Below are 72089 nucleotides of genomic sequence, written 5' to 3' on the forward strand. Positions count from 1 at the left end.
GCAATGGTTCAAGATAATCATGGAGGGTCGCAACGCTACTGTGCGTAGAGGAGAGTCTGGTTTTCTTGAGGTGGATTCTACTAAGAAATGGACTGACCTAAGAGACACTTTTGTACTACCCAAGCATTGTGAACAAGTAAGTATGTAAATAGTTAACATCCCCCTTTTACAAGTTATGTGCTTGAAAGCTCTCATGTAAGTTATGTGGCTCTGGCAGGTAATATTTCATCCTACAAAGTCTACATCAAACTGGTGGTACGTCATAGAGGTAGCCCCTCGTAGTGCAAGGACGTATGAAGGCTACCATGTGCCAATCACAACGGCATCAATGGAGGAGATCAGAGAAGATGCTCAATCAGAAGCTGCTGCGGTGGTGCCAGACGAGCATCAAGATGCTACTACTCTATATGGGGTGCATGCAAAGGAGCTACAAAATGAAACAGAGGATATGTGTTTAAACGGAGAGCTCTATATAGATATAGGAAGTTATGCTGAGTTATGCGAGGATGAGAGAGAGATCTCTTAAAGCCACAAATATTGTATTTGAACAATTTTGCTCCGTGTTGTAAAAGTTCTGGCTCTCTAAGTACCTTCCATGGTGTATAACGCTCTTTTCTACTCGCGCTCACATCTTTTGATTGAAAATTCTGAGTTTTCGACTTGCCTCTTTTATCACTCAATTCATTGCGTCATTGTATTTATATGCGTCATTACGTCATTGTATTTAATGGTCTTTGCGTCATTGTCTACTCTATTCATTCAATATTAAGTTTAAATATTCGTGTGTTTAATGCAGGTATGGATGATGAGGAGTTTCTTTCTTCTTTGTCACCGTAGCAGAGACAGTGGTACGTGGAGCGTCATCGCTCTGGCGCATCATCGCACGTTCCTACTCCATCCGCATCTCCCTCTCTTTCGGAGCATTCGGCGCGCTCCAAAGCTTCGGTGTCGACGAGACAATCTTCACACTCGTCTAGACACCGGCGCTCTAGTGGTGGCGGTGGCGGTTGTTGTGGGGATTCCGCCGCCGATGCCTCCACACCGCCTCGTGTTCGACGAGGCTCTTTACCCTCCCCTTCTTTGCCCGCCCCCACACCAGCCACAGCATCGCCATCTACGCCAGGTTTTGCGCGGCTGACTGTTCCTAGCAGCTACACACCTCTACCTACTCCGCCAGGAGCCACCCCACTCGACACTCCTCGCTTCGGGGCCCAGACGCCGGTGGAGACACCTGACGTCCGTACCCCCATCGACACGCCGCTAGAGACCCCTACCGGGACACCCAGGTTCACGCGTCACCGGCCAGAGGGCTTGCCTTACTCCGTCGACTTCAGCGGCGGCATCATCATGGATGATGACGGCAAGAAGGTGATCTCGCGCATGCGTGGTCTTTGCTCTCAGCTGTTTAGACACTACATACTAAACAAATGGAGTAAAGTACCAAGTGATTTAAAAGCCAGAGTCATCAGCATACTTCATGATGAGTTTCCTGTTCCAACACGGGATCAACGCTTCAATGAAGACCTGATGAAGATTCGAATGCGCGAATACTGCAAACACAAGCGTTCCGAAGTGCAAAAAGCAATCAAGCATGGGTGGAACAGGCCAGATTGGCTGGCCAAAGAAGATTGTAAGAATGCGAAGAAAGCAGCGCGCGAGAATCCCGACAAGTGGAAGCAACAAAAGGATGCAGCCAGAGCGCGAGTAGAGGCAGGGAGCTCGCACCACTTGGGGAGCGGTGGATGGGCATCATTTGAGGCCGATTTTGTAAGTGTTTTCGCATTGCTCTTTATGTTTGATAGTTTAGGGTTTATGAGTTTTTTAATTCTAACATAATGAAATCTTTGTATGTTTTGACAGTGGTCGATGACAGGACGTGATCCCACACCGTACGAGCGCGAGTACGCAGGCAGGAAGGGCTTAAACGCCTTGATGGACATTCTCAGTTCTCGCGGCGGCATGGTTAGTATTAGGGTTTACTCTTTTCTATTTTTTGTATTGTTTTATAAATGTCGTTATATGTTTATACTTACTGAAAGCTGTCTTATTGTCTTTTTTTGCAGAATCCGACAGATACGCCGCTTGGACGCGATGAGACGTCTGACTAGACGACGTCAGTTTAGCCGTAGCTAGATAGCATTAGTTTAGGGTTTCTCATAGCTTATGTATCATGAGACGGATTTTATACGTCTTTTTGAACCATGTATATTATTACATTTGTCACCGCAGTTCATTTTGCCAATCAATTCTTTATGCCTATGATGTTGTACAATTGTCATTATTACATTTGCCAATCAATTCATTTTGCCTATGATGTGTACAATTGTCAATTTTACTCTTGTCAATTTTGCAAACAATGCATCTTGTGGGTGACTATTTTGGGTCTATTATCTACCCTTGCACTTTTTTTAAAAAGTGAATCAAGTACAATATGGTTGATGGGTGGCAGGGCATTCAATGCCCTGTCACCAAAAAAAATTTCTCTCGGGCGTTGCTATAACCGTCGCTATTTATGGCTCTGTAGCGTCGCTATAGACTTCTGTGTAAACGTCGCTATAACCGTCGCTATGAGCGTCTCTATATAGCGATGCATATAGCGACGCCTATAGCGACGCTCTCATAACGACGCTATTAGCGACGGTTTTAGCGACGCCGGGGGTTATAAAAACCCAGTGTATTTCCGTCGCTAACAGCGTCACAAGAGCACACAACCTCTTGTAGTGTAATTAGCATATCTTGTTAGCTAGTTAGCGCACATGGCTAACAAGGTATGCTAATTAGCATACGTTTTATGCTAATTAGAACATTGTGTCTAGCCATGTGTGCTAACTAGATAACAAGGTATGCTAATTAGCATATAAAAATGCTAATTAGCATAGTTTTTATGCTAATTAGAACATTGTGTATGATGACTAGCATGCAAGTATGATAAGTATAAGAAAAGGTATGCTTATGCATGCTGATTAGCATACCTTTTTCCTAATTAGCATACTTGCATGCTAGCCATCATACAATATTCTAATTAGCATAAAAAGTATGCTAATTAACATATTATATATGCTAATTAGCATACCTTGTATGTTAGTTAGCACACTGTGTGTGCTAATTTGCATACCCTGTATGTTAGTTAGCGCACAGGGTATGCTAATTAGCATACTTTATGTCTAACTGGGAAACTCTCTATGCTTATTAGCATGCATAGTTTGTTAACTAGCATAGGAGGTATGCTTATTAGCATACACAGTATGCTAACTAGCATACAAAAAATGCCAAATAGTATTCATAATGCTAACTAGCATACAGGGTATGCTAATTATCATAGTTTGTGTCTAGCTGGGAAACTCTCTATGCTAGTTAGCATGCATATTTTGTTAACTAGCATAGAAGGTATGCTTATTAGCATACACAATATACTAACTAGCATACAAAAAATGCCAACTAGTATTCACAATATGTTAGCTAGGATAACTATCTGTGCTAACTAGCATACACAATATGCTTACCACCATGACAATGTATGCTAGCTATATCTCATAGTATGCTTACTAGCATAACTAGGTTTGACAACTACCATACACAATATGCTAGACACCATACCCACTAAGATAACTAGCATACCATCTGTGCTTACTAGCATACCTTCTATGCTAACTAGCATAACTAGGTTTGACAACTACCATACACAATATGCTAGACACCATACCCACTAAGCTAACCAGCATACACAAGGCTAGTTAGGAATCAAGGCTGGATAGCTATTCCTTAACATTATCTCACCACAACTCTGTGTGATTGGAGGTCCTTGCCCTATGACCTTGCCTCACCATTCAGCTGGTATCCTTTGCTGGCAGGTGGAAGCTCTACATTCGGTCCCCAGGGAGCATGCAACAACAAAGCAGATTAGGTGATAGGTATGCTCACATGGCATTTTGACCATTGCACTAATTTCGTATACTTCTAGTGGCAGACCACAGCCAGTACACACGTTGCTTGTTGTCCCATCGCGTTCCCCTCCTATACACTCAGTAAAAGTGTCCATAGCTATCTTGCATAGGGCAGTGGGAATGAAGGAGCCTTGTATCATCCAACTTGTCTGCATGAGCAGCTACAATTGACTATCGCGGGCATGCACTTCGCTTCCTGCACCTCCACATTAATCTACAAATCAATCAAAACAGAGGCATGGTAAGTACATAGGATAGTTGTGCACATATTCAAAACATAAGGTTCAATCACAAAAACCATCAGCACTTACATGAAGACATGTTATGTCAATATCAACAGCAGTGGGGGTGTCCTCACTGTGAGAAAACACCAAACCATCCAATGTCTCCTTCAGTGTCTTGATCTTTACCTTGAGCTCTATTTCTCTCCTTGCATCCACACTGTCATTGAGGCCTAAACACCACAATTCATTCTCAGCATCATGAAGCTTATGTCTCATAGCAAGAACTACAGGGCTGACCATATCATGGCTTGCTTTCAGAACCCTCACAACTTCAAGCTCCTGACCCGCATTCTTGAGCTGATGTTTTTGTCGGAGGTGGCTGGCTCCAGTGGTGAGCTATCCTCCACTTGGGCTGACTGTTGGCCTCTGACTATAGACCTGCTTGTATCTCACAATCGCTTTCCTCCCTCTCTCTGACCTGTGGCCCTTGCGATGTGCTTCCCTCCATGCTTCATGACTACACCACTACCTCAACATAACGACTGAGCTTAACTATTAGAGATTTTAAAAATATTACGATTCATTTTTTCGAAGTCCAAGTATTACACTTTGTATAGTTCATGATGGTGGCCCACACACTTGAGAAAACATGATTGTCCTATCCATGTGTTATGCTTATAATATGTGTTTGTTGGCATATGTTAACTAGCACAAAAATCACGACACGTTAAAATGCTTTCACCCTAGAGCTAGCGGCAAATAGTAGAAAAAAGACAAACGGACTTCGGTTACGTTTTGTTATAGGTGAAGATATAGGATAGGTTTAATTTGGTTATAGGTTAGGTTATAGTTTAGGTTATAGGTTAGGTTAGGCGCACACAAACTTCAAAAGCACTAATATATAGTCATTGACCTTGTGGTCCTAATCTCCGTGCACCTCTAGACCGAGGTGTACAGGAATCGGACGTGAGCTTGTTAGAGCTCAAGCTAGCAGCAAATAGTTGAATGTGAGATTGTTAGAGCTCAAGCCAACAGCAAATCGGACTTGAAAAGTGCACACAGACTTCAAGAACCTTAATATATAGTCATTGACCAATAAAGACAAGATTATTACAATGTGATCCTAATCTCCGTGCACCTCTAGATCGAGGTCTGCGGGGATCGGGCCTGGCTAGAGAATGTGAGGTTGTTAGAGCTAGCAGCAAATAGTTGAAGATGCAATCGGACCTCCAAAGTGCACACAGACTTGAAGAAATGCAATCGGACTTCCAAAGTGCACACAAACTTTAAGAACCTTAATATATAGTCATTGACCAATAAAGACGAGATAATTACCCTTTGATCCTAATCTCTGTGCACCTCTAGACCAAGGTGTGCGGAGATCGGGCTTGGTTAGAGAATGTGAGGTTGCCATGTATTGTCATGTACTTAGTAGTGTGTAGTTATAACAACTAGAGTGTTTTAATTATTTGTTGCATCATTGGTAGATAAATTATGGACGATAGGATGGTGTGTCCTTGTGCGCATTGCAAGCATCATATCTTTTGAAAACAAAAAATATGTGACCAACACATACGCAATCACGGTCTCTTTCCAATTGAGCAACTACAAGACCTGCGTTATCGATCTCATGGTCTAGAGACTAAAGGTCAAACTCCACAAGTAGATATTGCTCCAACTTCATCCCAGAGAAGACGATTTTCAAACGAGCAGCAGCCATCGATTGAGTCCTCCCAACCAATACCTGATGTGGAATTTCAAGAAGTAGAAATGGAGCAGATGTTGGACGCGTTCTTTGACATGGATCTCATCATTGAAAACATAGAAGACGACAACATTGAATGCAATACTGCAGACCACCCAACCTCAGTCATCCCGTTCATATCAACGACATGATAGCAGTGATAAAGAGGGCGCGATGATGCAAAGTCTTGCACGCATGCCGCTTTAGAGTGGTGCAAAAATCTTAGTTCTCCGTACCGCGTTGGCGATGCTTAATTTGCAGTTTGTCTATGGTTGGTATGACGCCTCACAGGGCTTGGTATGACGCCTCACAGGGCTTTTTAGCTAAATAAATTGTATCCTAAGCATGATTAAGTGCAAATCACAGTTCAATAATGTGATCAAGGGGCTGACTTGTTCATGTAACGACAGGTTGCTCAATGAGCAAATCTTGCCAAAAGGGAATCACATGCCCCCTACCCGTCCAGCCGCTAAAAAGCTTCTTACTAATTTGGGCTTGGATTATCACAAATACACGCATGTCCTAATGATTGTATACTTTTTTGCAATGAGTATGAAAATTTGAAACAGTGTCCCAATTGTGGATCACACAAGTACAGGGAGGGCACACAAGGAAAATTCATCCCTGCAAAGGTCCTTCGACATGTTCCTATCATTCCAAGAATAAAGAGCGTGTTCAGGTGCAAGTTCATAGCTGCTTTGATGACATGGCACTCAAATACTAGATTGAGAGATGATGTGATGTGGGTACCTGCTGACTCTCGTGCATGGAAGCACATAGAGAAAAGTTGGCCTACATTTAAGAACGAGCCTTGATGTATCCGCTTTGGTCTGGCAATGGAGGGAGTAAACCCATTCGGATTACGGAGTTCATCATGGAGCACGCAGCCTATTTGTTTGGTTAATTATAATCTTCCACCATGGCTCGCTATCAAGAAGGGCCATCTGCTGTTTTCATTGATCATCCCAGGAAAGTATAAAGCAAAGAACATGGACGTCTATCTGGCTCCACTTATAGAAGAGCTCAAAATCTTGTGGACACGAATCGGGTGGTTGATATGTCCCAACCAATCGGACGATGGAATGTACATGTGCAAGGCATTCTCATGTGGACCATGCACGATTGGCCAAGCTTCGGTGAGTGCTCAGGTAAGTGCCTTTGAAACCCTCACACACAAGTGATTCCTGGCTATGCCAATGCTTTTATATTTTAATTTGTGATGTTTCATGCTTGAGTTACTCGGGCAATCATGCATGTCCAAAATGTGTTCCTCAACTTGGCTTTTGCAGCTCTGAGCATTTGAGCAAGACAGTTTACAAGGAGCATGGTAGATTTTTGCCTGAAGGACATGAGCTACATGGACCAAACATATGCAAACATGATATGCATCCACTGAAAGTGAGCGATTGGAAAAACATGTGGTTGGAGAGGGGAGATTGGATGCCACTTGGAATGAAAAGACTTTCTATTTTCCAAGAAATCCCATACTACAGTGACCTGCTGGTTAATCATTTGCTCAACCCAATGCACATCTTCAAGAATGTAGAGGAGATCATATGGAAAACCATCATTGGAAAAAGGGAGAGCAAGGCCCAAAGAGATGACCTACAGGCTGTGGGTTGAATGCCAGAGATGTGGCCTCGACTTAAACCCAATGGAAATTTTGCTATACCAAAAGGTCCATGGGTTCTGAGTCATGCAAAAGAGCAACAAGTAAAGGAGACTATATCTTCATTGAAGACTCCCACAGGGTGCATGCGATGTTTGAAAACGTCTTTTACGAGAGATGACAATCTCAGTGGTCTTAAGTCCCATGATTGGCACAAAATTTTATAGTTCATCTTACCAATTTCCATAAAGGATTGTTTGACAGATGACATTAGAAGAACAATCTACAAAATTATTGAGTTGGTACGCTGGATCAATTCAAAAGAGATTAGAGGAGACAACATCGATGTAGCACACTTAAATGCTATTGAAGGAGTGTGCATGGTGGAGAAGTACTTTCCAACAAACATTCTTACCATCCAAATGCATGTACTTGTGTATGTGGTCAATGAAGTTGCAGTTGCTGGGGTGGTCCATAGCAGGTGGATGTTCTTCTTTGAGAGATTTATGAAGACTTTAAAGAAATTTGTTCGTCAAAGGGCTCGCCCTGAGGGTAACATGGCCAAAGGATGGCTTGTACAAGTGTCTCTTGTCCTCATCAGTGAATTTTTGGTCTCAATTGATCCAGAGATGCCCAGAATGTGGACTATTGAGGTCAATGTCAAGGTGACATGGGATGAGTCATAGGTACAAGGCATTGTTAGGAAGATGGACATCATAATGTGAGAAAAGGTTATGAGATTTTTCCTTCTCAACTCAGACATCACGCAAAAGTGGCTAGAGAGGTACGAAGGGAAAAAGCAACAATGCTTGATAGACCGCCTTCAATTCAAGCGCAACCGTGCCACTAGAAACCTTTCTTCCATATCATCTTCAAAAATTGCTTGACTTTTCAGTTGGGCGGTGGTTAGATGTGACAATCTCAGAGGCAAAGAGGAATGGAGTGTTGATTACTCAAGAGGAAGAGGAGATGTCAAGGGGTTGCGATTGGCATTTATATTTTCACAACTTCCTTTTTGAGCTCCACATGATCACATTGCTTTAATAACTTTTAGTCTGTTTCAATTTTGTGGTTGTAGTATCACAAATATGGAGCTTTGTGGTCCCATGGGAAACACTTCAGAGTGCAACGGATCGACGAACAAAGGGTCACTTTCAGCAATGGTGTTAGGACAAGCTTCATCCAAGAAAGTACGAGTAGTGCCAGGGATGAGAACAGACAGACTAGACAACTTGAATACTTTGGCTACATCCAAGACATCTTGAAGATTAGCTTTAGAAAGTTTGATAGGTTTATTACTTTGATGTCAAGTGGTTCAAAGGTATTACCAACGGCCCTAATGCAATTGTGCATAAATACAAGAGTGGATTGATTCAAGTAAACTCCAGGCGAGTGTGGACAGATACGCGGGATATATTTGTTACTTTTCTAACATTGTGAACAAGTTGTGTTTATACACGATCCACTATGGACAAAAAAATGATGAGAATGATCTGTTTAAACCCTGCTAGCTCTATGTCATTCAAGTTGCTCCACCCAGCAAGCAAGTGTGTCAAGGATTGGACGTTGAGGTCGAAGAGGTGATTCATGAACAAAGTGCAAGATCGACGGAAACTTTAAGTTTAGATTTTGAGGTGGATATCAGCAGTGAACAATTGTCTGAACCTAGAGATGAGGTGTCAAATATTGAAGCTGATGCAAAGAGCGATGAAGAAGTAGAGTTCGATGACGAAGATGTAGAAATACAGATTGAGATAGACATCTTTGGTGCATCAAATCTCATAGAGGATGAGAGATTAACTAATGATTTTTGCTAGGAACTCTTTTGTAAAACTCTTTTTATTAGTCTACAATACACTTTAGATTCATTCATTTGTGTTGCAGCTTTGTTGATTTGTTATTTGTATTGATTGAGAATTTCTTCTGTATACTAATGCATGATTAGCCATGGCCGATGATGATGAGTCATACTCTCCTAGTTTCAATTGTCCTGTCATTTCGGCTGGCATGTCACCCGAGAAGATGGCCTCGTTTTTGTCTCAATTCACACCAGAGCAGATCGCGATGGCACAGCACCTTTGGGCAGCAGGTCCCTCTAGACCTACTACGGTCGACCCTACGCTCGGACTAGTGTGGTCCCTACATCGAGCGGCCCCACACCTCAGTCTAGTGTGCCCCCTATGCCTAGGACGCGTGTGCCACCTACATCGGGTGGTTCATCCTCGAGACAAGGTAGGCGTCGTTCTGGAGGTGGTGGTTGTTGTGGTAGCGGTTCTATCGATGCATCCACACCACCGAGAGAGTGTCCACCACTCTCTTCAGTAGACAGTTCACTAATTGGCACACCATGTACACCTTGGGGATCACACGAGCATGATCCTAGCAAGGTATACAAAAGCAGGAATGGAGCTGTTGTGGAGGATAGGGTCGGAAAGTCCATGCGACAGAGGATTTGGCAGCTATGTACGATTCAATTTGGTCACTCTATGATGGAGGTTTGGGATAACCTTGATCTTGAAAGAAAGAATTACATTGTTGAGGCCATTCACAGAGATTACAGGCCGGCAGAGGGGTACGATCCAGTCTCGAACCCTAGATTTTGAGCATGGCAAAGTCCATAATGTCACACCGTCGGTCAGAGGCAAGATATAGGTACAATGACGGCAGTCTCAATCCGGCATGGTTGGACACAAAGGTGTGGGTGGGGATTGCACGAGAGACATAAGACAATCCTAAGAGATTTCAGCAGCAGAGAGATGCAGTCAGAGAACGTTTGGAGTCTATTGGAGTGTCACATCTTGGGAGTGGAGACTACGATACCCTTTGACATGAATTTGTAAATATTATATGTATGCTTTAAATTATTAAAAATATATATGTTATTTAAAGATTTATCTAATGATTAAACCATAATTCTGTAGGAAGTTTCCGTGAAGCGCCCTTCGACACGCTGAGAGGAGAAGTATGGGTACAAGCATGGACTTGTGGCCCTTTTGACCCAACTGCAGGAGGAGGGAGAGGACGTCGACTGGGAGGCATTACCATGAGGGTCTTCTCACTCAGTGATTGTCTGCATATATATAGTTTTGTAGTGCTTATGTTTATGGTTTATGGTTATGTTTATGGTATGGTATAGATGATATGGTTAGAATTTGGCAGTCAAGTTAAGGTTATGGTTTTGCTATGATGGTATGGCAATCATTTGATGGTTATGGTTATGGTTGTACAATGATGGTATGGCTATTATGGTTATGGTTATGGTTGTGCAATGATGGTATGGCTGTTATGGTTATGGTATGACAACCATGGTTATGGTATGGCAAACATGTTATGTTTATGGTTTGCGGTTTTTGACTCATGTTTTAATTACGGTTATAAAATCTTTATGTCGTTATGCTATGATAAGGCTTTTGATTTTGTGGTTATGTTATTCTTACAATTCTGCTAATTGCCATACACTCACTCTTTAGCGTCAGCTTGTAGGTGGAGTGCGGTTGCTTGTGCACTCTTCCTTTGGGCAGAGAGGGTTGTTTTCTTTTGCTGCAGTACATGCAGTATCAATTCCTAGCCCTCTTTGCCCAAATAAATTTGCAGGTTTGGTCGTCGGTACAGAGTACGGTATACGACGATACAGACTTCGAAAGATGCGTCGGAATATGCTATAGTATTACCGACAGTTATTTCATTGTGTATTCCGACGCTCATTTCATAGTTTATTCCGACACATAGTATACCGGTACTTATACCGACGGTACGATACCGACATCTTTTTCGAGACCTATTTCAGTGCTTTTTAGTTTTAAAAACTAGCTTTATTTCGTCTGTATCTGCGTCAATTTCTACGCGCCATGTTGTAGTGTATCCTTATCTGTGATCATTAATAATATAAGAGCGTGGCAAGGAATTCCAAACATGGAAGAGGCTAGAGCACTTAGAAGCTCAACACCACCTACACCCGCCATAGCCATGGTCCTAATATTTACAGATCTCCAAATCAATCATGGAAACAACCATCGATTGGCGTAAATACTTGAAGTGCTAGACAAGCCTTTGCACAAAAAATATTAGTATTTTTGTTACAAAATGGTTTTGGTTAATGAAAATAAAAGAATATGGGTATAGGCATTACCAATAGATCTAGATACAAGTTCTAGAAGGCACATATCTTTATCAGGTTCTAGAAGTTCCTCTCAAGCTCCAAGGCACATTGTGTGTATTGATCAAAATCAACGTTCTATGTAAAACCACATTTTTATTATGAAAAATTGCTTCATTAGATGGATACACACATTTTAAACAAAATATGGTGTATTAGCTTGTATTGAATGTGGAGAAAAAATATATGACCATCTAAATGTAGCACAACTTTAAAAGCAGTTAAGAAGGTTTTTAAAGATGTACCAAATCTAGCTTGCCAAATACTACGTAAAAGAGCCACATGATCATAGTCTCAACTGAAGTCTTCAAATGATACACATCAAGCGGGCATGTGTGGAACAAATTTCTATAGAAGGTCCAGATTGCATGTGTTAGGATCTGCAACACACACCTCCTACCAAGGTGATCATGAGACTCTATGCATGAGTGTAATTTTTGCCCTCCTTTTATTTACTGGCTGTGAAGATTTTATGATGGGATTATTTGGATATGAGAGATGCATATTCAACATGACAACAAGGGATCTCCAAGCTAGGCATGTTGGTACACCCAAAAGGTGTAGACTTTTAAAAATAGTAAAAGCATGGATGAACAAGTGGGTTGAGAAATGGTGGAGTGTTTGGGCATGAGCCAGAAGTAGGTGAATGAAAGGTGGTGCAACAAAAGGTGAAAAAGAGGAGGCTTGGTGAGGACAATTTATTAAACCATGCAAAAAAGGTTGCCCAAGTGGTTATAAAGTGTAAGTTTGACTTGATGTTGTTGCATGCAAAGGACACTTTTCATGTTTAAAGAGGAAAAGGGAGGAGGAGGAGAAGCAAATGGTGCCGTAATTAGGTTTTTGAGGGCCAAAAACATTGTTTTTCTCATAGCTCCCATTCTTGGAGTTGGAATAGGGTGACTCATATAGAGGATGTCATGGAGCTTTGGGATTTGGGCCTTGCCTGTTCTGCCTCATTTGCACATGGGACGTTGACAAACAGTCAAAGCTCCTAATTAATGATAGAATTGTGGGCTCGTTTGAGGTCAAAGGTCTATCAAGCAGGGATGTCTCTTGACCCCCTTGATTTTTGCCATCGGATTGCATCATCTCATCACGATGCTCGAAGCTAGTGCTGCGCCAGGGAAGTTACAAGGTCTGACTTTACCGGGCGATGACCAGCTCCTGGTAAAAATGTTTGCAGATGATTCGCTCCTCTTCTTGAAGGTGTACCCCCAGGTTGTCAAGAAAGCTATAGAGATTGTGCAAATGTTTTTCATGGCCTTAGGTTCCAAGTGTATTATTGAAAAGTCAAGGCTACTCTCCCTGTCAAAAAATGACTCCTTTGACCCTTCTGATTGGACATGTGAGATAGTCTCAAAAGGAAATATCTTCAGGCATCACCGAGACCCTATTGGATAGAAACTTTCAGGACCACCACAACATAAGCCGAATTAAAGCGATAAATTGTAGGACCACCACAAAGCCCCTATTGGATAGAAACTACCAAGAAAGTGAATAATAAGGGTCTGATTTGACTCGCTCACTTCTAGTTTGGTGACGGTAAGAGCTGGAAAACCATTGACCTTCTGGCAACCTGGTATCAACTAAATGGCTATGAGATGTCAATGGTCAGTAGAGTGATAAAAGAGCTTGACATCGTTGTAATCCCAGTTTGTGAATCCTGGTTTGAGTGGAATTCCTAGAGATGGCCCGAAAGTAGTATTTTATGGAAACCCCACTCTAAAGGCATATATCATGCAATTATACACAAGAATAATTGGTCTAGTCCCCTAAACAAAATATGGAAGGGACAATGGCTGGAAGAACGGTGGCAGGAAGTCATCAAGAACATTTGGAAGCCAAAGTGGCTGTAGTTTATGAATATATTTTTAAGGGAGGTGATTTGGGGTGCTCTACCAATGAGCACAAAGATCCAAGAACGAGGAATTGGGTTCGATCGATGCTTGGGGTGCAGGATGGCTAGTGAGGATCTGGCCCACCTATTCATGGCATGCCAAGCAATTAGAGGCTTGGAAGGAAAAATATGTGGGTCTAAACGACATGGTAGATTATAATTTTCAAGGCTGATTTGTTCCTTGGTGGCATGAAGTTGGGAAGTCTTGCTCCTCCCATTTGCACTCAAATTGCTAGATATGTCTTCTTTCAGTATATATGGCAGGCAAGGAACTGCCGTGTGTTTGAAGAAGATCTTGATTTGGCAAGCTTCTCAAAGATTATACAAGAAATCAAAGTGGTGGTCTATACGCTCATAAGCAAGCAAGACTAGGAAGATTGGTCTAGGGTCACCCATGCCGTGTTGTCAACCTGCGATAAGTAAAAGCCAAGCACTATAGTTCACCTACTTCGTTAAGTCAGTGATGTTAAGCCTCGGGGAGAGGCTATAGACATACAGCTTGCAATCTTCAGAACCTCAAGGCTCAGCCTGCCCTTGAGATTGTCTTGTAATTTTATGATGTGCTTAATACAAGTCACTCACAAATTGTGAGTTTTGAAAAGAAAAGAAGAAGGAATAGGGTGACTCGTGAGTTACCTGGAAGTTTTGGAAAACTTTGGCACCTTCAAATTAGTCAAATTTTGATTATAGAATTTTTTGGAGTATACGACACACTTGATAGTTATAGTTTGTTTTGTCTCTCTAGTGTAGTGTCTTCTCCAATTCTTCTCTTCCTCTTATGCGATGAATCTATGGAAGCATTGTGGATCCAAATTTTGTGGGCGTGCAAAGAGAGTGTAAAAGGGAAAGCTATGTGTTCATGTGTGTGAAGCTATGTGCAAAATCTACAAGAAAGATTATGTATGATGTTGATGTTTGTTCCAAAGTAGTCGGAGGTGATTTGTGGAAGACTTTCCAAAGAGGGTTTCTCTTGCAAATTTGGATGCAAACTTGAACTCTTTAAAACAAAATGTAAGTGCAGACTTTGGCCTATTTTATAAGAAGTTTGAAACAATTTGGGAGTAGCTTGTTGCTGCTACACATATGCAAAATGGAGATTTGTCCAAGCTAGAGAGATTTTTAGCTTGCTTGCATCCAAAGATTAGATAGAAGGTTGAACTTGGTGGTGTGGAAAGCTATGCATACGTCGTCTATTTGGCAAAAATGAAGAGCGAAAAGGTGAAGAAGAAGTTGGAGCTGGGCTTTTCAAAGAGTGCTAATTATGTTTAAAGAGTGGTAATTATGTTCCTATTTTTACAACGGTGGAACGTGCAATGCGATTGAAAGTGGTTCTAGATGTTTGACGTACAAAGTCTACATAGATAAGTCCTATTTTCAATTATAATCTATCAAAGATTCTCGCTTGCAATGTATTTATACGACAAGTGGATAAGGTCACTAACAAGAATGAAGGCCTAGTCAAAGAGGATACGCATGCAAGAAGAGTAATGGAGTCCAAAGTGGTAGTTGACTATAAAAACCATCATGCTGTAAGGTCTCTGACCCGACCAAAAAGAGCACCATTGTACCATGGAATGAATATAATGGAAAAAGTTACTATTTTTAGCAGTTTTCCGAATTCTGTCAGTGCTATGATGTTTAGAATGTTTTAAATCTTCAAAATGTGAATTAAAATAATTTTTGTAAAAAAATTCTAAAAATAGTAAGTTTTTTGTCACCCGACCCGTCTACTTTTGACCGTCTCGATAAACTGCACCCGTACCTCGAATTTGAAAAAAATGCATTTCGAACCCCGGGGGGCTGCTAAATATGGTAGGTACTCGGACCAGTTCGCCTTAGTTAGAGCTTAGTATAGCAATTTACGGCATTAAATTCCGACTCGTATGGGCCGTTTTAGCCTAAAATCAATTTTTCCTACAGTTGTGCGGGGAGGCACCGGGGCTCGAGGCTGCGTGGGAGCAGGTTCCAGGCCACTCTGAGCCAGCTTTAGTAGCTAGAGGGTGCTCTCTTGTCTTGTGGGAGTTGTGGGAGAGTTTCCAAGCCTGAGACTAAGTGTGAGAGCCAATTAACCAAGCCAACTGGACACTTGGTGGGTAGGAGACTGGACTTGCCATGCTTAACTGGAGTAGCTCCCAGATGCAAATAGCAAGGCAGATTGATTTTCAGCTTGAGGAGGCCTATTTAAAGGTGTGCTCACACACACACACACACACACACCTTGGGGAGGTGTTGTCGGTACACACACAATTTTTGAAGGAGAAGCAAGGAGGGAGGTGCTACCAAAATTCTCATCTTGAGGATTCATTGGATCAAAAAAATCAGAGGATTCTCAGCCCCTAATCACGGTAATTATGGTTTAATTCCGGTTCTTCTTAATTCTCATCATTATTCTCCCAAACTCTTCGTCTACTATGCCTACTTTTAGCTATAATTCCCAATAGCTGCTCTCTAAGTTTACATAGCCATACTCCATTACATAATCATCATTCAATTAGCTAATTTATGCATCCATTCATCATTCTTAATCAATGATTAATACAAGATTAAGAGAGATTTCTCTCTCTAGGCAGCATAGTTAATAAATTGTCAGCCGGTAATAATATAGATTACCACTCAATAGTGTTGTAATTAAGTTAGATTCAATTTTCTCACACATTAAGATGTGATTAAGGCAAAATTAATCCATCATTAGGTCACTAAGAAGAGAATTTTCTATCACCTATGCATGCGGTAACTCTGCATCTTTCTAATTGCATTAGCAAAGTGACTGAGCTTGCTTAATTTATCTCTCTTGTAATTTAATTAGTAAAATTCTGAAATTCTTAATCATCTAAGCCAAGTGATTAACTTTAGAGTCGGTTCCCATAGGACAAGTAAAGTATTACCCATAACATTACTAGATCTCGAAGGAAAAATCTAACCCTCTTGCATAAGGAGGATTGTTCAATGATTCTAATCTATCAATTGGATTGTTATGATGCTCTCGGACTTTAGCTCTTTTCTTCAAGTTTATTATTTAAAGTAGTAAGTATAAAATGGCCCCGGTTAAGAAAACTCGCTTCGGTGGTGCCCACGACCGCGAGGCAGGAACGAGCAATGTGAACGGAAAAGGAAAAGCTCCCATGGACGAACAAGCACCGGCCATCTCACGGGCCATTGAAGAAGAAATGGAAGAGGTAGGTCGCAATTTTATTCAAGTTGTTTAATTTAACATTGCATACGATTAGCTAGGAAAGAACATATCCCTAAACATGTTGGAGAAATCCGATGGAAACCTTGGCATTTGAATTCAATTGTATACTAAATTCTAAGTAGGAAAGAATGGTTGATGGATATACTGTTTGAAATAGGAAAGAATGTCTGCTAGGAAAAATTTAGCTCGGCATGTTCATTTCTATTTCCAATGTTGATACTAATCCGAACCCCCTCCTGATCACAGGGGGCAGAGTTCCTGGTTAAGGGCTCTTGAATCCACGACTGCTGGTTAAGCGGTGGATACCCACGACTGCTGGTTAAGCGGAGGGAACCCACGTCTGCTAGTTAAGCGGTGGGAATGTCCATGTCGTGCTTTCTATGCGGTGGACATACCTAGTTGTATGGGCAGCTAGGCGAAAACGGGAGGAGTAAACTCTCGCTGGAGGGGGGATGTTGTACCTCCAGAACATTGGAATTTTAACGAGCAAGTTTGAGTAGAATCTTTACTAGAGTTACTGTCTTGGTGCCGCTTTGCAATACTGATTGAAGGGCTGTCTTAACGAACATTGTGATTCGGAATATAATCAAGGAATGTTTATGTTGAACAATCATTGTGGTAGTAATTAGGACACACAAGGAAGTGTGAGTGTGGGGGTGGAAAGTGGGGGCTTGGCTCAGGTTGCCAATGCCTATGAGAAGGGTGGTCCCGATTGGTTGGGAACTCTCTGTCCCCATAGTGTTTAAATCGACACTAGTATTACTCATTGCCCCTAGTTCGGCGAAGTCTCAAGTGTACGTGCCTCTGAAACATGGGTAAAAAGGCACTCGAGATTTCCCTCCTCTTGGAAGGTGGGTCTTAGGATCGCTAGATAGGTTAATCACGCTTCCCCTGCGAGGTGGAGCTAGATCTCGTTGCTAGCAGGCTCGAACTCGATTCACTTTGTGATGAGAGATCGTCGGCTAGATGAACCCTGAACCACTTTGTTTGCTTCCGCTATATATCTAGTGGCCACCAGGTTCACCATCAGATCCGTCGTTGATACGGCGGGGTGGGGACCTCACACATGCAGTAGAAGAAACCAAGTCAACCATTCAAGCGCTAGAACCTATTGTGGAAGCATATTTGGATTTGAAAAGCCAATATGAAGAGGTAAAAGAGGTTTTTCCTACTCATTTTGTGTATCCAAAGCTAGAAGATGATAGAAAATTTACAGAAGTCAAAGTCTTGAAAGTAAAAGAAGATGGTCAACCAATCAAGCGGGGTTGGAAAACCGTCTTCTACACTTTGTGATGGGTACATGCAAGATTATGAGATATGAGACAATTTCCTCTCTTGCTTGTTAGGTGATATAGTAGCAATGGATCCAATTTTTGGAGATCAGAATCAAGAAAGTTGCATACTAAACTAGCTAATAGAGCAACCTAGCTTACTTTTAATTGAAGGTGTTGAAAAGGTAGCTGTCAAAGCCATGGTGGTTGATGGTATGGATGCATTTAAGAAAATTATGCTAGAAGAGAAGGGTGCCAATGAAGTTACATTGTTTGCTTAGGTTTGTAGGAGATGGATGCAAATAGTAGGCAGGTACAAGTGATGTGTGGTGTACTACTATTGATGGATGTATTGTTGAAGGTTGTTTTGAGCAGTTACAAGGATTGTCCAAAGAGAATTTTGTAGTGGGAACCTCTCTAGCACATATTGATATGATTTCATGTGAAGCAAGTACTACCCACATGGGTATGCAGGCTTATGGCATGTATAAGGAGCGTTTAAGGATACGGGTTGAAGGTGGAAAATGTTAGGAAGAGAAACCATGTGGCTCTATGCTTTGGTTTGCGGGTGAATTAAAGGAGAAATTTATGCATGTTTTACAAGTGGGTGAATATAGACAAAATAATGTTTTTTTATCCAAGAGGTGATCCATCTTGCTTGTGGAAAGCAAGACTATTGGTCTTAGCTCCAAGTGGGTGTCAACATATGATGCAAGGGGGTGGGAAACTCATCTAGTTGTAGGCTTTGATGATCTAGTAATAAGACACTGTACATACATCTTGCATGTTTTCTTACTTTGTTAATGGTTGGTTCAATAATTTTGGCTATGGTTGAACATGAATGTTCAACAAGGGGGTTGTGCAATGATGGCACACCCAAAATGTGCTAACACTTAAAAATAGTAAAAGCACTAATGGACAAGTGTGTTGAGCAATGGTGCAATTCTAGATGTGAGCCAAAAAAAGGTGAATCAAAGGTAGTGCAATAGAAGATGAAAAAGTGGATGCCTGGTAGGAACAATTTCTTACAGCATGAAAGTAAGTGCTAGAATGGTGCTAGGTGGTAAGTTGTTTAAATTCAATTATTTTTGTGGATACACCTTGAGCTATCTACGGGCTAAAATCACTCATTTGGGGTGCTTAGAAGTACTTTTTTTTGGGTGACCTTTGATTGAATATGAGTTAGAGAGATATATCATTTGTTTTATCAGTTGTTTTATCACTTTTATGACGATGAATTGTGATGGAAAATAGGCCATTCCATCATGCTTGACAAGTCAATGCTAGTTTCCATACTTCAATTAGGTTACTTCCTCAGGTTAGGCTATGGACGTATGTTCTTGAAAATTAAATCCTAGATTTGAAGGTGAGGAAATCTACAAAGTATAGAGAAATTGAATCTAAAAGCCATCAAAGATAATAAAGTTGTCCCTGAAAATATCATATATAAGTTTTTGAAGTTTTTGAGAGAAGCATTCTGCCTCAATTTGATTTAGTGTAAACCCCCTTACAAAATTTTGAGATTTGCCTTGAAAATTCTAATTTTCCTTTAAGCGCTCAAAAAAACCTAGGTTTAGAGCAATCCCACCTATGAATTTTGAGATTCACCGTGAAATTCTAATTCACTTCCATTCGGAGGCGAGATCACCCGCCAAGCTCAAAGAAATCTAGCATAAAACCTTAAAAAATAACCAAGTGCTGCAAGAGTTGCCTCCCATTGTCCACCTTTTCCATCTCTTGAGCTCCGCTCCAACCTTGGGCTTGCTTGCCTTCTACCTTGGATTCGTCGGATCAATTTTTTTCAATTACGTTAATCCTCGATTTTGTTGATTCTGGATTCTATAGATTTCGCTTTGTTGATTGCTAATTGTAAGACCAATGCTTATTCTCCCTCCCCTCTCTCTCTAGTGCCGGTGTGAGAACCCTCTTACCCCCCTCCCTCTCTCCCTCTCTCCTCACACACACACACACACACACACACACACACGCTTGCATAGGTTGTAGAGAATGGCGCTCTCTCTTACTCACTCACACATGTGCTCTCTCTCTCTCTCTCTCTCTCACACACACACACACACACACACACACAGAGGATGAATCGAATGGACCATTCTCTATTTCTCAACAATCTCACTCACACACAAAAGCTTGCAATCAGCGACATTGCTCCCTCTCTCTCTCTCTCTCTCTCTCTCTCTCTCTCTCTCTCTCTCTCACTCACACACACACACACACACACACACACACACACACACACACACACACCCGCGCACGAGCACCCGCAGTGTGTGCTAGATATCTACAACAAATCGCTAGACTTCCATCGCTGAATCGCCGAGCTCGTTGTGCTTCATTAATGCAATGCAAAAGTGGAAGGCCTTTGTGCAACGCTCTAATACCTCAACGAATGGCACATCGACTCTGTCTCTCATACACACACAAAGATAGCGGGTCTCTCTCTATCTCTCTCTCTCTCTCTCTCTCTCTCACACACACACACACACACAAAACACGAACATGTGTATGCAATTGTTGATCTCAAACGTTGTGATCGAAGATCACTTACGACATGGAAGATTCGTGCAAGCCTCCAAAGAGAGGTCTATTGGGTGACATAGAGAGAAGTTCTTATAGCCTTCAAAATGAAAAGTGAAGCCACTCTTCAAATGGCTTTTAAAAGTTAAAGTAGTCTCTGTGTGAAACTCCATGGCCTTCTCATAAATATGATAAATATAGCAGTAAGTTCTTTTCACTTTACATTGGCATCACTAAGAAGCCTTTTCATTTTCTACCATCTTAGTACTTACCCTTTACTTTTGGATTTCAAATTAAATTTTTTTAAAAGTTCTCTTTTTAAATGAAGTAAAGTGTGATATGTGGAGGGTTTTTCCTTCCTTGAAAATTTTAAGCGCCGTTATAAAGAGTATAGATAGTGCAAGTAGACCCATTATGTCTATTCTTAAGGAAAGCAAATTAGATATCTAGATTTTACTGCATATGCCTCTTGGATCAAACTTCACAAAGGTATTTTGAAAACTAAATACACTGCATGAATTAAATGTCCAAATTTTCATAGAGTTATATCTGTAGATTCCTCGGCATATACCTTTTCCACAAAACCTTCCAAATGTATTTCCAAAGCTAAGCACATGACCATACAATGGATTTCAGAAAGCACATAAACCACATCACTACTTGTTTACAATGAGACTTTCAAACTATGCTATTTTATTTACAACCCTTGCCTCTCTAAAGCTTTAGAGAGCCTTATGACAATCGCGTTCACCCTATTCAATTGGCTCTTCGTATCAACGACCATTTTCTTCAATGTTGCTATTTCTTATTCCATTTGGAAAACTTGTACATCCGCTACATTGATCTAGTACTAATCTACAATTTTTTTCACGGACTCTACCAAACCAAAAACATGACTCCTGAATATTACATTCCCCTCCCTATCAGACTCTTGCAACTCCGCCCAAATTTGCATGATGATATCTCCCATCGCTCGAATGCCACCTCGCTCACTATATTCGATGAATCCTCATTCTACGTCTCTTTGAGGTCGACTGTTTCATTCTCGACATCCATTGCTTACCTGCGATGCACACATGTACATTGTTACATTGAACATGACATGAAAAGAAACTCAATTACTAAGCATCATGTATACTATACAACACAACAGTTTTTACCTCGGCTCGATGCAACAACGGGATGTATTCATCGCCTAACTCAGACAGCCTCTCATCTATCTCGGCACTCCCGCCATCGCTTGTTGCCTTGTCACCAACAAGTGTCTTGATTATGGGGCTCGTATCGGTTAACTTCTTACTTTCACACCCAAAAGCAACCACATATGTGCAAATATATTCGTGCGACAAAATGTGATTGAACATAATACTTAACTCTACGCACCTTTCTATATCTTTCCAGCCGGATGTAAACCAGTCCAGCCTTGGTGGACTATTTTGATATAAATCATCTGTAACAAAGATTGCCACTACATCCTCGAATGTCGTCACAGATGGAAATGACATGCAGGTCCAAAGTGCTTTCATCTTTTTCACACTCATTCCTTGTTCCTGATGTGGAGTGATCCATGTCGATGAAGGATAGTACCTTCCACTATGCATGCAAAGTATCCAAGAAATCATTTCCAAATGGGTGCCGCATCTGAAACCTCCAATACATCAAGACACAATCGAAGATATTGTTGTGCGTCAAGAAAATGCGGCTCTTTGCATCGTTGACCATGTACAAATTGTACAATTTCATGCTTTTGTTCATCTCCTCCACGGTTATGTTGTGCTCCACTTTCTGAAAGTAGGCCTCACCACCATCCTTCAAACAATACCCAGTCATGCCCTTGAACATGTGCATATTCTTCTGCCTCAACGCTCGGCAGAGCACATTTCCCCCAGATGGATTGTCTTTATCCCAACCCAAGTAACTTTTCAATTTTTTGTTACAGCTACAAGGGAGTTGCTCATTATACGTATAACCATTTGAAAATGCAAGTGGAACACGCTGCCTCCCCTCTCCACTGAGCAAATATTGGCTATTGTCTCTTTAACCAAGAACTCCTTCACTCGAGCCAAGAGGCTGACATCTATATCAGCACCACCTACAATTATGGTGACGCTAACTTCCATTAACTTTTGGGGTTTCTTCTCATCCCTTCTACGTTTCCTCTTTAGTGGAGGCCGGTCTTTCCTCTTTTTTGTGTGACCAAGGTCATTCACTACAGCTCTCCTTCGTTTTTCAGGCGGGGGGACCCGATCTTCGGCCACATTCCGTGTTAAACTCTTCAGTCGCACCATTATACCTGCATAGACTGTTGGAGCTATATACGGCTCACTCTACTCAACTTGGTCTCACCTATATATTTATATCTTGTCTTCAATATGAATCAGTCTTTGGGAGCATACATGGTGTGTCTCTTGTCTCGTCTCTCTCTTTCTCTCTACATCTCAACATGGTATCAGAGCGGTAACAATCACGCGACGATTCAATCCCTAGTAACAAAACAGAGTATGTGTATTCGATTTGCATGTGCGATTCAAAATTGCTATATATTTTATTTTTTAGGTTTGATTCTTGTTAATTGTGATTGCTTTGTGTTAAGAATATGATTAGTGTTTTGTGAGGTGTTTATTGCTAATGGATATGGTGAAGCGTTGATTACGTTTTCTTGTTGATTTGTCTTTTCACACCCTGAACTTCGTCTCAATTTTTGGGGGGCTTTTGCTTAAAATTTGGAGAAACGAAAAAATTTGGAGTTCGTCTCCTCGAGCTCTTCGATTTGAGTTCTAGGTTTGCGTCAATCCGAGTTTGCAGCAGAAAGTTACGTTGTTTTTACTGCAATCGAGCTTGACGCAGGTTTCATCCTCGTGTATCTTCGTGAAGCATCCGCGATCGTTTTTCTAATTTTGGAATCAAGTTCTTTGAGAAAATCTATCTTTTTGCTATTCATATTGTGATCGTCAATCTTGCATCTCACGTCACTCTATTTTGAGGACTCTTTTATTATTAACGTCTCCTTTTTCCTGTTTTTTTGGATGGCGTCCCTCACATCTTTGGACGTTTATTGAGCATCCTTCTTATGTTTATCATTGACAAAACAGAGTCGTCATATTTCTCTCGTTCTCAATTGCAACCTTCACCATATATGGTGTGCAGATTTTGTGATCTTATCTTATACATTGATAGAAGAAAGCCAAGACACAAAAACTCTATAGCTAGGTCTCTCTGCCAGTTCGGAGTGCCAAGGCTAACCTTTCAAACACCACGCGGATGACTTCATAACACCTATATCCAAATGGAGCCAGCAGGCGAACACAGAAAGAAACTTCAACAAGAGCCGGCTTCGTCTTGCCGCTACTCTTCAACTGAGCACCATATATATATAAAGAGAGAGAGAGAGAGAGAGAGAGAGAGAGAGAGAGCTGTCACAAGTTTTTTTAATCCCTAGCTCTTATGAAAATCCCAATGGATGCTCTTGTAGATGTTCGACTATCCCTTTCTTTAATGTTGTGCAACCACTTATGGCTCTCCTTGGCGGCTTAACTCCACTATTGCTCCGCTTTGCAAGCTTTCTCTTGCTTCAACCGGCTGGCCACCTCAAAGCTTGAATCACCACACCTCTGAGGTGTGGTCCCTCCTTTCATTAGCGCTTTTGGCACCCGATGTCTCTTCTCCCTCTTGAAACTCCAAGCCCAAACCCCTTGGTCGCTTACTTTGTTGCACAGTGGCCTTGCAACACCCCTAACTAACCATTCTTGGCATGGACTGTAATGAAAATGTCCTATAAACTTTGAGAATAGTGGAATTAAGAAAATTAGTGTGAGCATTTTTGTGAGATTACTTTAATTTAATGTCATAAGGATCTAATACAATATCTGGGTATAAAATAAAATGAAACACAAATAAAAGATTGAAAAAAAAGTTGTCATCAACATGGTCGTCAATGCTCATGATGAAAGTATTGTAGCCGTCGTCACTGAAGAGCTTTGTATCTGTAAGTAGTCGTACTGGGAGCAGGGAGACAGAGACTGCTGATGGGTGGAGATCAAGAAATTCGTTGAGTACATGTCGTTCATCTCTCTCATCTATAGTGAAGCTCTTTAGTTGAAACAGAGAGCGGAAGTCATGATCTCTGTAGTTGCCAAGACGATGGAGGTGCGACCAGGATTCTATGGAAGAGAGATCATGCTTGAGCTGGCATGCTATGCCTAAGTGTGGCTAGCTGACAGGAATGTGGGAGTGTGTATTGTGGACACTCTGTGCTAGTCGTCCGCCTTGCATGGTAGCAGCATACGAGAGAGGGGTTGAAAAGGTGGGGTTAATGGAGTGGTGACGGCAGCCACTGTAAGCTACTAAGGTTGTGGGTGCTTGCGGACCTGCATGCGCTGTTTGAGCGGCCGTTCGTGGCTCTAGTGGGAGTGTGGGTGCCCACAGTACACAGGGGAGAGATTGGCTGAAGAGAGAGAAAGAGTTAGGTGGCTGCGGGTGGGTGAGAACCGAGAGGTAGAGATAGAGTGAGTGTTGCATGGGGGCGGTTGATGGGCCGGTTGGCCTGGCGGCTCTTAGAAAGAGAAGGTAAGAGATGAGCTGGGTGGCCGCCAATTGGGTGCAGGGTATGCATGCAGTGGTGGTTGGTAGCCCACCATGCGCAGTAAATGGTTGGCGACTCCAGTTGAGTGCAACACCGCTGATTGGCAAGTGAGGGTGAGAGTAACCTGCTGCTGCGACGGGGGGGTGGGTGTGCTTGTGTGTGTGCGCAACTGTGAGAGAGAAAGAGTTAAGCGGTTGTGAGAGTTCAATTGCGTTTGTGTGTGTGTGTGTGTGTGTGTGTGTGTGTGTGTGTGTGTGTGTGTGCAAGGTGTGGGATTTTCCTTTTTCTGTAGCGGTTGCCATCGCGCCATGCGAGGGGTGTGAGGTGCGTGCTGCAGCCATGCAGCAAACCGGTACTGGCACGTGGATGTGGATGTTGAGCGAGGCATGGTAGACAGAGAGTGTGCACCAATTGGGTACGGCAAAGGAGACCGACTTGCAATTGTCGAGGTCCGCTCCTTATTGCATGGAGGCGCAATACTAAAGTCGCTGATGTGAGGTCCATCTCGTCACGAGCGCTAGGCTGCATGGCGAGTGAGTGCACACCATACAGGCAACTGTGTGTGTGTGTGTGTGTGTGTGTGTGTGTGTGTGTGTGTGAGAGAGAGAGAGAGAGAGAGAGAGAGAGAGAGAGACTGCATGGGGTGCTAGTCACCTGTAACCACAAACAAAAAACAGTGGCGAGTTGGTGGTGCATGCGCTTGTCGACCGGAAAAAAAATATTTAAAAAAATCATTTTATGTGGTCGGAATACGACGCCATCGTAATGTTAGCTAGGAGAACTTTTGCTAACACCTCTTGTCACTGTTCCCAACAACATTGGTCACAGTCCGAAATGGTAGGGGTGTCGCCACTACTCGTGCAGGTGTTGCTTCAATAGATTGGAATGGCTAAGCTGTGGTAGCACTGGTGGTGGTTAATTTACCATCTACTACGACTAATTTTGCTAAAATCTGAAGTTTTTCTCAGGCAAGGGATGGGGTTGAGCGCTATTAGAGATGGCGTGGGAGCATTTGTGATGGAAGTCAGAGCGAAGGTTGAGCAGGGCGATGCTATTGTCTACGCGAGACTATTAGTTGTGGTCGAAAATAATTTACTAGAAACCATTGCTGTTGAGGTCAATAATTTACTAAAAAATTTCTATCCTATGTAATCTCTTACGGTTGCATCCCATATCCACTACTCGTTTCTTGATTCTACTTGGTCGATCTCGGTGAGGAAAAAAAAACACGTGTCCTCTATAATTGGAGTGTTCCTGACGTGGTCTTGAAACTTTCTGTCCTTTTTCTCTAGAATTAGTCTAATACAAACAATCAGATACCGTATCTCTCTCTCATCTATTGACATCCCTAGATCTTGAAAATCGGATGCAAACCTATTATGACTCTTAGCAATTTTCTACCATTCAAGCACCTACTCTTACAAAGCATGCGTAATTAAACACTCAAACAAAAATACATACAATAATTAATACAACCATGAGGATCATTAACGTAAAAATGAGTAATTAAAAGGGACTTAGCTCCAGGTTTGTCATGATCTCCCTTTCTGCAATCCATATCTCACTAGGAACGATGACCTGTGCTCTGATACCACTGCTACTACAGACGGAAACGTCGTGAGCCCTGCAAAATAGCAAAAACAATATACTACAAGCCATGAAACGAAAAAATCTGCATACCTCGAATCACACAACGCATAATCCAGGTTGTACACGAGCAGAGAGAGAAAGAGAGCGTGATAGAACAAGAGAGCACGTGCAAGCGCACCTCCTAGAGCGGAGTGCTACGCCGGCACGGCGAGAGAGAAGAGGGGAGAGGAGAGAAGAAGTACATAGACATTGGGTGCAATCTCCCCCTGTGCAATAGTGACCATTTCCCTCTTGCACGTATTTTTTTAATAGATTTTTTGAATGGTCAAATTGGTTACAAACTGGCTAGCCGGTAAATGGCCAAAGCTCATAAAAGAGCACTTGAATAAATATACTTGAATAAATATACATAAAATGTAATATCCTTTTGCAATAGCTTAGCTCGGTCAAGCCTTTTCCATCTGTCAGCTGCAATAAATAATAACATATCAATTCCATAACAGTGCGTCCCCCCGGGCCCCGTGTGTGTGTGAGAGAGAAAGAGAGAGAGGTGTTGAGTTGTGGAAGAGCTGGAAGCAGGCAAGATTGGTGTGATTGCTTTCTAGCGACTGTGCAGGTCATGTGTGCGTTGAGCGAAGTGCAAGCGAGACCTTGTTGGTGTGAATCGTCTTTTTTGAAGGTGTTTTCGAAAGGACAGGGGTGCTATGAATACCCTGAGCTATATAGGGACCATTGCGTGTGTGTCGGGTGTGTTCCCCATTCCCCTCTCCAATGGCTCCTGCAATTGGCAGCTATAATGGCATCTACTTGAGATTCTGCTTATTACCTTTTTTCTATAATTGGGTACCCCCTACTTATACCAAATGTGAGTTGGTGCTGTCATAAGAAATTTCGAATACTCGAGATTGACACCATGATGCCGTGTCTCTTAGTCGCATAGTACTATGCAAATCATTATGAGATGTGCAAAAAGGGTTGTCGCCCTCGACTCCTTGCCCGTGTTCCATGTGGCCTATGTACAATTTGAACTGTCTTGCTGCGCCTTGAATTTCAAAGATGTGTGTCACGCATGACGTTAAGCAGGTTGAAGTAGTGCAATCGGAGCTCCTAGCGTGGAGAGAAGTGCACGCGCGCACACACACACACACACACACACACACACACACACACACACACACACACACAGAGAGAGAGAGAGAGAGAGAGAGAGAGAGAAGCAGAAGCAGAGATGTCTACCGCCTCTTCACCTATTCTCCTGGCAACCACCGACTTCTGGAATTGGCAGCTATAACTGCTCCTGCAATTGGCAGCTATAATGGCATCTACCTGAGATTCCGCTTATTAACCCTTTTTCTATAATTGGGTACCCCCTACTACTTATACCAAATGTGAGTCGGCGTTGTCATAAGAAATTTCGGATACCCGAGATTGACACCACAATGCCGTGTCTCTTAGTGATGTGCAAAAAGAGTTGTCGCCCTCGCCCTCTCTGGCTCCTTGCCCGTGTTCCATGTGGCCTATGTACAATTTCAATTGTCTTGCTGCGCCTCGAATTTCAAAGATGTGCGTCGCGCATGACGTTAAGCAGGTTGAAGCAGTCCAATCGCAGCTCCCAGCGTGGAGAGAAGCGCGCGCGCGCACAGAGAGAGAGAGAGAGAGAGAGAGAGAGAGAGAGAAGAACGAGAAGCAGAAGCAGAGATGTCTCCCAGTGATGTGAAGGTGTTGAGCGCATGGTACAGCCTGTTTGGCGTCAGGATTCTCATCGCCCTCAAGGCCAAGGGCGTCGAATATGAGTTCATCGATGAACCCGACCTAACCGGCAACAAGAGCAAGCTGCTCCTGGAGTCCAACCCCGTGCATAAGAAGATACCAGTGCTCATCCATAAGGGAAAGCCCATCTGCGAGTCTCTCATCATCGTGCAATACATCGACGAAACATGGCCTTCCCAGCATCACAAAGGTTGTTTCCTTCCGCAGGATCCTTACGAACGTGCCCTCGTTCGCTTCTGGGCAGACTACGTCGACAAGAAGGTGATCATTTTCAGTAATACCCAAATGTGGTGTTTATGTTTATCCAAATGGGGCATGGCTATGTTGATTGTTTGGTATTTCAAGTCTAGAAGAACTTTTAACGTCGTAAGAACAAACCCAAAAGACATCAAAGATTAATGCTTGATGATGTGCAGGTGTATGAAGGCTGCATCCTCATATTACAAAATGTTAAAGGGGCATTGACGAAGCAAGGCCGGAGTGTTGTGACAGAGAGCATGGTGGCATTGGACGGTGCTCTACGTGATGTGTTTGGTCCAGGGCCTTACTTTGGTGGAGATCAAATAAATTTAGTGGACATTGCCCTTGGCTCCTACCTATGCGTGTTTGAGACCATGGAGACATTGGGAGATTTCAAGGTCTTGGATGAGAGCACTTGTCCACACCTTTGTGCATGGGCAGAGGCGGTGGCCCAATACCCTAGCGTCAAAGAAGGCCTTGCCACAGCACCATCTCATAAAGTCTTGGAGGCTATTCGCTCAATAAGGAAGACATTTTTTAGTCTTGCTGAGTAAAATCACTCCTTGCTTTCGTCTTGTTGAGTAATTGAAGGATATGTTGAGCTTTACAAAGTACTAGGTATCATTAGCATTCAACAATTTTATAAGTGTTTGAACTTCAATGAATGTTTAGCTTTGTAAGGCTGTACAAAGGCTTCAGTCTAGACATTTACATGAGTGAAAGATGAACTTAATGAAGTTTCAAATAAACATTTGATTTTCACATAAGCACAGTTGTGGCTTAAGTTTGACCAAGAGTGAATGGTTAACTTCATGAACCAAAAACACGGCATGATCTTCTCCTACTCACAAGCGGGACATACAAATAGAGAGCTTTCAATATAGAGCTTTTTAAAGTTTATAGAGCTTTTTTCGCACATTGGAGAGTCTAAAGAGCTTTGTCAATGAATTTTGAGCTTTCGCAAAGCTAATGTATGACTTACTGAAGACTTGTATTGGCAACAAGGATTTTGAGTTTGTAGATAGTTGCATAATGCTACATCCATTCAAAATGCAAGCATATGTGGAGAGAAGACCTCTCCACATTTGTTGAATGCAACTTAGAGCTCATCTTGCAATCAATCAAACCTTGTTCATTATAAGGCAAGCAATGAGGAAAGATAAGAGGGCTTAACTTGGTATTGACTCTTTGGGACCGACAACTTTATTTGATTCCTTTTGTGGCGACTCCTCTTTCTCCATCCACACTCCAAGGCCAATTGTACAAGCCCCACATTTCTCCATTTTTGGCATGCACCTAGAAGAGCCAAATGTTACCATATACATGTGATAGTGATGTGTGTGAACACACTTAGGACCACCCGGGCATCTTTTACCTTGCTAGGAGGTTTTTTTCCCCTGCATTGTATATACATATTTCACTCTAGGGCTATTTGATCTTTCCATTGCACACTAGGTAATACACGCTTTGTTGTGTTCTTTGAGCTTCCTTCGTCTTCTCCAAGCTCTATGTGTTTTCTTGTAACCCTAATTCCAAAAATTGATATCAGAGCTAGCACAAAAGCTTTCAAAAGCTTGGCTACAATATTTGCCTCCATTGTCAGATCTGAGGCTTTTAACCTTGATACCTGCAGGCTTCATTCTCCACAAAGGCTTCCACATTTGAAATATGGAAAACACATTGGATTTATTACTCATCACATAAACCCATGTTTTCCTAGTTACATCATCTATGAATGTTACATAGTACAATGAGCCACTGAGGGATGGTATACTTGCAGGACCCGAAACATCAGAATGAACCAATTCAAGTTTTTTATTTTTTCTTTCCTTTCTTTCTTTTAGAAATTTTACCCTCTTTTGTTTACCATAAACACAATTTTCACAGAACTCTAAGTTCACTTCTTTCAAACCTGGTAGAAGTTTCTTTGGTTAAAGGATTTGCATTCCTTTGGCACTCATATACCCAAGCCGGTAGTGCCATATCGCACTGTCAACTTCAGCAGCTATTGCACAAGTTGAAGATTGTGCTCTGACAATACACAAGTAAAGTGTACCAACCTTTTCTCCTTTGGCAACCACCAAAGATCTCTTTGAGATCTTCCACCGTTTGTTTTCGAATGCAATGTTGTGACCTTCATCGTCTAGTTGTCCTATAGAGATCAAATTCTTGCAAAGAGAAGGAACATGCCTAAAATCTTTAAGCTTCCATTCATTTTTTGTTAGCAGTTTTGACACAAATTGTATCTTTGCCAATAATTTTACAAGGTTTATCATCTCCCAAGTATACATACCAAAATTACCTTTGGTGTAATCTGGGAATTAGTGCTTGTGCGGTGTCCCATGGAATGAAGCCCTGAAATCTACTATCTAGGAATTAGACACGTTGTCTAATGAGAGAATTAGAGCATCTTTCTCTACTTTACCTGCCACATCGGTCTCCAATGTTGGCTTGTTGTTTTGAGAATCCGACTCTTTCTTCTTCTTAGACCAGCAATCCTTCTTGACGTGGCCCTTCTCAGTTGCCACAGTTCCAACATTCAAGAACTGACTTTGTGTGTGACTTGCTCCACCTTCAGCAATCATGACCTTTTTTATTTTTGAGCCTCTCCTTGGGCCTTCCTCTTGTTTCCATTGATAGTGCAACACTTGATGATTCGCTTGTGCTTCTCCTTTGCATTTCCTCCATTAGGGGAATTTTGAGGTCACTTTTGTGCCCTGTAAGAATATGTAGAGAGAGAATATATACTTTATTTAAAAAATAGTGAAATGTTTGTAAAAAGGTGAGTTTGCGTCCTTTTTACCTCCGCCGAAACATGTCATTGTCAAATCTTTCTAAGATCTTTAGTATTCTAAAAAATACTCCCTCCAAAACTAACGAAAACGTCAGTTCTGGCCCAAAATTCAAAATTTTCAAAACCTGAAACAAACCTTTACTATGTCGTCTTCTTCCTCGTATCTGCAGAGCTTTTCTCTATAGTACTATCTCTGACAAATACTAATAACAGACTTCCATGGAGAAGAGAAGCTTATACCATCTACACATTGAGCTAAATGAAGAATATTGTCCAGTGCGCAAGAGAAACAAATGTGCAGAGGTGTCCTCGTCCATATTTGAAGCAATGAGGCAAGATTAAAAAAAACACATTGATCTCTGGAATGATGGAAGATTGTATCCAGTGGACCCAATGACAAAGAGCACTCCCCCATTATCAAATTGTTCATCTTTGATAAAATTTGTGGGTGATGGTCAAAGAGGGTTGCTAGGTTATACACAGAGTCTTGCAGTAGAGAGAGATATTCTTAAGTTAGAAGATCATTTGGCCAAACAAATGATAAATACTCTTAAACAACAGCTTGAGGAATGTAAAGAGAGCAACGAAAAGCTACAAACTCAGCTCAAACAAGCTAGAAGAAAGAATACAATGTTAGGAAACAGACAAAGAGAAAAGAAGTTAAAGAACATTGAAGCCTTGAGACATGGTGGAGGAGGTTGCAACAGGAGAATCAGAGCAGCAAGGTATATATGCTTATTTTATATTGTTAAGTTGCTACTATTCTTTGTTAATATGCTTAGGTTACTTTTCTTTGTTAGGTTGTTAATCTTTTTGTTAGGTTGCTATTAAGACCCTATTGCAGCTGTTCTTTATTAAATGATTAATATTCAGTTAACTTTAATTTAGTTGATCACTGTTTGTTTATTTTGTTGGTGTCATTTGTACAAGATCAATAATCAGTTAATTTTGTACCTTTTGATTTAGGACTTTGCTACAACCAAACTCTGCATCAAACATGGAAATGGCAGCTAAACATTATTGTGATGTTTTACCTCCCAAGGTTGCCAAAAATATTTTCACAGAGAAGAAGTTTAAAAAGGCAAAGGAGCAGTGCATTGAGGGATTTTTGCAGAGCTCTTGCTTGGACAAGGAGGATGTGCAATATACTATGGATAAGGTAGGCATTAGCAGAGATGGTTATAGCAATCTGTTCAGAAATATGAAGTCAAGGTTAAAGCAATGTAAAGTCAGGGCCTCTTTGCTTCCAAAGCCATCCATTGTGCAGCAAGCAAGGAAAAAGATCAATGAGAGGATAATGGAGATGTTGGGTGAGCCTCACCACATTCATGGTACCTATCATGGTAAAAAGAGGGATCTTCAATTTGACGAGTTCAATAATATTTTCCTTGACTTGAAGACACTTCAGAAGGAAATGATCAGATTCTATGAGCTGGAGCATACAGAAGCAAATGGTGTTGTCAGTTTTGTGATAAAGCTTGATGAATGCGAGATTGTTAAGAGCAGAAAAATTGAGAGGATTTCCATAACTTTAATGAACAGAGCATTGAAACCGAAGGATACCAAGTACTTCAGCGTGCAATCAGAGAAGAATGTCTGGTAGCTAGGTGCTTTTGAAGTAGAGAGTGAAGACTTTGATGTTCTAGATTGGGTTTTCCATCAAACAACAATACCCGAAGTCATTAATGCACAAGAATTAGGGGAAGAGCTTGATGTTGAAGGGTTTGGAAGTTACAGGGTGGAATGGCACATGGGAGGAGACCTTAAAACCCTTAAATGTATGTACAATGTCTCCAAATGAGCTATGGCAAAGAGCCCTTGTCTGTATTGTATGGCATCAGCAAAAGAATGTAATCCTGCAAATTGGAACAAAGCACCCAATAGGCATACTCAAGATCCAAACTTCAAAGCACTTTTAAATATTCCACTTGCTAATGTCCACATATGCACTTTGCATGCTCTTTGCAGAATTGTGGAGAAAATTGTACATCTGTATGTGGGGTTTGCCTGGAAGTTACAGTCAAAAGCAACTAGAGATGCTGCAATCAAATGTATTGAAAGGGTTTTATCAAAAATTGGCCTTCACAGTGGTAAGGTTAAGATTGAAACAGACCTGAAGAGGTCTTCAAATGGAAAAAATGTGCCTAGAAAGGTCTCTATTGGTGGTGTGAAGGCCAGAGCTTTCCTAGGGTTTCATGGCAAACTAGGAAAGGTAAATGCCAAGAAGGGTTCATCCAATGTGAAGTATAACCAGTGGAAAGCTCTCCACAATGCCATCAAAGATCATGGTCTTGAAGGTACATCAAGAAATAAAAAAGCAGAGGTATGGGAATCACTAGACAAAGTATTTTCCTACTGTGATAAGACATCCTGGGGCAAAAATGATCTGCCAAATTTCAAGAAAGTGCTCAATAACTTCAGAAGTGCAATGAAAGATGCTTGGGATCAAGAATTCACACATTACATGGTAAGTTTTTTATTTATTTTCTTACATTTTAGTTTGGCAGCATATGATTAACTCATACTTACTAATTATTGACACACTTTTACTTTGCTAGCATATAATTTACAATCACACTCCCTGGTTTGTAAAGAGATGGGGCTCCCTGTCCATATGGTCTACACAAGGCATGGAGAAATCCCATTACCAAGCAAGAACCAAGTTTTTCAAGCATACAAGACATGGGGGAGGTGCAGTGAAGGCAAACAGCTTTCTTGAGGTTTTCCAATGGTTCTATAGACAAATATGGCATAGAACCAGATAAAAAATGACAAAGAAAGCACTACTGAACTCAGATTTAGCAAGTGCCTTACACAGGAACAAGCAGAAAAGACAAAATTCATATAATAGTTCATCTGCAAATGAAAAATTCTTACAATGGCTAGCTACAAGAGAGAGACAAGGTAGAAAGTGGGCCAAAGTACAGGTTTGAGCAAAGTCAGTCTTCTGATGAAGGTACATCAACTTCACCCCTAAACTTCAGAAACTTCTGCTTATTGTAGCCTATCATTTGTCTCTTGAGGTCCCTAGAGTGGGCAAGCACATAGGATGCCATTGTGGCAAAATAACCAGCTCTAGAACCAGTAAGGCCAGGGAAGAATCCAAAAATTCTGATGGCTTCCTCCTTTTCCACCAATATTAACTTCTCTAACCCTAGAGGAAGCTGATATGAACCAACAACCTTTGCAAGTGCTTTAATTGCAAGCATTGGCAGCAATGGTTCTCTTGTAAACCTTTTATGGAATATAATGACAGTCTCTTTGTTGAGCTTCCCAATAAAGTGTCCCAAGCTCTGGTTCCTTCCTAAATTTAATGGTCTGGAACCCTTCCCCCTGCCAAGGAATTTGTCTGTGTCCAGTATTTCAATCTGCAAAAAGATTTCTTGGTTAATTGTTCAGCACATTAATTAGACAAAGAAAAATGGTCATAAACATACCTTAGGAGACTCATCCTCCTCAAAAAAGGCAGGTTCCCATATATCAATGGATCTAGTTGGCCTTACTTCATAATCTCTGGTCTTTTCCTCTCCCATATGCTCTATTTTAAGCCTTTTCTGGATCTCATTGAACTCCTCTTCAGAAGGTACACCCTGTTGCTCATATCTCAGAACAATGTCCTGCACAAGCTTTCCAACACTTGAGCTGTCAATAAAATTTTCTGCCTCTGTGTCCAAGACTGCTAAGGGGCAAGGTGAGTAATCAATGAATCCTATGTCATTAGATCCCCACTCAGCCAAAACTGCCAAAGCATAATCTTCCCTTAGATCAAAAAGATGTTGAATGTCATTCAGCAAAACATATTCCTTTTTGTTAACTTTGTATGTGGGAAATGTTGCTGTGCAATGCAAAGGATCAACATCTTCATCCTCAATGTCAACATTCTCCACTTTAGTGATGTTTTCTGCTTTAAATTTTGCAATGTCCAGCATCTCAGTGCTTTGTAGTTTCTCTTCCTCTTCATGGAACTCCATCTCCCTCTCCTCTTCCTCCTGGTCCTCCTCAGCCTGAGAAATCTGCTTTGGAATCTGTTTGCCCTCTGGTGTTGGGAGTACACTAAAGAAAATGATAAGTCCAAGGTCATACTCTACCAACTGGCAATGCATATTACCATGAAATTTTCAAGGCTTTATGATCATTTTCCAGTCTGGATGAAGGCTTGACCACTTCTTTGCAATACCTGTCCTTGCCAAGCTACCTGCTTTGCATATATCAAGAAAATGAACAAGATTGTCAAGCCTGTGATCTCTGGTCAATGCTGTATATATCTCTATCAATTCACTAATTTGTGTGGAGAAGCCATCCACAAGTAGTTGAAGATCAAAGGCAGCATTAAAAATCTCTTTGACACTTTGAAATCTTGCAAGTTCATTAACTTTGTAAAGAAAATACATCAGCCTGTCATCAACGGTCTCTTGCATATCCTCTGTATCCATTATGACAATCCACAAATGTCTAAGAAAGAGAAAAGAGAAGTCCATCAAGACATTAAGAAATAGACATGACATTAAGAAATATATTTCTTCTATGACTAAAATATATCAATAAACTACCCTTCCTTAATAATGCAAAAAACTAATAATGGTTTACAAACAAGTATGCAAGTTGTAAATCTAAGCAAGCAAGAAAGAATTACAACAAATGGTGTCACTTGCTAAGTTGTGTCACTTGCTACGCGAGTTGTAAGGGTGAGGAGAGAGTTGGCACTCAATAAATTCGCTTGCGGCGTGTCACTGGGTAAGCGGTCGACACCTTCAAAATTCGTGCACGGGGTGTCGCGGGGTGTCGCTTGGAGGCTTTATTTCTAAGCCTTGTGAAGGACAATGAGCGGAAAAGCGGGTTGGTAGGTTGTTTATATGGCCAAAAATGCTGCCTCGGGGGGTGTGCCAAGCGGTTGCCGCCTCGAAGTTTGTGCCCAACGGCTAGTATGCGCCTAGGGAGTTGCGCATAGCGCCCTATACAAGCCCGAGAAGCACTCAAATCGAGCACATTCTTGCCCAATTTTTCCCGATTCTTGCTGCGCTATTATCCGATTCTTGCGAGCTTTCACCAACCAATTTTACCCGCGCTTGGAACAATCGTCACCCCGTGCGCAATCTTTGTATGTGTGAACTTTTTCCTCGCTTTGCTATTTCGCCTACGGGGTGTCACTCGGTGCGCGAGCCGCTTGGATGGTGAAAACTTCCAATGCTATGGTTATCCCGCACGGGGTGTCATAATAGGAAAAAAATGTTTGTTGTTTGGTACTAATGTTTGTTGTTTATTGTGCAGCAATCATTCCTATTCCTTTTGAAGATGGCAAGGACCAAGAAGACTGCAAGGAAGGTTGATGAGCCTCTATCCAAAGATGAAGAAGAGATTCCTAAGCCTAGCAAAGCTTCAGCTAGTACTTTACCAAACCAACCATCCACTTCTAAAGATCCTGGCAAACCAACCTCTGCTGGCACAAAGAAGACCAAATCTCAGAGGAAGGATTCTTCTCTACCCGACCCTAAACCAAGCAAAAGGAAAGATGCACATCAGAGGAAAGCTTCCAAGCCTGTGCAGCTTAAGCCTCTCCTTACAAAGAGAAAGTTCAAGCAGGGGGTCAAATGTCTAAGAGAGATAAGGAAAGCCATAAAGGCCATCAATCTTGCAATTCCCAAACTGCCCTTCCAGAGACTGTGCAGACAAGTTGCAGAGGAGTATAAGATTTCCATGAGGTAGACTAGAACTGCATTGGCATGTATCCAGGAGGCTTCTGAGGACTTTATGATTGAGATTTTCCAAGATGCCTATATCTGTGCAGCTCATGCCCATAGGGTTACTCTGATGGACAAAGACATGATCACTCTTAGGAGGCTGAGATACAGGTTTTCAAAAATTTTGGAGCCTATCCCTATGCATGATATAAAGGCATTCAATATTCTCAACATTCCTCCATGGAGGAAGCCCAAGGAGCTTGAAGTAGGAGTTGTTGATATTACTGAAGAAGAGGAAAAGGAAAGGAAAAAGAGAGCCAAGGAAGACAAGGAAATTGCAGAGAGAAAGGAGCTTGACCTGTTGGAACCTCAGCTAGTGCCCCTCTTGAGGAGTGTCGATCCTATTGGTTTGTTGTCACTCTATTCAGTGAGGAGGATCCTAGGGAGGATTACAATTCACTTGACTCTGAGACCTTGGAAATTCTCAAGGACTGGACCAAGGAGATGAATTCTCCACTCCTTATCACATGCCTCAGGTTGTTTTTGTTTTCCTCTGTATTTTTGTTTATAGCAAGAACTCTTTATATAACAAGAACTCTTTACCAGGTTAATGATGCATTCATATGAGCCAGACCTTCAACAAAAGGTGGAGATTTTAGACCCTACTATCTCCCACTTTCTCAGGACAGAGACAAACATTAGAGAGCTCACAAAGTGGTTGACTCATGTGGACTTGGAAATCTATGAATTTTTCTTGATTCCTTATCATGAGAGGTAAGTTTTCTACCTACACCTTGTGAAGAGAATTTGCTAATTCATGTTAGAAGGCTAACTGAGGCTTGTTTTTATAGCTCACATTGGAGTTTAATTGCAATTGATATTGTGAAAATAAAATGCTACTTTGTCAATTCTCTTGCTAGAGTACATGGTCAAGCAAAATTGTAAGTATAGCAGCGGACACATTTTGTAAACCACAAGCACATACTTTTAGTAAAGCAGAACCTCATTTATAAAGAATTTTGGATAGTGCTACTACAAGATTTATAGAGACACTTGAGAATTGTCCACCCATGCCACAGATGCTGAATGAAATCCATTTTGTAGTGGTGAAGGTTTGAATTCTTTATGCTTTGTTCACTTCAATGGATTATCCTCAAAGATTTTTTCCCAAAAATACATGTAATGAATTGCAGGTTCCAATCCAGCTTGAAAGCCATTCATGTGGATGGAGGGTATTGACAAATGCCAAGCTCCTCTTGGACTTCATATACTGCAATGACAATCAGCATATAGAAGTATAGCATATTTCATATTTGCCAGCTGTATGTTTTCTCATTTTATTGTTCCTAAAACTTGCTTTCTATTGCCTTGTATCAACAGAGAGTGCTATAGTGAGAACCATGTATGGTTGACAAGAGCAAGGATTATCAAGTATATGATTGAAGCAAATGGAGAACTGCAAGAGGTATTTGAAGATGATGATGTTGAAGAGAAGGGGAAAGCAAAGGTGGAAGATGAAGAAGAGAGTGGTGAGCAGGAAAAGGCAAGTGAAGAGATGGATGATAAGAGAAAGAGGAACCAGCCTTCAAGCCCTCCAGTCAAGCCCACTTCAAAAAGAAAATCTCCCAGGACAAAAGAGCCCACTTCAAAAAGAAAATCTCCTGCAAAAGCACCAACCCCATTAAGGAAGTCCCCTAGGGACAGGAAAACTCCTGGCAGAAAACTATTCTAGCTTATTGTATCCCACTTGTATCAAGCTTCCCAGTTCTCTATTGTATCCAATTGTCTATTCTATAGCCCACTTTTAACCAATTGGCCCATGTATGGACCCTTGTATGTAAGTGCAAACATTTGAAATTGAATACTTGTTTTAAGACTCTGTTACAAAATCAAATCATTGAAGTAAAATCAAATCATTGGATGTTTTCAAAAGTTGCATTTCAATAACAAAATAAAGATCCTTTTAAATCATGTGATACAAAATAAGATCCTTGCAGGGCATGTGTTACAAAATTGCCTTGAAGGATGTTTAAGGCACCAAATGTACAATGCCATCCAAGATGTCCTTGCACTGTAGCCTCTTTTCATTCCTTTTTGATACCTACAAAAACAGTCCAAGTTAAATAAAGAACCAATAAGAGAACAAGAGACTTTTAGGCATAACAATTACCTTTCTACCATTTACTTGAAAGCAGAATGTTGTGGGCAGTTCAATTTCATCATTTTGCAGGTCCAATCTTAATTGTTGTAAGCTACACATGCCTCTTATCTTTACAATTGACAGATGCTCATTGTTTACCCATATATCAATGTCTTCTATTGGGCTGTCAATGAAGTCCTCCATGTCTTGATCAAGTGGAGTTAGCTGACCACCAACATAGTGCCATCTTCTGTAATAAAATGACATAATGAAGTTTTGTGTCCCTATCATGTATTTGCAAGCAATTGAGCCAGGTTGCACATTACAAGTGATTCCATTCACTGTTTTGGTGTTCCAACCCTCATCCACAAATTCAAGTACATTTGCTGAGTCTAAAGTCTTCACTGAAAACATTGTTCTAGATTTTCTAACTTCAACATTAGAGAAGAAGTCTACAAAAACTGCAATGGGCATGAATATAGAAATTCTACTCTGTTTTCTTGCTATGTTTGCTTTCAAACACTTTTGAATCTCACAAAACAGTTTGCACCTGTAGCCCTCACTTGTATTTGAGCTAGGGAGTGACCATTCTCCACTTTTGAAATCATGCAAGTCTAGCTTGGTTGTGACTCCAAGTTCTCCAGTCCTTCTAGGTGGAACATAATAATGGTCAAAGAAGAATATTCCATTCTCTGCCAGTGAACCCTTAGTCCTTCCCTTGTATATTTCTTCACCAATTGATCCATGACACACATCCAGAATACTTATAACACATTCTACTGGCTGCCATTCCATAATGTTTGAAGGATACAAATCTGTACAACAAATAACATTATACAACATGCATTACAAATAAGGATTTAATTTAAGAGACTTACATTTTGGTCTATGTAATGGCAAAGCAGAACTCTCTGAGTCAATATGCAAATCTTTATGCATGTACACATCCTGCACCAGCACCTCTTTGATTGATTTTTTGTTGTCGCCAAAGATGAAATCTTTAACAATACCCTTCCATCCCGCCAAGAAAGAGTTTTTGGTGGAAGAATTTATTCTCTTGTTCTGTTGCATCAGTATCCACGTTCCTTTGTGTATAGTTATTGGAATCCATTGTCCATTTTGATCAGTCGTGTTGTAAGTGACAATGGCTTCAATGGAAGTTCTTGGTCGTTTTGATCGTGATGAAGATTCCATGGTGAAAAAAGAAATGAGCAGAGAAGTCTAGTCTGAGTGCAAGAGAAGAATAAGCAGAATGTGCAAAAAACGGTTCAAAACTGGAAAAGATCATGAGATATAATCCAAACGTTGTTTATGATGGCGACGTGCAAAATGAAAACAATATAATATGAGAATTACGTCTTTCTAAAAGCGACAGCTATTAAATGCCTTTGCACTTTTACTTGTTTACATTGCTATTTACCAGCTTAAAGTTGCTTTTTTGTGAGTTTTCAAAAATAGAGGTTCCGTAACGGAAGCTCTTCAACCATTGGTTGAGACCACTCCCTCTCTCTCTCTCTCTCTCTCTCTCTCTCTCTCTCTCTCTCTCTCTCTCTCTACACGCTAAAAGGCACAAAAATGACCTCAAAATTCCCCTAATGGCTTAGGAGAACACCCACAACATCATCAAACTTAAGAGTATTTATGCCAGAGATAGAGTTACTTACAACCATCACAAGGCAAGACCACCTAGTGGCAAATAAAGTTCCTTGTGGTAGAGATATACTTCTTCAATCTACATCTTCCAGTGTTGGTAGTTCTTGCCGTTGAACTTCTCATTTTGAGCTTCCTTCCTCCGCCATTACTCCCACTCAATTCAAGGAATCCTTTACTTGAGATACTTTAGCTACAAGCAAACCTTGCTTTGATACCAATTGTTAGGGAATATGATGTAGCTAAGTAGATATTTGAGTAGTTTACTTAATAAAGAGAGATAACTTTTCACACAAGAGAGATTATAGAGAGAGAGAGAGAGAGCACACGATATACGTGGTTCACCCAATGTGAGATACGTCCACGGGAAATAAACCAGGCAATGGCTTTAGTCCTTTAAAACAAAAAGTAGATTACAAAGGGATTATACCCTTTTAGAGCTCCCGTCTTACTTCACTCTCACCATCTCACATCCACCTTCTTGCATCAACTTCACAATGCATCACAATGCTTTACCTCTGCAATCTGTTTTTGTCTGTAGAAAAGTCCTCCTTTAGAGGCCAAAAGGATTACCCTCTTTCATGAGAGGCAGTCGTGTGTCGCCGCCCTTGTGTAGACATGTCCGAGTTGGACTCTCCAATGCGCCCATATGTGGCCGCCCTTGACAAGACAAGTCCGACTTGAAATCAGACACTAGCCATTGAACTCGGCCACCGGACATTCACTACCGACCATCAACCAACCGGCCAACTGATCGGCCATTTTTTGACCACTTTCCAGCCGTCGTCCAACCATAATATTCTAGCAAAAAGGAATATTTCGGCGAGTGACCGGCCGTGAAAATTTTTGTTTTTGGTGAGTGATTTTTCTTCATGCACGATGGCTTCTCTTTATAACGAGGGCCTTAAAAATGTGCGTTTAAAAAAAAAAATTACAAGGGATAAATCAGGCCCATAACACAACATTCTCCTTACTAGGTTGGTATTAAATGTTGGGCTGAAAACTTTGAATGAAGGCATGTCATAAAATCTAATATCTAACCAACCCAAATGATTTTCTCATATTAAATTGATCACTTAATGAGAGAATAAATGGGAACAAGTGTTAAGATATAGATATGTGCTTATAGATCTATCTCAACACGGGGCCAATAGTAAAGGGGCCCAAATGGGAGATGGTCTATCAAGAGCAAGGCTAACCAATGGAGCATAAGACCTTAGGGTTAGATTCATTGAAGACCTCCAATAATGTGTGTAAAAGTCCTTTGACCTTAGGTAAGCTAGGGCTAAGCTTGAGGTGGGAACCCGGCCCAAGCTCGAGGTGCTTGTCGTGCTTGAGGTGCTTGTCATGCTTGAGGTGCTTGATTAAGATGCTTGAGGTGCTTGACTGGCTCCATGCTTGAGGTGCTTGACTTGGTGCATGATTAAGGTGCTTGAGGTGCCTTCAGAAGCTTGCCTGAGATGCTTGTGGGAACACCCGCTACTTCAAGTGCTTAGTCATGCTTAATGACTAAGGGGCTTGCTCATCCAAAGTAAAAAATATCCCTACAAGGAGGGGGGCGAGCCTACAAGGGGGGGGGGATGAGAGAGAACACACACACACACACACACACACACACAAGGGAAGCCCCAGCTTGAAGAGGCAGCAAGGACACTTGTCAAGTTCCTCCCCATGTTTCCCTCATGGTGTGCCTGAAGCCTATTGGTTGGCCACCCAAGGGGTCCAATGATAATTTAGTATATTTAATTAATTGATTTTGCATTTATCAAGTCCTCTCTCTCAAAGGGGAAAGGGGGACACTTGTCCCAAGGCTACCCATGTTGCTTGTAATGGCTCCTGCTTGTGATTGGCTAGGCCTGGAGGGGTCCAATGAGCTTCAAGAATGAGCTACAAGGGGGGGTCGACCCAAGCAAGCTAGGGGGGTGCTTAGGGGGTATACTCACCCACACACACTCACAAACACTCTCATTGTGTACTATGCAAAGTGCAAGAGCTCCCTCTCCTTCTCCAAGCAAGTAGAGGTTGAGAGCCTACACCAACACTCTTGGCTATGGAGTGCAAATCCATCCAAAGCCATGCTTCAATGCTTGAGCTTGCCATCTATTTCTTCTTCATTACTATGCTATTATGTATGCTAGCACAAGAGTAATGATAAGTGAGGAACTAGCTCTTTCTCGTATGAAATGTTTCTTCTTCCTCTTCCCTACCCTCATTCCCTTCTAGCTCTCTCCACCTTCGAAGGTGTTTGAGGTCTTGGGACTGAGGCTTGGTATAGTTAATGCTTTCTTCAAGTTTAGGTTATGCTATGATGGTGATGCATGAAGCTTTCCATCTTCATTGCTTCACCTAGTTCACAAGGAACACAAAGAATGTATTGTAACAAGTCTCTTTTTATGGGAGAAATCATAATACAAATGCCTATTGGAGGGGGGACCGGCTCCACATAAATCCGGTCCTCAACTGTTGTCATGTTCTCTAAATTCTCTCTCTTGCAAAAGTATTGTCCATGCCAAGTTAACTAATTGCTATAATTATGTTGCTATCTTCAATTATGTCTACCCGCTATGCTCACAAAATCATTTCTTGAAAGTACTCTCATTAAATTCCTCTACTCTCAAATTGAATAGGCAAATTCCATTACAAGGCACCCCACTTAATACGTCTATCATCTATTAAGGGTTGAGACAATAATACTTGATACTTTGTTGATCAATTTTGATAATTAAATCAACACCCATTAAATAGTCTTTCCAAATTTTCAAAGCATGTACAACAACAGTTTTTCTTTAACAAGAGAGTGAGGTGATGAGATTTGTAAGCAAAGTTATGTACAAACTTCTTCTAATAACTGCATAGACCAATAAAAGAATGAAGTTCATGAAAATTTTTGGGTATAAGCCATGATTGAATGGATTCAATTTTCTTAGGGTCTACATGTATTCCCTTGCCCGATATAATGTGTCCCAAATATTCAATTTCACATTGAAAAATTGAACTCTTTTCAGGATTCAAATACAAGTGGTTGTGTGCAAGCAGTTCAAATACACATGTTAAGTGCTCTTTATGTTCTTATTCTAATTTACTGAATACAAGAGTTTCATCAAAGAATACAATCACACAAACTTGATGGTCAATGAAAATTCTGCTCATCATGCTTGTGATGTGGTTGGTGCATTTGTTAGACCAAATGGCATGACAAAAAATTCATAATGTCCCGTTTGTGTTCTGAAAGAAGTTTAGTAGACATCCAAATCAAACATTTTGACTTGGTGATACTCTAATTTGAGGTCAATTTTGCTAAAGATGTTTTCTCCTTTCAGTTTGTCTTATAAATCATCCACTCTAGGAATAGGGAACCTATTCTTGATGGTGATCTTGTTTAAAGCCTTGTAGTCAATACACATACAAAACATTCCATTTTTCTTCTTGACAAGATGTATTGGAGCTCCGTATGGTGAACTACTAGGTCTTATAAGTCCCCAATCAAGCAAACACTGATTTGAGTTTGTATCTCCTTGTGCAATTGGATTTACATGATAAGGTGCTCTACAAGGAGGTTCCCTACCCGATATAATATATATTTTGTGGTCTTTTGGGCACGAAGGTGGAATTCTAGGTGGAAGATCATGCATGAAACAATTCTTAAATTGTGAGAGAAAACCATCATGCGAAGAATTATATGAGGTTTCATGTTCAACGGGGATTTGATTTACCAGCACCAGATATGTTTTTCCTTGTTTTTGAATTTCTCTTTTGGCTTGAGTGTGAGAGAGAAGTGGAAATCTTTGGTGTGCTAGTGTTGCTTGGATTAAGAAATTTTGATTAGTATGAGTGAGACATGATACGTGTTTTATAATTAATTAACGGATTAATTCATGGCGAAATGTCATTTCCAAAATCATAACAAGACCATGCAATGGTGCTACCAGAAATGTATGTGCTTGTGTAAATTCACCAATGGAAACTTCAACAGTGAATTGGGTTTTTCAATTAAAACGTTGATTATTAAAAATAATTATAACTTTGTGAGGTGAATAAATTTCAAAGAGAGAGAGTTGTTGTGCCAACCGTGCAAAATTAAAATCATGGCTACTGCCACCATCTAAAAAAATGGTGATTCTTTCACCCTTGACTGTGTCTTGCACTTTAAACAAAGTGTGAGGAGATATAGGAGTACCTGAGATGGGTTGTCATCGTGATCATACTTAGGATCATATTCCTCATCATAATTAGCTTCCACTTCATTATCATTGGGATTAGCATCTCAATGAGGTTAGCAATCGGATTGTTGGGACGATTGTTGTTAAAGATCTTTGGTTTGGATTTCGGGTGACTCCACTGGATTGGCCATTGCTCTTAGCAGGACCTTTTAGGAACTTATATGCATAGTGACCATACTGGAAACATTTGAAATACTTTAGCTTTTTATTACCATTAGAGTTTTGAGCAGGACGTTAGTTAGAAGAATTTTGGTTGCCTTGTTGCTGCGTGTTGTTGTTGTTGTTTCCATAAGGTTGAGAGGTTGTAGCAGAATTGTCAAATTTGCATCTCTTGAAAAAAGTACGTCTTTGATGTTTGTTCTTGTCAAAATTAGGAGAGAAATAAGTTGTCTTGTTACGATTTGTGTTAGCAGTTTGTTCGGTGTGAGAGGGCTGTCCACCTTTATTCTTCCCCGCATTAAGGGCCAAATTAATAGCCTTTGAGAGTGAATCCAGTTCAAAAATATCTACCTCATCACCGATTTGTAGTGCTAAGCCAGATATATATTTATGCTTTAATTTCCTATGACTGACATGTTCAATAGCTTGCAATTGAATTAAACAGTTCCAAAAATGATCAATGTAACCTTGTATATCTTCATTTTAACCCTACCAAATTAAATCCCACTGGCATCGTGGTTATAAAGAAAAAATTCATAGTGAGTGATACTTGTAAAAGGGATAGAGAAAAAGGAGGTGGGGTAGTAAAAGAATACACCAATTTCACACCAAACGTATTTCGCTTAGATTAGCTCCTCAGCCCTTGTAAGCACGACTCTACCCCGTTCTCTAAATGGATTCATGCACAACTCTATCCCGTTCTATCTAAAACCCAACACCTCAAAGACTCCCACTCTCTTATCTTGGACCTAACCACCACCCCCTTTCCTCCCCACATTATTTTGTCTACTTTCAACGTGGAATCCCTCTATCCAAGCATTCCCATACAAGAAGGCCTTTTGGCCCTCAAAAACACCATCCATAACCTCTTCCCCTCTCCCAAGGTCCACTTTATCCTATCCCTAGCCTCTCTTATCCTTATCCATGACTACCTATCTTCTAATGGAGAGTGTTGGCACCAAATCAAAGGAACCGCCATGGGCTCCAACTTTGCCGTTGTATACGCTTGCTTCTTTCTTTGCTCCCTAGAAGAGGGCATGACTCTACTCTCATCTCCCTATCTTCTCTATTTTAAAAGATTTATAAATGACTCTTTTAGCATTTGGGATGGCCCCTCTTCTAGTTTGAGCAAGATTCTTCAAAGCTATGGACACCCTCTCCAAAAACATATCAAGATCTCTTCCTTCATCTCCTTTCAAGAGGCGGTTATTTTAGACATCCATTTTTTCGAAGGAGCCTCGTTTGCCACCCATGGTATTCTGAATTCTAGATGTCATCAAAAGAGTCTCAACTCTTACAATTATATCCCTTGGCAGTCTCGGCATCCTACACATCAAAAGATTTCCTTCATCCTTTCAGAACTTAAAAGATACATCATTTCAGAAATCTCCCTTTCCATATTTATTTCTATCAAAAACCTCTTCTTTGCTAGACTAAGGGCAAAAGGTTACTCACCCTCTCTTTTAGAAGCGTGCTTGTGTTTGTTCGTTTCTTATAACTCTAGATGTTCTCTCCTTCAAAAAAGCCTTAAAAACAAACCGCCACCTACCATTGTAAAATTTTCCTTTTCACCCCTTACCCACACTCTCAGCCTCTCCCTCTCCATCAACAAACCTCTCTCCAAGCTTTTTAAAGCAAATGATGAGCTTGCACACCTTCCAAAATCTATTGTGTGTTGGCTTAATGCACCCAACCTTGGCTCCCTTCTCTTAGAAAAACCCAGTCATACCTAACGTTCCCCCCTTCCTTTTTTTTTTTCTAAATCTTTCCTCGCATATGCTTCTCCTCTTAGTGTATTCTCCCAACCATGGTACATTACACTACCTCATTAAAATAGCCTCCTTTCTTGTACAAACTCAATAACTTTAAACTTGCCTCCATTTTTGTACACCCTTTAACTAGCCTCCATTTTTATACACCCCCCCCCCCCCTTTTTGTACCTCCTTGGGATTTGTGGAGTAACTCAACTTGATAATTAACCCTGTCCTCCCTTGAGTACAGTACTCTGCACATTTTTTTGAACAATCCCCTCCTATTTATATCCCCTCCCTCCATCAATTTTTTACACCACTCAGGAGCTAATCTAAGTGAAACGCGTTTGGTGTGAAATTGGTGTATTCTTTTACTACCCCACCCCCCACCTCCTTTTTCTCTATCACTTTTACAAGTATCGCTCGCTATAAATTTTTTCTTTATACATGCCGCTCTATGGGCTTATAGAGTTTCATTCAAGACAGCTTTAAATGCTACACGCTTCAACCTTGTTTATGGTCTTGATGCCATACTCCCGATAGAATTTATATTGCCGATACTAAGGGTAGCTAAGGATCTTGAGTGGACCGGACATGAATTGTCAGAAAGGTTTGAAGATTTAGAAAAGCTTGATGAGGAAAGGCTAATAGTTGTAGCTCACATCTATCCACAAAAACGGAAGCAAAAATAGTTTTTTGATTCCCATCTAGTCACAAAAATCTTCAAAAAAGGGGACCTAGTTTTAGTCTATTCCCTTAAGTCACACAGTCCCAAGTTCAAGAAAAAGGGAAATGGACCGTTTATCATTTGACGATCTATCTCCAAGTGGAGCAGTTAAGTTGTCCACTCTAGATGGTGAACCAATGGCTAACTGGATTAGTGGATGCTGCTTGAAGAAGTACAATTTTCCACTAACCAATGATTTGCTAGAAAAGATGCATGCAAAAAAGAAAAGAAAGATGAATTAACAACAAGTTATTGATGAATCCCAAGAGGAAGCTCGACTTTGGCTACTCAAAAGGAAAGCTGCTTTCAAACATCAACAAACACCTATTCCCATCGACACTTTAAAACTAGATGAACGACTATGGGAATGGCAGAAGGATGCAGTGTCAACGGATAATAAATGGTTAGATGGAATGGACCTTCGCATCAAAGTACAACTGAACAATCATAGCATAAATATATTGGTTGATACCAGAGCTCGGATAAATGCAGCTAGTTATTCCACGTAGAAAGCAACGAATCATTCTTTAGCATCGGGAATATTGGCTATCTAAGGATGCAACCAAAACCCAACACCGGCATTGGGAGCCGTCAGCTTGAATGTGATAGTACATGGATGTTCATGCCCTCATCAATTTGTATGCTAACCAGTTGAACACATGAATGAAACAATGATTCTTGGAATCTCATGGATGCGAACGTACAAGGCAGTACCAGATTGGGACACCAACCAACTCAAGCTATCACCTAAAGGAGGACAACTCATCATTCCAATTGCATCGAGCAAAGAGGGATGGAAAAGAGGTTACCCACAAAAGAAATCACGAAGTAATAAATCTTATCCATCCTCTAGACAAGCAAATGCTACAAGTAGCATGCAAGGAGTCAGGAAAATTTGAGTACCAAAAGCACAACTCAAGGGTAAGCGGTCTCAAAATTGGGTGCCCAAGACATCATCTACCATACCGAAGAAAGTTCCAAATCTAACTACTCAAAGAAAAGCATCTTTGAACAGGGAACCTAACACAAGATGGGTTTGGAGGAAAAAGGAGCATTTATCTTCTCCACAAACTGTAAATCTCATGAAACAATGGAAAATTAAGTCTCAAAACACTCAACCACAAACAGTTCATCAACGAAAAACCAAGATACCAGTGGCGAGTTAAAGCTCAACAATCGTCATCATTGATACTGACAGCTCAGGAAATTAGCGTGCCAAAGAATCCTGACACTACAATAAAGCAAAGAGCACACAAACTACAAGATTTGCTCTTTGGGAAACATGAACAGGAAACTTCGACCACGGAAACCCTTGAGTTAATTACTCAAGACCCAAATCTTACACAGCATACTGGTTTGAAATGCAATGATCTTCAAAGCATGGTAGATCCAACCACGACTATGCATAGACACAACTTTTTAAACCATGCATACAGTCGTCCCGGAGTACTCCATCTAGGAGGGGTGGAAGGGAACTTCAGTAATTAAGTGCACTGTTTGAAGAGGGAGGAAAAAGCTGGATGTTAATGTGTGATTTTTTGTAAAATTACCTAATAATGTCCTTAAAAAGTAATCCAAAGGGAAATTTTAACTGATAATATCTCCCTGATGAGTGTAAAGAGTGTATATACTATCAAAAAATACATCAAAAATTAGCCTTTTTGCCTATTTTCATCATTTTTCTTGATATAGGAGCCTAAAAATGGATAAATCCACCAAAAATCAATAAAATAGTGTTCTTCAATGGATTTTTTTAATTATTCATTTTCCAGTTTTCTTTTTTAGTGCATTTTATTATTTTCTTTGATTTTTTAATAAACAAGTCAAAAATTAATAATAAATAGCAAATGAGCTCAGATGGAGAAATTGAAGATACGCTAATGATCAGAAGAACAAGGCGGACAGGCACAAAAAATTTCAACCAAAACGACAAACAAAAGCGGGAAACCTAACTTAGGCCGCCAAGGCCTACTTTTGCAAATTCTTGCAAAATGAGCAAACGGAATCCGATTGAAAAAAAAATTTAGTCTAACGTAGATTTCACGGCCTAGTAGGACTAACAAGGGAATTTGGAGAAAAATAGTTTGGGAAGTCCGAATATAGATATCAAAGGTAGCCCAAAATCACCTCATTTCCACTAGTCACTCTTAGAGAAGAGAGCTTTTTACCTTATTCGAGCGCGATTCTTGGACTCCACAGTCGCCCATTTTCAGCGACGTCTCACACGAAACATGAAGGGTAAGTTTTAAACTTATCAAAAACCGTTTCTATACGGTCGGATAGCAAGTCTAGGCCCAGGATAAAACCCTAGAATCCCAGCTCTGTAGGAATGCCTACGACACAAAAACGACCATAGTGTTACCATATACATGTGGTAGTGATATGTGTGAACACACTAGGGCTACCGGGGCATTTTTTCCCTCTTTAGGAGGTTTTTCCCCTGAGCATTGTATATACACACATCACTCTAGGGCTATCTATCTTTCCATTGCACACTAAGTAACACGCTCTCTATTGTGTGCCTTGAGCTTCCTTCGTCTTCTCCACGCTGTGTGCGTTTCTCTGCGACCCTAATTCCAACAATTGGTATCAGAGCAGGTTACGTCCTCCCGGGCTTAGTCGCCAGCTGCTCCAGCACACGCCCACTCAGTTTCTCCGACTACAGTGAGGTTTGGCGAGTGTTCGTAGGTCGACAAAAATTTGGGATGAGCTCGTGAAGCTCAGTCTGCTCAGATTTTTGATTCGGACTCATTTCAGCCTCGGTTTCCACTACAAGTAAGTCTGCACAAGCTATTTTGTCATTTTGTGTAGAATTTCTATCAGTGCCGTTTTTTCCATAACAAGTGCCTTACAATCTTCTATGGTTTGTGCTATATAGCATGTGTTGTTCCCGCTCCGTTTCTCCTATTTTTGGGCAGTTTTCACATCAGGTGCAACATTTACCATGGCTGACAACAACACAGATGTCGTCAAGATGTTTGCTACTCAGGACAGGTTGGATGGGGACAATTACCCTATGTGGGCTTATATGGTTCAATACGCTCTTGTGTCAAAAGGCGTCTGGAATATTGTGCAGGGCATTGATGTACGTCGTGGTTCTGAGGATGCAAGCAATGTTGAGGATGTTACAGGTCTTGCTGCAAGGATTGCTGCTATTAGAGTTGTTTTGCCTACGGCAAAACAATCTCATTTGGATGTAAAGGATGCACAAGCTCATGCATTGATTGCGTTGTCTGTGAAGTGCACCATTGTTCCTCACATTCGTTCAGCAAAATCTGCAAAACAGGCTTGGGATATATTGGCTGGTCTTTATGCAAGTCACAATGAGGCTAAAATTGCATTGCTGCGTAAAGAGCTAGAGTCAAAGATTATGCATCAGGAAGATGATATGGACACTTTCCTTGCTAGTGTCAAGGATATCAATGAGCAACTTATTTCTACAGGTGAAGTCATTTCAGACAGCTCCCTTGTGCAGACTGTTCTTGATGCCGTACCAGATTCATACCAAACTTGTGCTAGTACTTGGAGATTGATGACCCAAGGAAATCCTGAAGTTGTCAAGTTTGATGCATTATGCGCATTGTTGTTGTAAGAGTCACTTTCCAGAAAAAACAGGACTAGGCAGCATGCAGTTGAACAGGCTTTTATTGCTTCTCAAAGAAAGGGTAGTAACAGCAATGCAACCACTTCCTATGCGCATTGTTGTTGTAAGAGTCACTTTCCAGAAAAAACAGGACTATGCAGCGTTTTATTGCTTCTCAAAGAAAGGGTAGTAACAGCAATGCAACCACTTCCTATGGTTGTGCTGCGAGTGGCAAAACTTCTGTTCCTAATGCTTCTGCTGGCAAAAATTCATCTGGAAATTCTGGTGATAAAGGCAAAACAAGATGCGTTTCCATTATTGTAAAGCTAATAATCACTTGATCAAGTAGTGTCCTAAGTTGAAGGCTAAAGAGGCTAAGAAGAAAGAGGGTGGTTCCACTGCAAATGCCGGTTCCACTACATATGTAGCCATTGTTGAGTCTTCTGTAAAAGGAGACTGTAATGCTAATGTTGATGCAGAATGGGCTTTTAGCACAAAGTGCACTTACAATCCTAATGTCCATGATGCATTCTTGTCAGTTGCTACAGATTCACATGTGTGGTATTTCGATAGTGGTGCTACAAATCACATTACCTCACATCGTGAATTGTTCACCTCACTCTGTCCCTCATGGGAAGTCACTTGTGCCAACAATGCCTCTTATCCGGTTCAGGAAGTTGGAAAGATTGTGCTTACTGCTGCAAATGGCAATTCTTTCACACTTGTTGATGCAATTTATGTACCTAGGATCAAGAAGAATCTTTTGTCTGTATCTGCACTTGCTAGACTTGGACTTGTAGTCAAATTTGTGGATGACAGATGTACAGTTCATGATCTCAGTTTTGGTGATGAAATCGTTGCATCTCGGCTTTTGTGTCATGGGCTGTATAAGCTCACTTTTTATGACAAGTGTGGATAAAATTTTGCAAATGCAGTTGCAGATTCAAGGGCTATTTCATATGCAAAACTTTGGCATGCACGTTTTGGTCATCTGAATTTTTCCAGTTTGTTGCGTTTGCAGAAATCTGATATGGTTGCTTCTTTGCCGCCTCTTGAAGCACCTGTCAAACATGTTTGTGAAGGCTGTATTTTGGGTAAGATGCAGCGTTCTAAGTTTCCAAAGGATGGTTCAGTTTGGGCCACATGCAGGTTGCAACTTGTGCATAGTGATGTTTGTGGGCCCATGCAAACTCCGTCCTTGGGCAATTACCTTTACTTAGTGACTTTCATTGATGATTACTCCAGGCATGCATGGATATTTCCGCTTAAAGCGAAGTCCGAAATTTTTATGTGTTTCAAACAATTTTTGGCTATGGCTAAAAATATCTTGAAATGTACTATGGGCACCCTCCGTTCCGATCGAGGGAGGGAGTATATGTCTCATAAATTCAATGCATTTCTAGCTAGTCGTGGGATAAAACACCAATGTACAGTGCCTTATACACCTCAGCAAAATGGTGTTGCTAAGAGGAAAAACAGGTCACTTCCGGAAATGGCACGATGTATGGTCAAAAGTCAAGCTTTGCCGCATTCTTTTTGGCTTGAGGCCATCATGTGTGCCACTTATGTACTAAACAGGTGTCCTACGAAAGCTTTGCAGTCTATTACTCCATATGAAGCATGGCATGATAGAAAACCTTCTATTGAGCACATGCGTGTTTTTGGTTGTTTGGCATATGCTTTGGTGCCACAAACACAGCGCAAAAAACTGGATGATAAGGCTGTCAAATGTATTTTTGTTTGTTGTAGTGTTGAAAGCAAAGGTTACAGGTTGTATCATCCGCAAACAAAACGAATTCTGGTTTCACGAGATGTAGTGTTTGTGGAAGATTCTATTCATCCCTTGTTGTCATGTACTAGAGATAGTAATGTAATCTCACAGGACATTTATGACACTTTGTTGTCTCTTTTCAATGGTGGAAATACAAATGTAAGTTCCAATGAGGCAAATGTACAGCCTATGGGGGTTTCTGAAAATGTTACAGATCAGCCAATTACTGATGCAGATGTACATGATATACTTGATGAGGAAAGGGCTGAAAATGAGCAGGCTAGAGGTATGCCAAAATGGCTGGTGCACACTTTGCGTGACAGTAAATTGGATATACCTTTGTCTAGTCTTACTCGTTTTGGCTCTCGCCATGCATCTTATGCATCAGATTTTTATGCTTTGGTTGTGTCTAGCTTACATGATGTTGAGGAGCCTCTATCTTTTGATGAAGCACAGAATTCAAAAAATTGGATGGCTGCCATGCAATCTGAATATGATGCACTTATAGAAAATGACACATGGACTTTATGTGATTTTCCTCCTGACAAAAAGGCCATTGGTACAAAGTGGGCTTACAAGTTGAAACGCAAGCCGGATGTTGAGATCGATCGCCATAAGGCTCGACTTGTTGCAAAGGGTTATGCACAACAAAAAAGCATAGATTATGAAGATACTTTTTCTCCCACTTGTCGTATGACTACTGTGCGTTTTCTATGTACATTGGCAGCTCATTTTGGTTGGGGTGTACATCAATCAGACATTGTTACTACTTTCTTGAATGATGACATATTTGAGGAAGTTTATGTAATGCAGCCTCGTGGTTTTGTCATAAAAGGACAAGAGGACATAGTGTGCAGATGTAAGAAGGCTTTGTATGGGTTGAAGCAATCTCCTCGTGCTTGGTATGAGAAAGCTTACACTCATTTGGTCAAACAAGGCTTTCGTAACAGTCCAACAGAAAGCACATAGTATGTAAAGCGTGAGGGTGATGTACTTCTCATTGTGGTTCTTTATGTCGATAATTTGTTGATCACTAGACCAAAGAGAGACATATTGTTGAATTTAAGGCTAATTTGAATGCTACTTTCAAGATGAAAGATTTGGGGTTGTTGCATCATTACTTGGGTATACAGTTTAAGCAGTGTGATGGTGGTATTCCTTGTGTTAGAAAATTTACATAGAGACATTGCTATGTAAGTTTGGACTTGAGGATTGCAAACCTATTGCCACTCCCATGGAAATAAGTTTGAAGTTGAGTCTACATGATGCTGGCATTCCTGCTGATGTCTCTCTTTACCAAACTGTTGTTGGCTGCCTTATATATGTATGCCACACAAGGCCGAATATTCAGTTTGCAGTCTCATAGGTCAGCAGATTTATGGATAGCCCAGGGTCTAAGCATTGGCAAGCTGTCAAGTGTATTTTCCGCTACCTTAGTGGCGCTTTACATATTGGCTTGTTTTATCCGAAGGGGGAATCATTGCCGCCAGGCTTACATGCTTTTTCGGACTCAGATTGGGTTGGTTGTTTTGACACGCAAGTGTTCACAAGTGGTTTTTTTTTCATGCTTGGCAGTTCATGTATATCATGGTTGAGCAAGAAGCAACCTACTGTGGAAACTTCAAGTTGTGAGGCTGAGTACAGCGCAGTCTTCACAGCTACGGTTGAGTGTGTATGACTTAGACGCCTTATGGCTGATTTGGGTGTTGGACAGGACACTACCAACACTATCTACACTGACAGTCAGAGCGCATTGGCAATTGCGAAGAACCCAGTTTTTCATGCTCGCACAAAGCACATTGATGTGCATTACCACTATGTCAGGGAGAGGCTTTTAGCAGGAGAGATCAGCTTGGCTTATGTGCCAACACAGGACAACCTTGGAGATCTTTTCACAAAGGCATTGTCTCGTGAGAAGCTTAAAGCTTTTCGCAAAGCTTTGGGCTTACTCCCCTTTGTGGACTGATCATGTCCTCAGGGCATGGCACTTCCCTTTACTCATGTGCTAGCTCTCGTTCACCGCATCACTCCAGGGAGGCTTTGTTACCATATACATGTGGTAGTGATGTGTGTGAACACACTACGACCGTCGGGGCATGTTTTCCCTCTTTAGGAGGTTTTTTCCCCCAAGCATTGTATATACGCCCATCCGTTTAGGGCTATCTATCTTTCCATTGCACACTAAGTAACACACTCTCTATTGTCTGCCTTGAGCTTCCTTCGTCTTCTCCAAGCTGTGTGCGTTTCTCTGCAACTCTAATTCCAACACATAGCAGCCTTTCAGCTTAACTGAATTGAATGAGACTTGAACTGTATCATGCCCCTAGATAATATAACACTTCCATATCATTAGATGACCATTTGGCCGGGGTCGAGGGGGTCCCAAGTAAATAATCTAGGTTTTTGACCACATGCCAAAGTTGGATTCTGACTCCATGGGCAGCATATATACGAGGTCTATACACAATGTACCCAGATAGTTTTAAGAAAACAGTCAAGGCAAGCTCTCAAACAAAAGGAAACAACTCGAAGACTATGTTGGCGGATACGCCGCGACAGACGTCAGCACAGCGAGAACTCACCTAACAAGAATTGTCAGCTAAGGATGAAGCTCAACCCACAGGCGCGTGGAAGCAAGCATAGGGTGTCAACCTACACGCGACCGACTATTGACTACTTCCTATAGAGGTCTCTACCCAATGTCTAAGTTACAACCTACTATTGTGCACAGGAGGAGATTTCCTACAACGCTTCCATGAGCCAAATACCCATCAGACGTTCTCGAAACGCTACGAAACTTGAGGGATATCCTATTGACACCAATAGGCAACTCTCCCTAAGGTCCGTAACCCAAAACCCTACCCAAAAACACCCAGTGCAGAATCACGTAGGATGTCTAACAGGTTTTTGCAGGTCGTTGTTTCTGAAAACTAAGGTGCGTAATGTGTAGCTCTACTCCATACGAACGCGTCGATATGCTGAAATGCGAAAATAGACACCGTTTGCTTACCGAATCAATAGAAATAGCTCGCGGTTCAATCTAGCGAAGCCGGGCCATACACATGCAAGGTAGGTGTTGATGCGTAGCTCTCTCCGAGGGAAACACGCTGCACTTCTCCGCACTCAATTCCGACCACCAGTGTGCACGTAGCGTCAAGATAAACTCTCACCCTCTCTCGTACACAGGATACGCTTCTCACAAACACTTTATAGAATGAACAAGGGTTTTTTCATTAAGGTCAAAATTTGGTATATATACCTTCCAAATACAATACCTCATGTTCCAAAGTAAAATCCTACTCAGTCTAATGGCAAAAATAATATACAAAATTGGAAACTTCTGCAAGCCCTAAGTATTTACAAATGAAATTACATTTTTTCTTGATCAGAGAATGACTACATAGGATTCCTTTCTTTTTGCATTCCACCAGTCTTCAGTTGAGTGTAGCCACCAGTCTTCAGTTAACACTCCTCCCCTCCTAGTTCATGTCGTCCCCGACATGACAGTAGAGCTGCTGCTTCAGTGGAGGCTGTCGCGCATCTTCAAGACAGACTCATACCGTGCATGTTGGGCCACTAATGTAGGGTCGAATATATCTGTGTCGATGGTGAAGAAGCCGGTGTAGAAGGCTTCTTCAAAGTCCTGGAGCTAGTATGAGGGCAAGAACATTATTCTTTGGTAGAGGGAACGTATCACCTCATGGGAAGGCTGAGCAGACAGTTCATAAGCACATCTATAAGTATCTTGGAAGAAGAATATGTTGTCTATGGCTTGTCCAGGTTTGAAGACCTCAAAGACTGCCAGAAGTGTTTTACATATAATCCTGAGCATAATGCAAGAGAGGTCAGGCAAGACAATGAACAATTTAATGGCGCCCATTAGGGTATTGCTCACTCATTCTTTTGCCTGCCTTCAAGCCTGGCAGCTTCGGGTAGTTGAGCCACGTGGGGTGGCTTCTCTTTAGCAATTCATGCTCCTTCCATGTCCGCATCCTTGGTAGAGGGCAAAAGCTGAGGTCGTCTCTGATCATTTTAGGCACCTCTACCAAATGTACTAAATACTGTGGGTATTTAGTGAGCCATGCCTTCCTCCATCTTGGTTGAGAGTATACAATGAGTTTAACCCCTTCTGGTTTGGTGACATCTTCATTGTACAGCGGCACTATGGGCTCCTCTTTAATCCTTTTGTTGATTGTAGCAGCCTCGTATTTTAGCAGAGGATAGGGGAGAGAGGGTTGTAGCCATTCATGTCCAACGACATTTTCATCTAATTTCTAAATGGTCATTGACTTCAATATCCTCTGCTCCCACTACATTGCTTCCTTTGCAGTGTCCTTTATGGTTGCTTCTATTGATTTTTGTAGATTGTCTTCTTCTTCTTGTGTCAAATCCCAGGGTTTTGATAATGATCCCTCAGGAATGTCCTCTTGTATTGTTGTGTCCACCGGATCTGTCACATTCTCTATATCAATTCCTTCCATAGCGGCCGGCCCATGACTTGGGTGATGTTCTTCACTTGTTTGGCTTTGAAGTTCGTTCAACTGCTTCTGTAAATTGTCTTTTGCTATCTGAGCTTGTTCTGTCATGGATACTTATAGGTCATTGAGTTCTGCGTTGACTCTATCGGCTTCTTCTAGCTTCTGTTTTACCTCATCCTTCTCTGTCTGCAACGTCTGTGTATTATCTTCTAGTCTTTTCTGAAACTTCATCAATTCTGCTTTCAATGATTTGTTCTCATCTTCCAATCTGCTTTGTATCACCATTGATCCCTCTGCCAGCATCACTCTCTGCCTCTTTTCAAGCGTCAGCTCTTTTTGAAGTTCTATCATTTGTTCTTCAAACGCATCTCTATCTGGGGTAGTGCTAGTTGCAGCTGCAGCCCTTGCTCTACCTAGAGATGCTCTCAACCTTTGAATTGTTTGCTCTTTTACTTTGATTTGATCCTTGAGTTCAATTACCTCATCTTGGCTAGCTTCATATGATATTTCAGCCTTGTCCTTAGCCTCTTTCAAGCTCTCCACCTATTTTGACTCTTCCGCCAACTGTAGGGTTAGCTCATCCCTTTCCTTCTCGGCTTCAAAAAGAGCAATGCTGACTTTTTGATATTCTTCTTTAGTTTAGCAGCTTTTGATTGATTTCCCGGCTTTGATTTTCTAACTCTTGACATTTCTACAGTGCTGCTTCTAATTTAGCTTGCATCTGCTCCTGGTTTTTCTTCTGAAGTGTTTCCACTTCAACTTTCACTTTTTCTTCACTCAACCTCATCCCTTCATACTCCATTTCTCTGGCCATTGATTTGGATCTCAATCCTTGCAGTCTCTGTATCACTTCTTCAAAATCCTCTTGTGGTTGCAAATCCATGGTATATGTGGCATTCTCCTTTAACTCAACCAAACTAGAGCTCAGTGTGTATTCTTCTGGTTTAGGGGTTGATAATTGAAAAGCCGTATGAGCTGCCTCCTCTCGGGTGTATCTAGCAGCTAGCAGATCCAAGAATATTCCATAATTTCTTGCCTCCGGATCTTGCTTCTCAAGCTTTGGTTCAAATTTGGCCTTCTGCTCTTTCTCTTTGTTCTCCTCTTCCTTGGAGTCTTGTTGCTTCTCAGATTTATTCAACTCCTCAGTTTGTCAAGGTTGAGGAGGACTAGGAGGAGGTGGTGATGGTGGAGGACTTGACTCGCGGCTTGATGGTGGTATTGATAGCTTCTTTTTGAAGTCTTTATTAGCTTTTGTTTTCCTTTCTCGCTCTTCACCTTCCTGCTCTTCTAGCAGCTTCCGCCTCACATCATCAACCTCTTCTTCGGTAAAAGGTATGATTGGAATGTTCTCAGCCGCCGCATCTAGGATCTCAAAATTCTTTATGTAATCTTCGAAGCGATCCCTATTCGTCCTTCGCGAAGATCCAGACATGGCCTCAAGTGAGGGCTTCCATAATTCGTTTAGATCTCCTTTAAGCATCCATTGGGCTCTGAAACTCTCCATCAACCTCTCTAGTCGAGCAGCCTTCTGGGATTTGGTCTCTTTTGCTGGTATCTGAATAGTAGCTTTCTTTCCTTTCTTTGCTGAGTTGGCTCTTCTTCTATTGTCTCTAGCCTTCTCTTCAGTCTGGTGGTTACCCTGGGAGCTATAGGTTGCTCCTCTTCCTTGTCCTCTGTCAGCTCCAACCACTCATTCTGTGATGGAGGAAGAGGCCACTGGCCTTTAGCATGTAGAGCTTCATATATCACCTTTGTGAGCATCTCCCCTATTGCAATATATGTAGGGTTCTGTGTTCCCATCCTCACAATGTTGTACTACAGGTATGCCGCATAATCTATCTCTCCTGGGCTGCTTGTCTTCATTGCCCATGTGAATGTTGTTCCAATTGCTGCAAGTGGCACAGTGTACTTTTGAGGCCTCTTGGTGCAAATATGGAAATATTGGCTGTAAAGTTGGCACATGGTTTCCACCATTGGATTTGCAATATCCTCAAAGGTGTAGTTTTTTTTTAGTTTCTTTTTATACCTTCACCTCTTCTCGCCTCTTGTTGGCACTGTCTCCTGCATTAGAGAGGTTTAAGGCATTTGCCACCACCTCTGGTGTGATGAGAATCACTCTGTCCTTTCCTTGCAGATTTTTCACCTTGGCTATGCCATTTTCCTTGATTGTGGTGACGAATTCCCAGACTCTCTGAATGTCAATTCCTGCTGGCAAAGCCTCAAAATAATTGTGTAAGTCCAGCTTTTCCAAGATAGACACTATTTCTGGCTTTCTCGTGAACTCATTGAGTTCCTGTGGTATCATTGGTAGCTCTATGGCATTGCCTTCTGGGTCCTTGAACAGGCCTTGGTATATCCTGAGGTCGTTTGCTTCCAGTAACTTGCTTTGTAGCCAAGTGGTAGTGGGCTTTATGGTTCCTGCTGGTATTATGAATGGCTCCACCTCATCCAGGTAATCCTTGTAGGTCGTTCTTTTCTTCTTTGCTGGCGACTTAGCGGTTGCCATGGATCCTGTTGCACTCAGTAGTCCAAAATTAGCGTTCTTTATAGATTAGTTGATAAACTAAGTTTTAACTATCCAATTGACTTGAAAATTGAAACATGAGCTCAAGAGGGACTAGGGATGCCCTGCAAATGAAAACAGTAGGAATTGTGCTTCAAAATAATCCTGAAGACATCCTACGCGTAGAATGTCTTTTTCCTTAGAATGACTTGAAACTTGTCATGACGATAGCCTATGACCTGTGCATCACAGCTATGTGCTTGGATTTTGATTTAGACAACAAAAAGTGAAATTTTGAACTATTTTAGGCTTTTGGTGCACAAATGAGTAGGATGTCCTGTAATGATGAGCAAATGTTATCCAAATGACTTGAAAATTGGTATGTAGGCTTCTTGTAGCATGTTGATCCCATTTATGATGTCAAACTTTGCTCAGTAGGTCAATATGGCTCTGGAGACAAAACTACGCGTAGGATGTCTTTTTGCTCAGAATTGCATGAAACTTGTCAGTATGATAGGGCATAGCCTATGGATCATCACCATGGTCTTAGATTTGAATTTGGATAAGTTTTGAGGGTAGGAAGACAACTTCTGGTGTTTGGGAATCTGAAAAGTCCATCTATGGAGCTATGAGGCCAAAAAGTGATTTGATTGGCTGGAAACTTGGTGGGTGGGCTTGTATGAATGTGATAAAGATGTGTGAAGATCAAAAAATCCATCTGGAGGCCATTCCAAGCTTAGAGACATACTACACGTAGGATGTCTTTTTCATGATTTTGAAGATGTGACCTCACAGTTAGGTTTGACATGGTGGGAAGAGTGTGTGGTTCAAGTTTCACTTGATTTGGATCATTTTTTATAGGTATATGGCCATTTCTCGCCTCTATGCTCTAACTTTGTGTTTTTGATGCAGAAGAGGTCAAACTTGGTCCAAATGGAGTGAAACTTGAGGGATTAGATGTAATTGACATGTAGAGGATGTGTGTATGGTTGAATGATGAGTTGGGTGCCCACAAGTGGCCTTGAGACATCCTACGTGCAAGATGTCTCCTGTGCATTTTTTTGGAACAAGTCCTACTACCATGTGCATATGACCTCCCTAAGTCCCTTTGTGCTTTATTTCAATTTAAAAAATCAAATGGTTAGTTAGAAACTCCCTTCTTGGCTTTTGGAGCCTCAAAGATGATTTTTGACTCTTGGAGCGCTTTTCCACAATGCAATTTCTAGATGATGACCAGCATAGCTTCATAAACCCTTGGGGAACTTCGCCATGTGATTCTTGTTGGCTTCGGCTTCACTTGAGCTTCGTTTGGCGATTTGTCACTCTGGAAGCACCCATGATTTTGTTTGCATGCCTCCGATGATTTGTAGTGGTCTACCACCATAGGACTTGGTTGTTGAAGGCCTTGGTAAGCCGCTCGTGAAGTTTGGTGGTAAACGGACGTCCCGCTTTTGGCTGTGAGACAGCAAAATGACGCTTTGCATTTCTGATGCTGTTTCTGAAGCTTAGGCCTACTTTGGGTCTCCTTTTGTCCATGTGGCCCATGTAGCCTTGTAGAGCTCGTCGAGAAGCTTCTACCCATGAGTTTTGGTATCATTCGGGTCACTTTTGCCGGATTTCCCTCTTTGTGGCCTCTTGCAGGGCTTGAGATGTTAGGGTTTTTTCCGTGTATTCTTGTCTCCTTTGGGCATCCAAGATTGGTCTCCTAGGCTAGGGTAAACCTCCTATGAAGTCTTGTTGGTATCGGGTTAGCCGTTAGGTGGTTACCTATGCTCACAGGTCTCTACCCTACAAACCCCATTGGAGTTATATGCTAGTCTTGGAGACAAAACATCACATATGCACGGAGAGCATAAGGTGTTGAGCCTACCTCTCATATCTGGTGGCCGTCGGATGACTGTGCGCAGCGTATCGGTTGGTTGCTGGAAGTCCTGCGTGCTCTAGGTGGCTAGAGCTCTCTCTCACAAGTGAATAGTAGAAATGAGCTCTAAATGGAGTGAAAAAATCTTATAATGGGGGTCCCAGAACCACTTTTCATGAAATTTGACATGTGCTCCTAAATTTTTGCGAAATGCGGTTTAGACTCGAAAAGTTCCCCATTTGGACTCCGTTTGCACAGTTTCTGAGAATTTCGACGATTCGGTCAAAATCTAGCCACAACACGCCTCTCGCTTCGTTCTCATAATTGCACCCCCACTGTACCTTGGGTTGTCTTATAGTCACTGATCATCCCCATCTTTTTTGCTTTCCATTACGTTCGCATTTCACTTGCTTTTTGCAATTTTGAAGCTTTTCTACCAATAATTAGTAAAATTAAAAGAAAAATAGCAAAATCAACCTGAGAAAACCCCAAAAATAAAAAAAAATCAAAAACTTCACCTCGACACACTATGTACACTCACATGTGATTTTTATGACCGGATTTCTCCGTTTTACCAAAATTTGGTTTGAAAAACGGCTATTTTTACATATATACACAGACCTATAGGCCTCACTTTGGCGTTTGGCTTTATATATCTGTAGATTAATGTTGTATAAGGGCATATGTACTTAGGTTAGTCTAGAAAATTTCACAATCAAACATAAACTCCTAAAAAATAGTCAAAACATGCCCTTTTTGCTGCTTTTTACGGTCATCGGGTTCGCATTGAGAATGCCTCCCCCCTCCTAATCGGAGTCCTCCCAAACGACAAGGTATCGCCTCAGTGTATGTGCAGTGCATGGGTTAAAAATCGTGCTTATGAGCGGCCTTGTAACGTGGCCCTACCTGATGCATACTCGGTCAATGCATGTTAAAATTAATGCGGTGCGGAGAAGGGAATAACCAAGATGCTTATGGGCATTCGACATCGAGGTTTCCTGTTTGTTCCTAGTTTGGTTGACAGATTTTCTTTGCAATTAAAAGTTGTAATTCTACCGCTCGTTGTTTGATCGTCTTCTTTGCAAAGGTGGCCTGGTTTGCCGCTACTGTAGATATGGCCATTGTGATCTCCTTGGACGGAAGTGTCGTATCCGATGTGGCCATAATCTTTGTCTCTTCTACTTGCCATTTGTAGCTTTGTTTTGGAGGTGTTTGTAGGTTTATGGCCTCGTTTTTGGTCGTTATTGCTGTTCTTTTGATCAGCACCCACACAGATCGGTGTGCCGAAGTCGGATTCGGTGTTTGTCTGGCTACTGTTTTTGCTTGTACGGAAGGGAATTCCTGTAGCATCACTTTGGGGATCCAAATGCGTGTCTCATGTAGTTGGCGATTGAGCATATCTTTCGGTATCCATAGCTGTTTTATAACTCTATTCGGTGTTTGTTTAAGATTGTTCTCCGGAGGTCGTCTGCTATTGCACTGTGTTTTGTAGGCTCGTTCACTTCTATCTTTCCGTACCCATACCTGTTGTTTGCTTATTTCTGACCTTGATTTATTCCTTGTCACCTATGGTATCTCCTTTTTTGATTGAAAATTATGGGCAGTTTCCTGTTTATCCTTCGTAGGTGTCTTTTGTTGATTGAGTGGCACCCATCTTTTTTTCTCTTTATCAAGTGATTGTGGCACCATTATTGGGTTCTTCCGGATTGTCTGAGCAAAGGATACCACCTGGTGTTGTTGTGCTTGTTGAATTCTGACCGTATTCGAACTCCAATCTATCTGCACATTATACTCCTTCTGCCATGGTTGTCCCAACAACATTGGATGTAGTGTGCTTGAATCCTCAACCACATAAAACTTGTGGGGATAAACATATTGATGTATTTGTACATGCAATATCGTCCAGCCCAACGTGTTTAATGAATGTGATGTACTGCTTTCAATCGCTTGTTGAGTAGGATGGAGTTGTTCTTCAAGCTTGAGCTGATTATATAATTTGCAAGAAATCAGATTTGCTTGAGCTCCTGAATCAAGCAATGCTATCGATTCAACTTGATTTACTCCAACTTTGACTGCAATTATTGGATCCACTATGTCTTCATTAAAATTCGTTAATCAAATAGCATTTATTTGCAACGGTGATCCAATTTGTTATTTTTGTCGTAGAAGCCTTCTTTTGCAATGCGTTCTTTTGCTTCTGCTTGTGCTTCTTCTCGTACCCTCTATTTCTCCTTCGTCCGTTGTTTTTCATGATGGATTTGTTGAAGCATATCCTGTGTTAGTGGTAAATGATACTCTTTTAACCGACACCCACTAATCCAAATTGGCATTTCTTCACCTTCCAATGTCGCAAGTTTGACAGCTCCGCTTTGTGATAAGTCACTAATCACAAAGGTCCCATCCCTCGATTTTTAAGTTTTTTGGCATGTTGCTTCAAAGTGTAAACCAATACATAATCACCTGTTTTAAAATCTTTCGTGCGCACATTCTTGTCTTGATAATCACGATGGAATTATCTTGATTACCCTCATAGCTTTGTCAAATACCTTGCCCACCCAAAAAGGTTGACTATGCAAGTGTAGTATTCTTTCTCTACTAAAATGCCATCTTTTTCCCTCATGCTATCAAAAAGCATTCGGGCCTCAGCAAAGAGACTTGAGTGACTACATGCATTGAGCATGATAAGAAAAGTGATTGCAGTTGGGAAGCTTCCCTCGTGTTGCATCCAACAAAAATAATCTAGAGCTTCCTCAGACAGCCCTTGCTAGGCATATCCTCCTATAATAGCCCATCTAGTGAGAAAACCTAAATGGCATCTGGTTTAAATAGCCGAGAGATTCCTTGCCATAGCCATGTTGGGTTTATCCTACAATCAATGCGCTCCAAGAGACGACAGCCCAAAGAGGATGCCCCTCAAGAGCTTATCATGCTTTCGTGAGGGCACCACATTTGACATACATATAAATCAGAGCACCATGAATCAAAACATCTTTTTCTCACACCCATGTGAAGGTTTTGGCTAATGCCATAGGCCAAGCATAGATAAATGCATTTGTAGAAATGCCTTCTATTTTCAGCTGATTAAAACAGTCTAGAGCTTCCTTACCACATCCATGTTGGGCATATTTTGCAGTCCAAAAAGTTCCAAGTGATGACATTCCAGAGAGGATGTTCATCTAGAACTTTTCACGCTCTCATTGTGAATTCTCTCACCCGTCTCCACATTTCGCGTATGGCCACATGCTTTCAAGGTGCAAGCCAAAGCAGAGAGCTAGAGCTAGAGAGAGAGAGAGAGAGAGAGAGAGAGAGAGAGAGAGAGAGAGAGAGAGAGAGAGAGAGAGAGAGAGAGAGAGAGAGATAGATTTTATTATCGTCCTCGGAGGTCAAATATGACCTATGGGACCGAAGTTACATGTGATGTAGTATGTGTATGGCTGATGAGTGACTCTCGATGCTCCAAAATTGTAGTGATGAGAGTCACAATGGAGAGCCCACACTTTGGCTAGGAGAGGAAAGTGTGTAGGTCTAAGTTATGGCTGAAAATGTGAGAGAAGCAAGTTCAGATGTGATCAAAAGCTGAGAACTCTAGTAGTGTGTGGTACTCAGACTCTTGAACTTGCAGTGAGCATAATGTGCACAATCGATTTGACTCTTCTCCATTGCCCCAACGCCCTATCTCGCATCGAAGGAAATGGGAGCTAAGCCGAATTGCTGCGATAGTGCGTATCGCGGACAAGGGAATAGGCTCAAGCATGTTAGTGTGAGTACGGTTTCCTCTCTCAGCGAAGAACATGGTTTTGTAGTTGGGGGCAATATAGGTGGTGTAATGTATGAAGCGTGACCCACCGGATTTCTCCCAAGCCGTAATACATTGGCGTTGTGGAAAAGCTTCATTCACTTGAGAGTCAATTGAAGCATCATGTAGCAAGTGTAATGCATCCCATCTCCCAAACCACTTCTTTATGTCTTGCATCCATCCCGTGCTCAAGATCTTGCTTTTATGCGTCTTTTGAACTTTTTTGCTTGCTTCCCATGCAATTGTAAAGTCGATGTGAGGGGTTTTCACGCATCTTTATCATGTACTCCACAACCCTTTCCATGCCCATAACCTCAATTGGAAGAGATCCCGACTCAAGAAGTAGGAGCATATATGGTGTTTGTGTCTTAACTTGGAGAAAGTTTGTAAGAAAACGCTTTTGGACATTCTCAAACTCTTTCCAAGTAGACTTTGAGATGCTCCCGCCCCACACTTCAACTCCATAAAGAAGAACCGGTGTCACCAATGCATCAGAAAGATACTTCTTGAGAACCCAACACTTGATGTTTCCCGCATTACACATGTTCTCAAATGCAGTGATGTGAAGGTGCTCATAGCATGGTGTAGCATGTTTGGCATGAGGGTTCTCATCGCTCTCAAAGCCAAGGGCGATGAATACAAGTTCATTGATGAATCGGACATCCCCCTCAACAAGAGCAAGCTACTCTTGGAGTCCAACCCTGTGCATAAGAAGGTATCAGTGCTCTTCCATAAGGGCAAGCCAATCTGCGAGTCCCTCATCATTGTGGAATACATCGATGAAACATGTCCTTGCCAGCATGACAAAGGGAGTTTCCTTTTGCAGGACCCTTACGAACGTGCCCTCGTTCATTTTTGGGCAGGCTACATTAACAAGAAGGTGATCATTTTGCTGTTTATGTTGGGGCATGGCTATGTTGATTGTCTAGTATTTCAAGTTTAGAAGAAATTTTAACATCATAAGAAAAAAACCATACGACATTAAAGATCTATCCAACGAGACTAGAACCCAAGACCATATGGCTAGTCACTAATCCTAGCAATCTAGAATGGTCTATATTTCAGCGGTACCATTGACGTATTGTAGATGATTTGAACTTGAGTGAAATTCTAGTAGTGGACATGCCTATCCTATAGGAATGGTTGCAAGTGCTAGGCGTCTTGTCGACAAGCTAGCTAGATTTGCACCTTGAAATTACCATTCTGAGAAATTAATTTAATGCTTTATGATGTGCAGTTGTTTGAGGGATGCATGCTCATACTCAAAAACGTTGAAGGCGAATTGATGGAGCAAAGAGAGAGCATGGTGGCATTAGATGGTGTGCTACAGGATGTGTTTGGTCCGGCCTTACTTTGGTGGAGAGCACATAAATTTAGCAGACATTGCCCTTGGTTGTTACCTATGCTTGTTTGAGAGTGTAGAGGCATTGAGAAAATTCAAGGTCTTCGATGAGAGCATTTTTCCACACCTTTGTGCATGGGCAAAGGCAGTGGCCCAATACCCTAGCGTCAAAGAAGGCCTTGCCACAACACCATATCACAAATTCTTAGAGGTTATGCGCTCCGAAAGGAAGACAATTTTTGCTTTTGTTGGGTAATATCACTCCTTCCTTTGATCACCTTGTTGAGGTAAGGATAGGGGCCATTGGGACAATAGGTTCAGCTTTACCAATTCTTAGTGTATCATTAGCATTCAACTATTTTTTGAGTGCAATCAATGCTTAGCTATACAATTTTATAGAAAAGTTCACTTTTAAATGAGTGAAGGTGAACCTATGAACGTTTAAAGAAAAATAAAACACTTGATATTTACCCTATCAAAGTTGTGGCTTAAGTTTGAACAAGAGCAATTAATGATCAACTTTATGAGCAATTAATGATTAACTCCTAGCAGGACATACGAAATAGGGAGCATTCAAACTAGACTTTTTTTCACACATTGGAGAGTTTATAGAGCTACCTGAATGAATTTTAGAGCTTTTGCAAAGCTAATGGATGCTTGTTAAAGGCTTGTGCTGGCAGCAAAGATTTTGTGCATGTAGTACATACATCAATAGTTGGGAGAGAGAAACCTGCACATGCAAGACTGGTACACAAAAGGAATATAAAAAAGAGAAATCTAAATATGCATAATGCAGGTGTAGAGAAGACTGCGAAGTCTTCTCTCCTCTCAAGAATCCTACAATCAATCAAACCATGTTCATTACAAGGCAAGCAAAGAAGAAACGTAGGAGGGCTTAGCTTGGTATCCAAACCTTTGGGGCTACATTGTAACCTAATTTGATTCCTTTTGGGAGATGCCTCTTTTTGCATCCATGCTCAAAGGCTGATTGTTTAAGCTTTACATTTCTCCATTTTTAACAAGCACCTAAAATATCTGAACGAATTGGAGAATGATCAGATGATGTCATCATCTTGATTACTCTCATAGCTTTGTCAAATTCCTTGCTCGGCCAAAAAGGTTTACCATGCAAGTGTAGCGCTCTTTGTCTAGTAAAATCCCCTCATGCTATCAGAAATTATTTAGCCCTTGTTGACAGACGTGAGTGACTACATGTATTGAGAACACTAAGAAACTTGATTGGATTTGGGAAGATTCCCTCGTGCTACATCCTACAAAAATAGTTGAGAGCTTCCTCAGCCGGCCTTTGGTGGGCATATCCTCCTATAAGAGCACTTCAGGAGACTTTGTCTAGCGAGAAAGAGACAAATCCTAAATTGATTCTAGATTAAACATCCCAGAGCTTCCTTCCCATAGCCATGTATGGGTATATCCTACAATCAATGTGCTCCAAGAGAAGACATTCTAGAGAGGATGCCCATTAAGAACTTACCACGATTTTGTGAGGGCACCACATTTGGCATGCATATCAATCAAAGCACTACCAAGTGATGGGGGCTTTTCACAAGCCAAGCTCCCATACCCCTCTTCTCTCCTCCCCACCCCATGAAAACCCCCTCTTAGGCAGGGAGTGATAAAAGGCATTGGAAAAAGTAAGAAAAAAAATAAAAAATGATTATGTAAATATATAAGAAAGGTAAAATAGGCCACCTCATGCCTGCGGGGTAGCCCATCCCCACCTTGCCTCCTTTTTCTTCATTGTTGCCCCGCCGTGTGTCCCTTTTCCTCTCCTCCACTCAAAAGGTCAACCCCCTCTCTCTTCCCCTTGTCCTTTCTCCTTTCTCTCTCCCCTCAAGCTACCCCACCTCTCACCAATAATGCATTATAACTCACCAATAATGCATCCTAACTCACATGCAACTTACCCTATCTTCCAAAATAGTATACCCCACCCCCCCTTTCTCTCTCCTATCATATCCCATGACCCAAATACCCCCCCCCCCCTCTCTCTAAAGGGTGCCATGTCTCTTGTCTTGTAGCTAAATAACCTCCCCCACACTCACACACACTCAGTTTCACTGAAAAAGGTGCCCACAGACCCATCCCCACCCGATGGTTACCTGATTTTTCTTGTGTTCACACACATCTACACACAGATTCACCTCTGAACACACTCCCCTCTCTCCCTTCTTGTAATTACTTTATTCTCCATGTCACCTCTCACTTTTTTTTCATCAACCCATCTCTCTCTCTTAGTCTCTCTCTCATGAGACTGCTATTCTGGCACATATACACACAGTCAGACAAGTGGGGCCCACAGTCACATGGCCTATGTAGATAATGATTTCTTCATTTCTAAATTCTAGAATTTCTCCCCCCTCCTCCCCTATGTAAAGAGGGGTCACCATCACACTAAAGACACACACAACATCACCAAAGAACACACTATGCACTGTGTGTGCCTAGTGCACACACACACACCCACACCATCACCATCACCGCAATCACCATGCTTGTCTTGAGCATGACCTCTACACCCTTGGCTATGGAAGATGAAGGGCAACTAAATGAAGGATGATGGCCATAACCCTCGTGCGAGTCTTCGCCATCAACTCCCACCTATCCGCCATGTGCTCTACCACTCTCTCCCTTCTCATTCCCCTACCCTATGCTCCCCATTTCATCGCCTTATTCTCTAAATAAAGCTTGAGGTTTTGTGAGTATGTTTTCTTGCAATGTTTTGCCCATGTGAGGTGTGCGGAATCGCCACCTAGTCTTGTGTTTGGAGTGAGCTTGTGTATGTGTGAAGGGTGTGCGGATTCGCCATCCTTTTGTGGTGCCTAAGTACTAAGCCGCTATACCCCCTCCCTCACTCTCTCTCTCTCTCTCTCACTTGATCTCATCCCCTTTCCTCTTCATCATTACTCCCAAGCATCCATCTCTCTTGGATGAAAACTTTGTTATGGTGGTGTGTTGTTTGCGTCCTAGCCGCTGAAGCTAGGTGGTGCCCCTGTTTGCTTTACCATGACAGGCTGGAGGCGCGCCATTCGGTCCCCGGTGTTTTAGAGGCCGTCGGGGTTCGGGGTTCGCTTTGCTCCCGTCACAAGCACAACATTTTTCTCCAACAGCCCTTGACTAGCAAATTTATCGTGAATTCCCACACCCATATGAAGATTTTTCATATGCATTAAGAAGTGAATGGGGTATAGGAGGTCCTCTTCATTTGACAGTTTAAGGGAATGCTTAAAGCTTGAGCCAAGTTTGACCAAGGAAGGCCTATGCTGAGATTTAAAAAAAAACCATTTCCATAGTTTGTATTTGAAAATAGTCTATTTAGTAACCCAAAATAGAGGTGGGTAAATGAATTTTAAAATGTTCTTTTCCCACCCCTCTTCTCTCTCTAACGCATTCAACACGATCTCTCACTTAGATCTCATTAAAGGAGGCACTCTTCACTCCCCCCGCCACAAAAGTAAATTTTCCACATTCTCTCACTATATTCTCTCTCTAAAATCTGAGACAACTCTCTCTCTTTCTTTCCTCCCCTTTTCTCTCTTGTCGCTTCCCCTCCCAATCATTAAGGAACATTATTTGCTACGTACTTCTGACAGAGTATAGATCCTCCAAGGTTGCATATCTATCCTCTCTCCCACTCTCTCTTCCTTTATTGTCTCTCTCTCTCTCTCTCTCTCTCTCTCTCTCTCTCTCTCTCTCTCTCTCTCTCTCTCTCATGCTTCTCCCCCTCCAGCTCCAGTTGAGAGAAATGGAAAACTCCATTACCTCTGTGTGCAACAGCATTTCTCTCTCTACACTCATGATAAAAAATTAAATTCCCCTTTCTTTCTTCCCTCCACAACATGATCCTTTTCTCCTATCTCTCAATACTCCCCACTTATTTCCTCCATAGCCACCTTCATCTGCTTGTAGCCATCACCATTACACATTCTCTCTCTAATTTGCTTGATTAGCTAACACAAATGTCATTCAATCCCATATCACTACAAGACATTACTAACAAGACAAAACAATATCAGTTTAATGTTTATTTAGAGCAAGAGTATACTACTATGCAACTCGACACATCTAATCCCAATGCTGGAGATCAGTAGAACCTTGGGTGCAGGGCAATCAACTTATGGGTTGATGGCCATATTTACCCTGGAGATCCAATGACCAATGCATCACCGCCCTTTCATAATGTCATTGAGCTACTGCGTTTTATTGGAGATGGGAGAGACAGATTATTTGGCTACTACTGGAGATTATATTCAGAAGAAAACATATATGTGATGCATATTCATCATTGCAAGAGAAGTACGTGAAAGACATTCAACAAGTCAGAGAGAAAGCCAACGAGAAGATGAAGCAGCTAAACAATGAGATGTCAAAGCTTAATAAAAACCCAGAGCATCCAAAAATGGAGCAAGAGCGTCGTCTAGACAATTATGTTCAGCTACAACACACTGCACGTAATATGCACCGGTGAATCAATCATCTCATACACATTCCATTGGGATACCACATTCGCAAGCACAAGAGACATGTGATGTCTATGCTATCTTCAAGCGGTGGAGCTCAAAAGAAATATATCCGTCAAACTCGGTAGGGATACAAATGCAAGCTTCTAATTTCTTACATTTTTTGTAGGTTGCTGTAATATTATTTCAATATGCACGAACTTGGCCCGAATGATGATGGGAGTCAATTTGGATGCTCAAACAACTTGACATACTCTATTGCAGCATATAATCAAGCCAAACGAGTTGTGGAGCTATTGGATGATCCATCCAATGTTGGCATTGCTAACGGTTTGTGCCAAAAGTATTTGAATGAGCTAAAGAGCATTGTGTCATCTCAGGAGATGATGGAGGTGTGTGACAG

At 41.5% G+C, this 72089-nt stretch overlaps 1 protein-coding gene and 1 pseudogene across 1 annotated transcript; both read left to right on the top strand.

Annotated features, from left to right (window-relative positions):
* The first annotated feature begins 28313 nt into the window (after positions 1–28313).
* LOC147441067 (putative glutathione S-transferase) lies at positions 28314–29366 on the top strand. Its single transcript, XM_086483646.1, has 2 exons — positions 28314–28776; positions 28932–29366. Exons 1-2 carry the CDS (start codon positions 28444–28446, stop codon positions 29307–29309), a joined length of 711 nt encoding a protein of 236 aa, XP_086339772.1. The 5' UTR covers positions 28314–28443; the 3' UTR covers positions 29310–29366.
* Positions 29367–63292: 33926 nt separating this feature from the next.
* On the top strand, positions 63293–67464 carry LOC147441068 (glutathione S-transferase U20-like; annotated as a pseudogene).
* Positions 67465–72089: the final 4625 nt, after the last annotated feature.

This window comes from Adiantum capillus-veneris, chromosome 15 (assembly GCF_014529385.1).
Source record: "Adiantum capillus-veneris isolate H3 chromosome 15, ASM1452938v2, whole genome shotgun sequence".
In the NCBI taxonomy this organism is placed as follows: Eukaryota; Viridiplantae; Streptophyta; class Polypodiopsida; order Polypodiales; family Pteridaceae; genus Adiantum; species Adiantum capillus-veneris.

Bases quoted from the DNA above. Each gene is read 5' to 3' on its own strand.
- LOC147441067 (XM_086483646.1), top strand. From the start codon at position 28,444: ATGTCTCCCAGTGATGTGAAGGTGTTGAGCGCATGGTACAGCCTGTTT. The intron at 28,777-28,931 runs GTGATCATTTTC...GATGATGTGCAG, and splicing joins CAGACTACGTCGACAAGAAG to GTGTATGAAGGCTGCATCCT.